We start from the raw sequence: 72089 nt of genomic DNA on the forward strand, positions 1-72089 counted from the left end.
CAGAGCCCAGACAAGGAAGTAAAACCTACAGACAAGACTGTTGTGAACAGAGTTGTGGAACCCAGCTACTTCTAGATTCCCTTCTATGATCTTTGTGGACATTGACCTTCTTACCAAGTGGGGCTGGGGTAGAGACTGGCAGGGCCCGTAGCCCCCTCATGGGTGTGCTCCCAACCTAACTTCCCAGCCTCATCTCTCACTATTCCACCTCATCCAACCATACACCCTATATTCTGGTTATGCCAAACTGCCCCAGGGTCCCAAATACGCCATATTTTTTTTTGTGTGTGTGTGAGGAAGATTGGCCCTGAGCTAAGATCTGTGCCAATCCTCCTCTACTTTATGTGGGATGCTGCCACAGCACAGCTTGATGAGTGGTGTGTAGGTCCGCACCCGGGATCTGAACCCATGAACCCCAGGCCACCGAAGTGGAGCATGCAAACTTAACTGCTATGCCACTGGGCTGCCCTCCCTTCTCTCAATTTTTAAAAAATTACTTACTTGAAATAATTGTACTGAACCAAATGAACTTTCGTAGCAGGTGAAATTACTTCGTTAACCGCTACAGCTCATTATCCATTATGTATATTATGTGCAGTGTCCTCTACTCCATAAAGAATTTGCTGAGCAGCACAAACTAGCACACACGGGCATGCTTAGAGCGCTGAGGTCCCAGCAGCAGCCGGCTAGCCCTCTTATGGGCACACAGCTCTGGAGTCTGCAGCCTCAGCCCCGACCCACGAGGACCTGGAGGGGCGCTCACTTGTCCTGAGCAGCAATGCACCAGCAGTAGCATCTGGGCTTAAACTGTCAACTTCCAATTTCACCCTTCCCTTCCTTCTGCAATACCTTCCAGTCCTTTCCTCAATTTTCACTCTTCACCTGCTTGTGTACATTACCCCATTTTCACCCACATCCCAATCTCCTCACCAGAAAACATAAATGAGTGAACAACTGGGTGACTGTTCTCCTCAATTGGAGCCAATACCCTAAACGTCTTCAAATTTTCCATGTAGGACCAAATTAGATACCAACCATGATGTTATCAATGCTCTTTTCTTTTAAATGAATAAAACCGGGTTAAATGACAGTAATGTGATGACACAGACACCCGGGTTTGCTTTAAAGTCTTTATTGTCCTGAATATAAAAGACAGAAGTCCTCTAGGATATAACAGAGTTCTTTATGTGGAAACCTTATTTTTTTACAAGTGAAAAAATAAATACCTCTTGGAATAAAGGCTTATATGCTAATATGTGCCATAAAAAAGTAGAGTTTTAATATTTGACAAAATGTCTGTGCAAAGAAACAAATGCATAAACACATTACTGCTACATTAAGGCAATATGAAAGTATCCTCAGAGATCTCTGTAAAGTGACAGTGTAGGTTTCTAGCTTTCACTCAGCTAGTATTGCACCCGATAAGGTCATCTAGGTTTCCCGACATCCTAGAAAACCCACAAGCTGACCAGAGTCCAAAATGCCCAAGTGGGAGTGGAAAACATGATTAAGAACATAGAACAAAAAAACCCCGAAACCCCTCTTCAAACACATACAAGGGAACAAGCAAAAGTTACAAGCAAAAATACTTAAGCATTTACTAAAAAAAAAAAAAAAAAAAGTATACAACATTTAGCATACCTATGATAAGGCTGCAAAAGGCTTGAGAGCTCTAGCAAAAGAGATGCCACTGGGGGAAGCTGGAGCAGAGTGCTGGGGGAACTGAAGAACCGCCTAGTCTGTACACCAGGAAGCTGCATCTCAGCGAGCGATGCTCTCCACACCCAAAGAACAGGCTCTCCCTTTTCAGTCTTAAAATAAAATATTCTACCAACTCAAAACGCCCAAGGAGTGCTTGACTACTCCACAGAAATCTTATAAACCAAACTGGTAGCATTTTCTAATTGAACGGCTTGGGCAGGGGTTGGGGAGGGTGGGGGGAGCAAGGAGAGGAGGAAGGAAAAAGAATAGGAAGCCACCCACATTGAGTTAGCTGTTTTTCGCTAGCCAGACTGGTTTAAATCTGACAACTTTGTTGTCAACTTGTTGAGAAGTCACAGAATTGATTTTTAAATCTGTTTGCATTCCAATCCTTCTTGAACAGGTTACAAAAACAGAAATGACATTAAAAGGATGACTATTTCTTTAAGAAAAAATTTTCTATTAAAAATGTCCGGAGCTCCATGACCGTACAAAAAGAACCAAGTACATTCTTAAAACGAATTCTTACAAAATTTGCTGCAGGTAGGAAACTTCCCTTGGGATACATTAAGGAGACTTAGCAACATCATTTCCTAAAAGGTACCCACTTTTTTGGCTATGCTGCCACTTAACTGACATCCAAGATTTTACTTATTCCTTTACTTGATCACAAAAAAGAATGAAAGTCCAAGGAATGTTTCTGCGTCCCAGAGCTCTTCCCGGTTCCCGCGTGGGAGGGGCTGATTCTGCGCGTGCTGTGTTTTGGTGGGGAGCAGTCACCTTCTTTTGATTCTTCCTTTTTTTAAAACGTTGCATGGCAGATGGTGTTGGAGTATTTATTTTCTCCACAATCTATCCTTTTTACAGTTCGTGACAGTGCAGTTCATGGAAACATGGCATGTCCAGTAAGCGCACAGCAGATCAGATGACAGTGAGGTTGAGAAGACTGGTGTGCGTTGGAAGATAGACGTGCTGAACATGGTCCACCCGCGACCTGCAGACCGGACACGACTGGAAAAGAGAAGCCGAGAGGACCTGTCAGGGCAGCTTCGAGGATCTGTGTCTTCAGTGTCCACTGGGGTACCCATTACTTTCTGTTTTCTAAGTAAGTTGTAGTCACAATTATTTCTAGCTTTCATCTGGTAGAGATCTCTGCTTTCTAACGGCTTTAAGTTTATACTTCACAAGGAATTAAAAATGAATGTTATGAAAAAGTATAAACTGAAGGAAATTAACTAGGTTGTGAGTCAAACTCTAAACAAGGCACAGTGAGTTAAGCGATCCCTAAAGTCGTCTTGCTGGGCAGTGAGGCTGTGGGCCCTGCATGGGCAGATTATGACCCCTCCAACAGGGATGCAGGAGACCCTTCCTGAGACTGTCTGTCCTTGACTCAGCTGGCTGACTCAGGCCAGCATCCCTGGGTTGACGCCATGTGGCCAATGAGCATGGCTCTGCTCCAGGTCACAGACCACAGCTCCACATTCCTGGCTGCATGTCCCTTCCTCAGCCATAATGGGAGCCTTAGGCACAAGGGTCAGACTACGTGGGGAGAAAAAGGCAAAACCCATGACTGCTCCTGGGGAAATAACTTGTTGGAGGAGCATGACCTCCTCTTAGGAAGGACACAGGCATCCTGATGGCTCATATGTAGCCCTAAGAATAATTCTGAAATTAGCAAGATTGGATGTTATTTAGGGCTAACTTTACATATAACTACAGGGACGTTTAGCAAACAGTTCTGAGAAATGAAAACGAATTGAAAAATTATTGTAAGAGGAAATGCAAGGTGCAAGAAGGGAAAAAATACTATATATGAGTTGCTTTTATTTTTTGTATTATATTCAAATTAGTTTGACTTGCTAAGTGAGAACCGACCCAAGGGACCCCTAGAGGCACATGCAGTAAAAAAAGGAAATTAATCACAAACAATGACCGAGTAAACCACCACCCACAGATAACTGAGAATTAACTATAACCTAAAACTCTTAAGTATTCTTTCCCAGATATTTTAAGTAAATAATAAAGGCCATCCTCCTAAGAGTCAAAAAGCGGGTGGCAATATGAAATGGAAGAAACGGAAGAAGTCCTGAACCAGCCCTCAGGAGGCCTGGATTCTAGTTCCCGGCTCAGCCACTAGCTAGATGCGTTACCTTGTGCATCTGAGCCTCGTTTCCAGAACCTGAAAAAAGTCCATGATTTAGAGTAATTACATTGTTGAAAATGTATGCTAATGCAAAATGTTTCCAGAGGGCGATACGTTTAAGTCACCACACAAAGACCCTTTCCAGGTGGAGATGCACACTCTGATTTGTGCATCAGGGAGCCAGCCCCTGGCACAGAGCAGGCACACACTCACTGCGAACCAGAGGGAGAGGCGAGCCCGCCGGGGGAAGCAGGCCAGTGGACGCCCCTCACCTGGAGCTGGGCGGCGCAGCTCTCGCAGCACACGGTGTGGCCGCAGGGACAGAAGGTGGAGTTGATCTCCTGGGCGCAGCACACCATGCACAGCATGGCTTCCTTCAGCTTGCGCAGCTTCTCCTGCAGCACCCTGCTCTGCTGGCAGCTGAGGCCCTCGCAGCTCCTGCAGTTCGTGCTGCTCTCCGAAGACTTCAGAGGGGAGTTCGGAGGGCTGTGCTCACTTCTGGAAACGAGGTCCACCACACCGGCGTTGTACAGGGCCCTCCTGGCATGGTCGTAGACCTCCTTTGACGTTCTTTTAATATCGAAGACGTACTTCTTGCCGAGGTTAATGTTTTCATTCAGAAACAGAGATGCCAAGTGGCCCTTCAAGTCTCGGCTGTACTGCATCATGACGGCACTGGTCACCGTGTCACACCTGCCGGGAGAGATTGCACATCCACCTCAATACAGAGAAGCCCGGGCATTCCCATGACTCAGACCTCCCCACACTGCGTGAATAAGAATATTCGTGTCAGCAGACCTATAATACTCTTCTTTGCACACTCGAAGGTAAATTCTTCCAGTCTTATATGTGTTAAATATTTCAGAGATTCTACCTCTGTATTTCTCAAGTGTCCCCAAGGGCCCTCCAATCAAGCAGCTGTAAATGTAGGGGACAGTGAATGTGCTCCTTCACCTCTGGGGACATGAGCTACAGTCCAAACAGCTTGTGGCAAGAAAAAGGACGTTTTTTTTTTGAAGTATTAGCTTTATGTTAAAAACTTCTACAAATTTTCCATTCTGCTCCACAATTTGTGTCTATTTACAATTTTTGTGTGTGTGTAGGGGGAAGATTCACCTTAAGCTAACATCTGTTGCCAATCTTCCTCCTTTTTTCTTCCCTTTTCCCCCGCTAAAGCCCCAGTACGTAGCTGTCTATTCTAGTGGTAAGTTCTTCTCTGTGAGCTACTGCCACAGCATGGCTACTGATACAAGCAGTATGGTTCCATGCCTGGGAACTGAACCCGGGCCACCGAAGTGGAGCGTGCCAAACTTTAACCACTAGGCCATCAGGTCTGGCTCTGTGTGTTTATTTTAACATAAAAAATGTTAAGGTTGCCTGCCAATTAAATTTATTAGCTTTAATTTTCCAAATATTTGAGTCCAATCACAACTCTCCTTTAAGACATCCTCTGAAATGAGGGTATCGATATTGTTACTGGGAGATTCTCCCTATGTGGTGAGGATTCAGGATAGCAGCTCTCCCAGAAAGAGGACTTATCTCACCCGGCTGGGAAAGGGCAAACGCAGTGGGTGAACAGGCGCAACCACTCGGAGTTATCTCGGGGGGAGTTATCTCAGTGCGATGAGGAAACAAGGTAAGAGGGAAGCAGTGGGACATGTCTGTGCAGCTCACACACACACACTTTCTGTGGGAAAAGCAGGACCGTGCCGATAAGCATTCCATTGCTACGGCAGAAACAAAACATTCGAAAGCAGCTGATTTCTTAAAATTCTGTACAAGGTTCATTGACACAACGATACCAGAAACTGTAGGAGCCTTGCTGTCACCTGGAACCTCAGAGCTATGGACGATGCTGAGGTTATGGGGTAAACAGCAGTACGTGCCTGTAGAAAGCATGTGTCTCTGTTATCGCTCGGTAGAGCCCACTGGCTGCCCTCGTGCTGATCATCTTAAACAAGAGCACAATGCTGTTCCCAGACTCCTTGGTGACAGTCAAGTACACGTTCTTTCCTGACTGGGTGGCCATCTGCACCACGGGGTAAGCGATCCTGAAAGACGGGAAGAGAAAGGTGAGCAAGCCCAGAAGAAAAGCTGTGTCACTTCTCATGTGCTCACAACCCAGATGCTTGGTTTGGGACTATCACATAAGCACTCTGCTCCCTAGTTATGAAGGCACATTGAAAAGCAATGTGGGTAAGCCGAGAGAAGTGGTGGGGCAAGTTCTGGGTGTGAGCATGTGCCTATAGGGGAAAAGAAGATTGCTTTTTCCTCCTCTGCAAAGCCCCAGTACAGAGTTGTATGTTCTACTTGTAACTCCTTCTAGTTCTTCTACGAGAGCCACTGCCACAGCACGGCTACTGACAGATGAATGGTGTGGCTCCGTGCCCGGGAACTGAACCCAGGCCACTAAAGCAGAGCATGCCGAACTTTAACCACTAGGCCATCAGGGCTGGCTCAAAAATGAGATTTTTATAGCAGTGAATGACTTATTTGAAAAATATTAACTTTGCCATATCAGTACATTTGAGTTAGTATTTAAAAAAATAATTCAATGGTTATCAAAGCCTGAATAAAATTAATGTATGTATCAAAATGAGACATTGTATTCCTAAAAGATGACAGTTTAGTAAAACCCTCTCCATTTTCTATTTTCATGATCACAGCCACAGAAGTATATACATACTTCAGTCTAAAAAAATTTAAGACTTGGGTTACCTGTTAATTGGGCTAAAGTCATCTTTACAAATTGAGATTCCTTCGGGTCCAACCCCAATGAGGAGCTTCTGCCCTTCGCTGTCCCTCACGGAGTGCCATTCTATGCCATAGTTTTCCATTGCCGACACAATCTGCAAAACTTGGTACTCAGCTGAAGCCTGGCTGGTCCCCTCCAAATCCTTGTGCTTTGCAACAATGCTGTAAGGACATCAAAAGGGCAGAGAAGTATGTACAGAGATTAACTTAAGCAGCCTTTATAGAGAAATCATTTTGACTAGTGAATTATATTGACACTGTCATTCGCGAATCACAAAAACTTAAAAAGCCATATATTATTGATGTTTCATTTATTCAGCAAACTTACTGTAAGACACTTCTAACACACTATTCGAGATCTCGACTATTAAATAGTAGAAAAAACTTTGGATGAGGATCAATTGGAAGAATTATGGAAAAATCTCTAAAAATATGCATAAGAAATTTATGCATAGGAACTTCTCATACATTTGTCTATACTTTATGAAGTTTCATTATAATATAGCATCATAAGAGATTGATTAGATCACTTGCAACTGAAAAAATACAGGATTTATTTTATCTATTGTGGTAGACAGCCTCTAATATAGTCCTTAAAGATCCCCACCTCCTGGTGCTCATGCCCTTGTGTCATTTCCTCCCCTCAAGTGTGGGCTCGATTGATGAATTGCTTCTAGTGAACAGAATATGGCAGAAGTGATAAGATGTCACTCACTTCTGAGATTAAGTTATAACAAGACTGATGTCCACCTTGGGTGTTCTCTCTTGCTCTGCCTTGGATTGCCTGCCCTGGGTGGAGCCAGCCGCCATGTTAGAAAACAGCCCCAGGGAGAGGACCACGTGGTGAGGCACTGAGGCCTGCTGGCAAGTCATCTGAATCAACCTGGAGGTAGATGTTGCCCTCAGCTGAGCCTTCAGATGAGACTAAACTCCACTAACTGAGAGACCTTGAGCCAGAGAACCCAGCCAAGCCACGGCCACATTTCTGACCCACAGAACTGTGAGATAATGTTTGCTGTTTTAAGCCACTAAGTTTCAGGGTAACTTTGTTACGCAGGAATAGATAACTAAAATGCCTATGTTAGGCCTCTTGGTTAAGAAAATACCAATATACACGACAGACTTTATTTGAGAAGATTTGCATTCTTAAAAGGTCAGAGATTTAAAAAATTCCTGTTACATAGCATTTCACATAAGGGCATTTATTTGTGTGGATTATGTTTTGTGTTTACCAGTTTCTCAGACACAAGGCTGAGCATCTTTCGAAAACAACTGGTTAAATTGGGCAATGGCCTAGTCTTAAAATCACAGATTATCTGCATATACCATAAGTTCATTTTCTTCCGGAAATTCTTATAAATTTGGTAGATCTATGAATATAAACAGCAGCCTTAACCGCAGCCTCACCTGTTCAAGGCGGCACTGGAGAGTTCCTTTGCACACAGCTCCTCGTAATTGTACTTGGCAGTGTTCTGATTGTAGTCTCCAAACTTGGTCTGGGCCAGGAGGGCGCTGAGCTCCACTGCCTGCTCCGGGGAGCACTGGAGGTGGCCTGCCAGGAGAGCCTCCTTGATGTGCAAGAAAAAGATATGCCTGCAAAACAATGTGAGAGTGGGACTAACTCCACAACAAACGCAACCCGCTCAGCAATTTCACAACCCCTTTTAAGTAAGGAAAACAAAGCAATTTAAAAAGCTACCATGAAAAGGCTTACCACTCGAGAACCTTTTTTATCATGGGTATTAAGGCAAAATAAGTCTAAGCACTAAGTTTCTCTGGAATAAAAAGGGGAACCCAAACAAAACAAGTCTAATTAAGACAAGTTCAGCAACGTTCAAGTTACAAAATGTAAAATAATTACACACAAGTGTCTGCATTATAATTTTTTAAAAGCAACTGTCTTCATCAGAAAAACTTTATCTTAATGTGGAACTGCTATCTTAAAATCCTCACTTTTATTCAAATGACCCCCAAGTTGCTAGTCCCAGCCCCAACTTCTAACAATCATATTGAAATGTCCAAATGCTTGTAGACTTCTCCACTTGGATGTACTTCCGCGTCCCAATTTCAGCTCGTTCAAAACCAAAGTCACTGTCTTCCTTCCCAAACCCACTTTTGTTCCCACTGGAGTCTCACTTTGGACTCTCAATCTTGTTTTCACCTACTTTCTGTCTCTGAAAACTCTTTAAACCCAGACCCATTCTTCCCACTTTTACCTCCTCTGTCCTACTTGCCGCTCTCAGCTGTCAGAGAATTTACAATATCCTCTAAGCTGATCTCTCTTCTAGACTCTGTGCTAATCCGCCTTCCAAGCTGCTTGCTTCTGGTCTGAACTTGCCATTTCTCTGCTCAAAATCCTTCAAGGGACTCCCCACCGCTTGCCAGGGAAGCACGCTGTCAGCATGAACCCGGGGTTCTCCACTCTCTGGCCTTGGCTTTCAAGCCACATCTCCTGTCATTCCCTGTGGCCACTATGCCCCAGGAAAGAGACAATTTCTCTTTCTGGAAAAACCAACACGTCATGCCCCTGTGTCTCTGGTCTTGTTGCTTCCTCTGTCCTGTAGGCCCTTCTTTCTGTCTCCTCATTAGATACTCTTTTGTCTCTATCAAATGTAAACTGTTTATTCCTCTATTATACTATTTGACACATTCTAACTTCTAGTACAGCTAGCTGCATGTAAGCTGACTTAAGTGCCTCCAACATCAGAGAGTTCTATACATGTACGTAAAACTGTGTATTGTCTCCATTTAGTTTATATTCCCACCTTCGTTTCATTCCGCTCGAGCATGTCCTAATTGTATACCATCCTAGATTCCACAGTCACCGAAAGGCACGTCACACTTAGAAACTCTTGGCAAACTTCAGATACTGTTGCCTGCCAATCCGTATTGCCCAAGGTTTCGACCGAGCATCTAAACTGCCATAGGCAGATTGGCCTAGGTTATAAAATTTGTCTCTAGCAAATGGAGAGGGATATCCTTCCTCTGAGGGCTAGTTATAGCCTCTCAAACACACCTAAATGCCTCAGCATTCCTTCCATTAACACATGAGTTATGACCATGGGCAAAGCTCGAAAAGAGCTCATAAGTCCCAGTTCAGCCAGATACCTTATTCCAGGCCTCACCCCTGCTTTCATTTACACCCTAGTCAGAGGGGATAACATGCAATCTAAGACGAGGAAGCGGGAGAAAATGAGGCTAGAGATGCCAGGAGGGGCTCTCCTGAGTCTCAAAATGTCAGGCTGACAAGAGCCATTAATCTTCCTTTAAGAATGGTTTAAATGCAATGTTCCGTGCCTTCTAAAATGATAAGGAAATATTTAAAATAATCAAACTGCCAAATACCGCAGTTTTTTCTCTATCCAAAGCCCCTGTGAAGAAAGCATAGTGAGAAAGCATAACAGCACTGAAAGAAGATAAGCATGGTTTTTATTAACGCAAACATCTGCTAGTCTTTAAAGTATTTCTGCCACACCGCTAAACTGAGAAGGGGTCCCTACTGGGGCAAAGAAATAATCGCAAAAATAACTTGTGTTAAAATAGCTGAGAACTGAGGTCTAGCATTCCCACAGAACCCTGGTGTCATAACACTGCTTCAGCCCCCAAAAGGGTTTTAGATGACCATTTGTTAACCTTCCTCTGGGTTACTGTACCTCTGTCTCTGTATTCATCAGGGGCCATGTTAGCAGGAAACGAAAATCTGAATATATGCTTACATTAAAGAAGAAATTACATGATGAAAGATTTTAAGTCACAAACTACGTCTTCTCAATTGAAGTACTGCTTATGTGAAAGTGTCTCGACTTATTTCCCAAGCATCAAGTTAGAGACTAGTTTCTGCTTTCTTAAAGAATAAGTACAGCCTGCAAAAGAAAAGTATTAAAATCTATCCAATTTCTTTTTCCAAACTATCCGCGCCTACTTCTGGAGAGAAAGCTGTCAAAATCAAAAGCAAAGAAGCAGTAACAGAACATGAACAGGTGGCCAGCCGCCCGAGATGTACAGCTGATCCTTTCTCACACGTGGGTCAGAATTAACACAAGGGAGCAGGGGGCCGCTGGCCTCTTCTACATACCCCACATTCTAGGCTGGACTGCAATCAATACCCCGTAAGCTGCAAAGTCCTCTGCCTTATGGTTTACATAAACTCTCTGACAGGGCCCTTCCTGCAATTTGCTGTTTTTGGGCTATAAAGCAGTCCTTTCATTTCAAGTCAACAAGCATTTGTTGGGCACGGCCTCTGGGCCAAGCCCTGCGCTGGGGTTACAGGGTGCACATGGCTGATGGTTTCTTTTATAGATGGAACTTATTAGCCTTTTAGCGTCAAGGAACACAGCCTATGAAAATAACTGGCCACAAACTGGCTTTTGGGTGACAAGTTTATGCTCTCCAGGAGAGGAGCACAACAGAGCAGTGACAGTAAAGGTCGCCAGCTGTGACGAGCCTTCAGCAGACTCCAACGTGCTCTTTCTAAGAGGGAGGATGGCGAGCATGGAGACACATGTCCAACAGGGAATCCAGCGATGGCTCAATACTTCGGGGTGGTTTTGAATCACGTATTTTTCTCCTGTAATTTCTCTCAAACTATCCGGCCTATGAACCATCTGGCTCATGGAGTTTAACTCCTTCCCTTTTTTGTAAAGTGGGTGAAAGGTTACCAATAACATCAAAACAAGCAGATGTGGTCAAAGAAGTCACGTCTGCAGCGAATTGGGTTCTTTTTTCCTACTAAAGATCAAAAGTGGCTGACATATCTAATTCAATTTAGGATACATGCTAGAATCATAAACAGAAAGTAAGTCTTTGAAAAAAATGATTTCCTTTGTCTTAAGCAAATGTCTGTGACTATGTACTATAGACATAAGCTCAAACTGCATTTTCTAAACATCGCTCTGGTTACACCCTGAAATTCATGATTCTTCAAGTTTTACCAGGTTCTTAGAAAATGTATATTCTCACTATGTGGATCACATCTTGGGGCACAAACTGAAACATTCTGGCTAACTCATGTCTTTGAATCACAGGTACCAATGAATTCAAAACTGACTGTAGCATTATGGAAGATTTTTTAAAAAATGGAGTGAATATAAAGATGTGAGCAATTTTAATTTTAAAAAGACAGTCACATACTTTTAACATGTTCTTGTTTCAAAGTACTTCAAATTTCCTCCATTTTTAAAATTAATTCCTTTCCACAGCTTTAAGGAATGAAGTCAAGTCATTTATCTTCTAAGAGTTGCAATCAGAGAATTCTCCTTTAAACTCTGGCTTGTCTCATACAGAAATCATTTACTGATCAAAGCGGAACTTTCAGCAGGCCAGCTGGGAGTAGGGGATCTGCTCCACGGACGGCTGCTCTCAATGACTGCCCTCCAGTTCTCTTCCAGTTACATCATTTTGAAGAGCTTTTTGTGACACAAATGTAAAATAACTACCTCCACATCCACTATCAAACTCAAAACTGAAGCAACTTAAACCATCTTTAAAATGGTTAAGTAGCTATTTTTAAAATCTCTCAGGTCCCTTAGGGCCAGCCTGGTGGCGTAGTGGTTAAGTTCGTGTGCTCCACTTTGGGGGCCCAGGGTTCCCCGGTATGGATCCTGGGTGTGGACCTAGCACTGCTCGTCAAGCCATGCTGTGGTGGTGTCCTACATATAAAATAGAGGAGGACTGGCACAGATGTTAGCTCAGGGACGATCTTCCTCACAAAGAAAAACCCCTCTCAGGTCCCTATAATTGAACTGTATTTCTCCCCCAAAGACCTGATTGAACCAGGCCACTGTTAGTAATGGCTGGTTTGTCCCTCAGCCAGTTAGACCCCCACTGAGATCACTCGTATGCCACCTCACTCCAATGAGTCATTTAACCACATCGGTTTATTTTAAACCAAACTCAGACTGCCAAGTTCTATTTAAAAACTATCAAATCAAAACAGAATTGCTATAACAAGTTCTTTTTGTTTTGTATGTTAAATTCCAGAAACAAAAATCAGTTCAAAATAGAGCATAGGCCTAAATGCAACAGCTAAAACCAGAAAGCTTTTAAAATGAAACATAGGAGAGTCTCTTTATGACCTGGTGGTGGGCAAAGATTTCTCAAGACAAAGTCAGCAAAAACTGTAAAAGGAAAAAAAAAGGATAAATTAGACTTTACCAAAATTAAAAACCTCTCCTCATCAAAAGACATCAAGAAAACAGGCAAGCCACAGGAGAAGATGTACTTACAAGACATATATCAGACAGAGGACTGGCATCCAGGATATAGAAAGAATTTGTACAACTCAAAGATTAAGGCAACAACTCAATAAAAATGGGTAAATGACTTCATAGATACTTCACAAAAGATGATGTACAAAAGGCCAATAAGCACATGAAAAAGTGCTTAACATTATTAATCAATAGAGACATGCAAATTAAAACCACGACATACCCACCAGAAGGCTGGCTGGGATGTGGTGGAACCGGACTCTAACATTCTTGATGGGAGTACAGAAAGGTACAATTGCTTTGGGAAAAGGTCTGGTGGTTACTCATAAAACTAAATGATTACCTCCTCTATGACACAGCTATTCCATTCTGAGGTATTTACTCAAGAGAAATGAGAACATACGTCTACAAAAAAGACAGGTACTAGAATTTTCATAGCAGCTTTACTCCTAATAGCAGGAAAACAGGTGTTCATCAATAGTAGTATGGATAAACAGTAGTACATTCACAAAATGGAATACTATCCAGCAAGAAAAAGGAATAAGCCACTGATATATACAACAATATGGGGGATCTCAAAAAAATCTATGATGAACAAAAGAAGCTAGACACAAGAGTATCCACTGCATGATCCCATCTATATGAAGCAGAGTAGGTGTAACTAATCGATGGTGGGAAAACAAGCGACCCTGGTTGCCGAGCGGGGTGGAGAAGGAGGGCAGGAACTGACTGCAGAAGGGCATGAGGAACTTTCTGGAGCAATGGTAACATTCTATATCTTGATAAGGGTTCCGTTTAAACAGGCACATCCATTTGTCAAAACTCATTAAATGGTATAATTAGGATTTATGCATTTCATCACGCGTAAATTTTAAATCAAAAGAATAAAAGGAATTGTAGGCAAATATCGAGCTCTAGTTAATGGTATGTGTACTGAAGTATTTAGGGGGAAGTGGACTTACACACAGCTTATTTTCAAAAGCATCCAAAAGAGAGATTGATAGATGGCTAGAGGAATAAACAAATGGATAAATATGTGACAAGGCAAGTCTAGTAAACTTGTTAGGAGAATCTAGGTGGAGGTACCGGGTGTTCACTGTAAAGATCTTCAGCTTTTCTGTATGTTTGAAAATGTTCATAGTAAGAGGTTGGGAAAATAATATCAGCGAAAATCCCTTAGGGTCAAGGTTCAGAATTCAAATGAAGAGCTATACTTAAAACAAACCATCAAATCTACTACGTTTCATGGAGGGCTTGCAGTTGAGAAACCTGTCACAGCCAAATAATTACCAAGTCAGGTCTCTATTCAGGCTAAGGAGATCCTTCTCAAAGCCCGAAACACAAAATGGGAATCACCGAAAATTTTGTTCCTCCTTAGGCTCCAAAGCAGTTAAAAGATTTGCAGGGTGGGGGTAAGGGGAATTCCCTTTCAAAAGTGGTTACAGCCCATACCAGAAGAATACTACCACTTAGAAGCATAAAATCTGCACTTCTAAAAAATATGATTATCCACTGTCCCAGGCAAACAACAGTCCGGACAATCCTGTGGTTTAAAAGCATTAACTGGGGCCAGCCTGGTGGCGCAGTGGTTAAGGTCACACATTCCACTTCGGTGGCCCGGGGTTTGCCCGTTCAGATCCTGGGTGCAAACCCATACACTGCTCATCAAGCCATGCTGTGGCGGCATCCCACATAGAAGAGCTAGAAGGACTTGCAACTAGGATACACAACAATGCACTGGAGCTCTGGGGAGGGCAAAAAACAAAAAGAAAAAAGGAGGAAGAATGGCAACAGAGGTGAGCTCAGGGCCAGTCTTCCTCACTAAAAAGCATACCTCAAAAAAAGAAAAAAAAGCGTTAACTACAATCTCTTCCTCAACAGTCTGGATGGGCGGGCAGTGCTTTTACGCCCGGGACCAGGCTGCAGTGGGACATGACTCGGAAATTAAATGTACCTGGTGCTCCCGGAGCTGTACCATTGGTCACCTTGAGTCTGACCCCAAGTGCCATCTAACTATTCAAATTTTATTTAAAATGACATATTCAAAATTAAGAGTTCATTTTGGTCACATAACAATTCCTCAATGTTCTTCAGATGATACATAAAAATATATAAGTATCAGAAAATTCAAGAAGAGACTGAAGGGGCGCAGATGGGAGATCCATGGCTAAGATAAACATACAATAACACAAATATCCTGTATTCTGAGCAAAAAGAACAACTTGACAAATTAGAATTCCAAAATTTAATTAATACTTTCTTCAGAAAGAACATACAAGTCTGTTTTTACCTTTTTTACTTTCCTGGGGCCTATTTTGTGTTTGGGCATATGAAAAAAAATGAGTCATCCCACTCTTAGGCATGTAGTTGACATGAAGAACATAAATGACACCTTTATAACCAATCAATGCTGTTGCAATAGCATCCCATGGAACCTACCCATACTGAATCCCATAAAGGTAAATTATGAAAGCCACTTCACCAACGCTGGGAACGTCTGAAAGACTGAACGTGATTATAGGCCCCACCTAGGACCAGTGCGATTCAGCTCTGAACTGCTTTGAGATCATCACTTCTTATCTACCAATAGTCTGCATGTGACAACTGCCTTGTGAGTTTCAATGATGCCATCTTCCCTAGGTTTTCACATGTCTAAGTGATTTTTGTTGGGGCACAGAGAAAAACCAGGTTTAGTAAGTACTTAGGACCTACAAATTGGTTGAAATGAGATAAAGTGAGCCTGTAGCTTGAAAACTTGAAAACTATCTGAACTTCATAAAAAGTCCAGGTGAGAGGTAGTTCATTTTAGGTAAGAGCTAATTGCCGCAGCAAACAAATGGCCTGGGGTGGGGTGGAGGGGGTGAAGGAAGTGGAAGAATGCCAAGCATTGAGCAAATTCTAACTGGAGAATCATCGCTACAAAACATTCAATGGTGAGATTTCTTTTAGATAGTCTCAAACTTTTCAGTTTATAGAGGCAAACTGGCAAACATTTCAAGATCTATAAGAAAATTTATATTATCAGTATTAGTTAACCCCATTTCTTATTTCTTTTCAAGTTCTTAATTCACTGATTCGATAAATATTTATGTACCAGTCACTTGGGGATACAATGTTGATCAGCTCCCTGCTACTGGAATTTAGATAATGAGAGTGGCTGACAATAAACGAATTGGCACATAAGGAAATGTAGTGTTAGATGCTCATTAAATGCTATAAAGAAAAGCTACAGAGCGTCTTGGGAGAGTTGGGTCTCCTGAGCGGGCCTAGAGAGGGCTTTCCTGAGGAGCGACGACCCACCCGAGGTCTGAAAGATGGCGAGACTTAATGAGGGACGTCATTGACATCTGGATGAGACTCAATGTTCAGGATTACAGCACTTCTGTGAATGTTTAGTTCAGGACTCCCGGAGCCCTTGTACTTGGCTTGTTTTCTGGGAAAGAGACTTCAGGTGTTGGTGAGTCTTAACTAAGCAGGACTGCCCCCAGCAAAGACCAAAGCGCTCTGCTAAAGTGTGGCAAAGTCAGGAGAAACAGCCAGATTTTATTGGCAGTGGATGGTGTAATTACCAGTTCTGAAGATGAAGTATATAATTCCCTAATCTCTGCTTTTGGAAATGTTGACAAAATCTGGTCTGAATTGCTGTGAATAACCGAGGAGCCTTTGAAAGGCGAGAATTTCAAAGATCATTATTATTTCAGATCTACTTCCAGAACACATTAGTTTCACTTTGTTTTAATCCACAGCATGGCAAACACCTGCTGAAAATACCTGCCGCCTCCGCCTCTGAAATGTGCCAGCTGAGTCTTGACAAGATTCTCTGGGTACTTTTGAGACTCTCATTGAAGAGCAAAGCTAATAATCTGGGTAGAGAACCAAACCTAAAATTAGGCCCAATCAGAGACCAGATTGACTCTATCGACCCGTCTAAGCAGACATGTGATATGCTTTTTCTGTCTTCAGAGAAATACATTTAGGAAAACATTAAGGAAAATAACATAGGGAGGAAACAGAAACAAAGAAAAAAATTTATTGCTAGCAAGGATTTTAGAGACAATCTCTTCCTGGGCTTTCCAGCTGAGATGAAGAACTGGGCTCCAGCTTGGAAGTCTGTGTACGCTGGTGGTTGTGGCAGAGCTGGACCGAGAATGGGAGTTCTGCCTTGTCCCCAGTGCTCTCCAAACCAGCCTTCCTGCCCATCATTTTCACAGCGGCCTCCCTAATCCAATTCAAACTGATATATTAACTGCCCCCTAGTAAGGCCAGCTCTGCTGTGAGCAGACTGTAGCCGCAATTTTACAATTACTTTAATTGTCCACAGAGGACAACTCGGCCAGGACATTTGAGCACCATTTAATAAACTGTCCAGTCACTTTCAGGATACTAAATGCACCCTCATGACTGAGAGACGGTAAAAAAATCACTTCTCATTACTGAACTGAGTTTCCTCACGACATAAACAGATCTATTTTATTTTCACAGCATTTTATAGAAACCTTTTATAATGAATAAGAAAACAGCAAAAAGTTTATCAACCAGCTTTATCTTGCTAACATAACCTTAGGGAAAATAAGTATTTTTGTTCTATAGTATCATACACATAAAAACAATGCTAATTGTAACTAAATTCGACCCAGTCAAACTTCTGATCCTCATTAAAAAGTACAAATGCTAATTACAAATAACTTTATCTAGTTATTAAAACAGAATGCTATATAAGCTTTAGGCGGCATTTTCTTAAAATTCTGTATTTCAGACAACCCCACAAAAACAAGTAAAATTCACGAATATTTTAAAAGCAAGTCAAAAGTTTAGATCCCACTAATTTTTCAATAAGATTTCAAAAGGAATTAAAATCAATTAAAATTACCTAGTTTAACTAGATATGTGCATTCTTGGAAGCACTATTTGGCAAAATTTTCTCAAGAGTCAAAGTCAACTGAGTCAGTAAAGTGAAAAACTTGATCCCAATTCTAATTCCTAAAATATCTCTATTTCTTACATGAATAAAATGGATTTGATAGGAGTTATTAACTCAATTATAGGAAAACACAGGTAAGGACCATCTAGCAATAAATTTGAAAAGTCTGTAAGCATTCATAATAGAAATGTATTATCCTATTATGACTGCAGCCATTGTAAATGATGTCTTTGGTCCTCCAAGCTTCTGCAGACTTAAAAAAATAAATTTGTGTCCTCAAAAGAGATTTGTATCTGGAGTCCCTGAAATGACTGCAAATTATGATAAAACTACAGAATGCAAATTCCAGTATATTGTGTAATACACACTTTCTATCTTTACTCAACTGCAAGTTATCACTCTGAAAGGCAAAATGAAAGCTTTCACAAATCATCATTTAAGTAAAAAAAAAAAAACACACACACACAACCCAGCCTGTTCTGATTAATATAGACAACTAAAACATCCTTAAACATGCAGTCACTTGAATATTTTGCAAGATATCTTCAGGAGCACTAAGAATTCAATATACCAACTTCCTTCAGAAACAAAATTGAGCATTTCCCTCAGCCCTTAAAGCTCCATAACCAGGCAAAGTACAGATTTCAAATTCAAACGCAGAGTATTTCAAAATATGATTCCAACAGTCCTTTGGCAAACAAACAAAAGATGACATGTTAAAGACTCTTCATGGAGATTGCTCACTCATCATTACTCAAAATTTTCACACTCACATTTTTCACATGCATGGCAAATTTCCAAGCCAAAGAATTATGAAAAACATTAGAACTTAGATCCAAAGTTTGCTGTGTTTAAAAGCAGTTGTTTGTTTGCTTTTTGAGATGCTACTATAAGATTCAGGTCTCTTGCATTTCAGCAAGAAATGTTAAACATCAGTTTCCTAATTTGGCTCATCCTCGAGAAAAGTATTACAGCCAATCCAGGGGAGAAAAGATTTTCTGGTGAAAAAGGAAACCGCATACTCCAGTTTGTCTGCCACTACGGGTGGTTTTCTAGGAGTAAAGACAAATTCAGTCATCTAATCTCAACAATCATGTGTAGCGTTCTCTGTGGGTTCGAGTTCGGTTACACTGGCCTTAGAAAGAATTCTCTTAGTGAGTTTTCAAGAAACTTAAAAACTTTCAAAATCGTGTATTAAGTCAGACAGAGCTCTTTGCTACACATTGTAATCTGACACTAGGCTGAAGAAGTTGACCAAGTTTGAGTAACCCAAGAGGAACAGCTTCCTGCTGTCTGTTAGAGCAGCGGACAATGACCTAGAGTAACACTGCTCAGGCAGAGGTTACTATCGGGCATTACACACTGCAATCAGGAAGTCAGTTGGGTTTGTCTTTCTCTTTTTTTTTTTTTTTTTTTTGCCTTGTGGCACTAATCTCAAGCGTTTGTAAGGATTCAACCCTGCTCTCCCATTGTTTATGAAGGCAAGAAAAAAACCACAGGAAGAGTTAGAAAACGTACCCCAGGCCAACTATGCAGCGCCCTCTTCCCCTTAACAAAGGACTGTGCCATGGAAAACTTCTAAGTTATGAACCAACTCACTCTCTATCAAAAAAAAATTTGCCGGTGAACATCTCCGGGAAGGTCGATGGCCCTTTTGAATTGGAATCCGAGGTCTATTTGACATTGGTTTATTTTCACACCACTTTACCTCGTCTGCTCCTGTAAGATGAGATGAGGCTCCACGAAGAACTTGACCCTCAGTTTAAGCCGGTAAGGGGCTAGCCCATCCATCTGCTGCGAGATCCGGTTTCTCAGATTTAGCCATAAACTTTCACCTTTGCTACCCGTAAACTGCAGTCCAAAATAATCCACTTCTATGATTCCCAAACGCCTGCACACCTAAAACAAAAATGAATGCGGCATGGATGAGCAAACGGTCCTCGTTGTCAAAGAAAACCCGAGGACTCCATCGGAGGCTGACTCCTGCCTACTTTTTACAAAGTTCAGCCGTGTTACAGTGCCTGTTGTCAGCTGGAAGAACAAAGTTCTAAGGCTCCAGTGATGCTAAACCACGAGATGCAGTATTGAGGCTCGTGCTTCCTTTAATACCCAGGACATTCCAACTGCAGCAGAGAAAAAGGAGTCCTCAAAAGAAGTCGTCCAGAAAGGCTGAGAAGGGGAACCACCGGAATTCCCTCCACCAGCACAATCTGCACAGCTGATTTGGCAGCTTATTATCTGGACAATTTTAACCATCTGGACTCCAAAAAAAACAAACACATGGAGGAAACACGCCACAAGTGTCAGCTAAGCTTTACAAGAGGTTTTCCAAACATCTCAGGTCTAGGGGGTTGGAGGGCACAGCGTTTCACTCGACATCCAATCTGCTGTCTGCCACACCAACAGGCACTGTCTGGAACTGGTCTTTACTCTTAAGGAAACGCGTGCTTAAAGACAACTGAGGAGTCGATGATCCAAACCTACGATCCTCTCGTCCCCCGCAAATAGGGAGATGCAGGTGAATGGCCCATTTGAGAAGCAGCAAGAGACAGGGGCCCGGGTGTCTGCCAAGCAATCCCAGGGACTTGCGACCGCCTCCAGCCACCGCATCCCGGGATGCAGGTGGCGCTGCCAGGCCCCGCGGAGACCCGGCAGGCGGCATCATGCACACACCTGCGGCAGGTGCGCTGGGTCGCCTTCTTCTGGGAAAGTGCCAGGCTGGGGTGCAGGGTGGCAGGCCTGCCGGGCGCGTCCTCCCCAGTCCCCCCACGGGCTCCCGGCGCGCCGGGATGGGGGCTGCGCGCCCCACGCCCGCGGGGAGGAGGGGGCTCACTCTCCCCCAGCCGCCGCTGCAGCGCCGCGCGGCCCCTAGCAAGCGGCGCGCCCTGGTGCCCGGCACCGCCGCGAGGGCCCTCGGCCTCGGGGAACTGATGGGGGTCCCCATGCCCGGCCCCGCGTCCTCACCTGGTTGAGGCAGTCCTCGCCGTTGGCTTTCGCCTCCACCTCCACCTCCATCAGCACCGCGTCCGGCCTCGTCACATAGCACAGCATGGCTGGGGCCGCCACTCCGCCACCGCCGCCTCCTCTTTGGTGTGCGCGGGGCTGCCGCCTCGCCACCGCTCAGATCCAGCCCCGGGCTCAGCGAGGCTGGCCCTCAGGAAACTGCAGCCCTGCAGACCCCAGCCCTGTGACCCGTGGCCCCGCGCCCTCCCCGCCACCCCCTCGCCAGTCCGCCCGCCAGCCGGCTCTCCAGGTCCCCGCGGCGGCGCCGCACTCCAACAGCCCGACTGCCTACGCCGCGCCTGGGACTCCTCGGATATAGGCGCCCCGCCCCCTTCGGCCGGGGCTCCCGCCAATCACGGCGGCCCAGTCCCGCCTCCGCCTCCCCGGCAGCCAATAGCAGCGCCCGCTCGACCGCGGCCAGACCTCCCAGCGCAGACCGAGTTCCCCGGGCTGCCTGGGGAGGTGGCAGCTTGCGGGCGCCGAGTGCCGCGGAAGGAGGAGGCCGTGGGACGCACCCGCTGCCTCTGCCCGCTGGGCGACGCTGCTCGGAGCCAGCCACCGCCCGGGGTTCCGAGGCGGGGACGCCTTTCTGTCGGGCTGCAATTTACAACGATTCAACGCCTCCAGGCTGCCGCTTGTCTTCAGAAGCTGCAAAAACGCCTTTCGGGAGGTGAAAGCAAAAAGGAAAGGGAGCAAAGTCTAAGGAAAACTATATTCCCCTGGGGTTTGCCACTCTGGGTTGTTGGGAGGCGGAGTGGTTCTTCCTGATTTTAGACCTCGTCATTGAAAAAACAAAATCTGAGTATATAAGTTTTTGCAGTTGACCAGTAAGCCAGGGAGCTTGATCTAGTGCTGCTATACGAATCCTCTCCAGAGGCTTCTGTTTACACGTTGTGCTGAATGAATCACAACACCTTACAGGGCACGAAGGCCCTCTTTCAGGTCGCCATGCTATCTCATGTCTTATCTTCTTCATTCATTAAACATTAATTGAGCACCTGCTGTGCGGCCGGTCCCTTCTCTCAGGCACCCAGCTGGTATCCCCATCTTAAAGGTGAGGGACTCATCTCAGAAACTAACAGGCGGTGTAACCTCAGTAGTAGCTGTTAATAATTACAGGTCTACAACTCTTCGCTCTTTACTACTTGCTCCTCTTTGCCAATACATTACTCAGCCTGCCTCTTTGTTTTTTTATAGGAGAAGAGAGATTTGGTTTTCAGCCTTGGATCCTTGGGAAACTTTTCATCTCTCTGAAGTTCAGTGTTCTCAACAGTAAAATGGAGACCACAATAGCCACACACCCCCCCCCAGCTTTGCTACGAGGATCAGCAAAGTTCTTAAAAGCATTTGAATGACCGTGTATATGTAAGGAGATCTATAATGTCAGCTCTGTCACTGCCTGCCGATGACTTCTGTCCTTAGCCCCTTTCCTGAGTCCCAATTATCTCTCCCAGTCGCCTTTATTTCCAAAGGAGTAGGAAGGATCCTACCAGAGTCTTTCACTAAAGCCAACTAGGGGTAAAACTGGAAATAGTCAAAGTCCTGACCCCCATGTTGCAGACGGACATACGCGCTCCCACATCTTCCTTTGTGTCTTATGAATACACCTACCATACTGTGCTGTGTCTCGGATCCAGTCCCGTTCTTCATTCCCTTAATTCCTGTTTGCTGATCTGGGAAACTTCTCTGAGAGATAATATTTGGATCATTGTTATCCAATCCGTGCTTAATCACTAGAAATTTTAGAATTTGAGAACAGGGAGAAGAGGTGAGGGCCAAGATGGAGGCCAGGTGTCTTAGTTAATATATTTGTTTATGAGCACCTAAGCTGACCAACTCAAAGCCAGCTAACCAAAAGTTGGCTAACTTAAGCAAAAGGGAATTGAGTGCACAGATTTTGGGAGCTTACATACTCAGTGGGAACTAGGTGTGGGAATGAACAGAAAGGGAGAAATATTGGTTGGCCAAGAACAAAAATAAAAAACAAAACCAAAACAAGCAAAACCAAAATACTCGTTTTGTGAAGAAACTACTTTAAAAATAATTTATATTTTTGGTTTTGGCAGGGATATTTCTGACCCGAATACACAGGTTTTGATCCTGTGTTTGTAAGATCTATAACGTCAGCTCTGTCACTGCCTGCTGATGACTTCCGTCCTTACCCCTTTTCCTGAGTCCCAATTATATCTGCCACAGTGGATAACCCACTCTGTAGATAACCCAGATTATGCTCCAGCTAGGGGATGGTTGGTAAAGATTCCAATCGTTTTTGAAATTAAGAATCGCCTGATAAGAGTAAAGAGGAGAAGGATTTCTTAAAACAAAACAAAACGTAGCTGAAAACTGGAAAGCGGTTTGGGGAGTGGGGAGAAATCCTAAAAACTGAAAAGAAAGAGAATAGTGGCTTCTACTAGCTTATACAGGAAATCAGAGCCCATAATCTCTCTCTCTCCCTCTCTCTCTTTCTCTCTTTCTGTCTCTCTCTCTCTCTCGTTCTTAATTTCCCCCTTGAGTAGAGATAGGGAGAGATTGGTTAGTTAAGGAATGAGAAGGCTGAGTTTGCGGGTGACTGGATGAGAAAGCACCTTATACTCAAAGACCTAGTTAGGGAAGAGAAAGCCCACCGTAGAATTACTTTCTAGAGGATCCCACCATCTGGTAATGCTACTAAGAGTCTGGAGCCAGTTTCAAGCTGCAGCTGGGTCTAACTCCAAAATAAGAGACTCTGAACACCCTGGCCTGGGGGTGGTAACTGTATTGGATCAAGCTGTGACTGAAGCAGTTCTGAATTAGCCAGAGAGGTGCTGCGCTCTGTGTCTGTTTTTGTGTGTGTGTGTGTTTTTTTTTTTTTTTGGTGAGGAAGACTTGCCCTGAGCTAACATCTGTTGCCAATCTTCCTCTTTTTTTTGCTTGAGGAAGATTGTCTCTGAGCTAACATCTGTACCCATGCTCCTCCTCTATTTTTTGTATGTAGGATGCCTCCATAGCGTGGCTGATGAGTGGAGTAGGCCTGTACCCAAGGTCTGAACCATGAACCTGGGCCACCGAAGCAGAGTGCATGGAACTTTACCCACTTGGGCCCAGGCTGGCCTCTGTCTGTTTTCTTTTGCTCTCAATTAGCTATCACCTTTGGAAGCTAGCATTAAAATTAACCAGCAAAGTAAAAGGATCAGCTGTGTGAAGGTAGATTTTTAAAATAGAAACCATAACTAAGAGGTAGAGCCAGCTAAGGCAGTGGAGTCCTGGCTGTTCAAACACACCCAAGCACCAGTTTTTCTCTCTGTCTCATAAACTAGGTCTCAAGCCTGAGCACCAGATAATATTCATAGGATGCAATAGGATGGTTGTCCGGCTGCAAAATTTTTCTTCTGGTTCAGCACTAGGTCTGATCTGGCTGGCCAGGTATCTATCCTTGCTTGTTCCTCTCTCCACGCTGCACACATGGCTGCAGAAACCCTGTGCTGGGTTTAAAGGAAAGGCCAGTCTCCTCTTTACCTCTCAACCTTCATTTGTAGGCGTGTAGAGGGAAGAACACTTAGTGACTGCGTAGAAAACTGTCCGTTTGCTTTCACACGTTATTCAAGCTAATTATTCACATAAGCAATGCTTCATCAACCCAAGTGTGTTAAAATCTGTTGAGTGAGCTGAAATCTCTCGTTTGAAATATTAGACTTGTGAAATTCCGGAGAAGTTTAATTTGATCCTGGCCTACCATCAAAGCAGAGCATCTCATTTCCAAAACTGGCTGTTTGAAGAGTAAAAGAAGGAATGGAGAAAGAATAGCTAAGACTCGTCTTACAAATTCTGGGACATAGAAAATGGCATCATCTTAATTAGCAGGCAGTTTCAATGATTTTTTTCTAGTTGTGAGAGTAGTTCATGTTCGTGGCTGACTACTTGGAAAAGACTGAAAAGTGCGAGGGAAAAACAAAGTACCTGTAATCTTGTCATTTCCGGTTAGTATTGACGTTTTACTTTTGTACTTTGCGTGCCATGTGCTCTAAATTTTTATTGTGATATCATCAAATACTGCACATGAATTTCTGGAGAGCAAGAGCTTCTTGGGGCAAGGAGTTCCAAATCTAAACCTAGTGTTAGAAATATTAGGGAAATTATAAACAGAAAGAACAACCTCCATGAAAAAAATTCCAACTATTACTGTTTCTCGGCTGTCTGTTTTCTTTTCCGAAATACTGCCCTTTCCTCTCTTTGTTTTCCTTCTCACTACTCGTGTGCCCTGAAGTGTGACATTTTTTGATACACTTACTTCTTTGGTAGGTGTCATTTAGCTGAGAGATGCTCAGGGTTGGGAAATCGTTTCCAACTTGGCACATTTTGTTTAACAACAAAAATATTTTGTTTCATATTTTGATACCTATCTTTTATTTATGGAGATGATTAATAGTTAGATGATCAATAATTAGGTATGTGTTGTTGCAGCTGCTTCTCAAGTCTAGTGATAGACAGGTGTTAATCCACCCCCAACAGGGTTCACCGTCATTCTGATTTGGAATGAGGTTGGGTGGATGCTGGGGATGTGGTTGGGAGCCATGAAACAGAGAATAGGCCCCATCTGCCCAGAGGCTCAAGCACAGAGACCTGTTCCAACTGGTAGAGTTCTAACCAGCTGATCTGTGGTGATACCTCTCCCCTCCCGCTCTGAGCATACCTTTCTATAAAGGAGAGAGGGGCCAACATGTACTCTGTGGGTGGCTGTGACACAGAACTTGGTGATGGTGGCCATTCCCCAAGTCAGTGGCACATTAGGGAGTACCAACTTTCTAGAGAAAAAGTGACAAGAGTTAGAAATGCTCTCAAAATACCAAAAGTACATGAAATCAGCTACTTATGTTGGAAAAACCACACACTTTTAATAAACAAGAGAGAAAACAATCCGCGAAAATACGAGTGCTTTGGACTGAGGCAACTTCTCACTAAGCTTCAATTACACCATCTCTGCCCAGCTCATTTATTGTTGCCGACATTTGCATAGTTTATATTACTTGATATGCAAATCTTACCCCTCCTTCAGTGATTCAGTATTTTGTTCTTGCTGTGTTCTTGGAGATTGTGATTAAAACTGACTTGAAAACAAAAATCTACTTCTCCCTGGCAATCTCTCAGTGGCCATAAGTCCCTGGCACCCTCAATCAATTGCTTTCTCCTCCCTCTTCTCTCTCCTGGTTCAGAATTCCTGGGAGAGGCCAGACAGGAAGCCATCTGCATCCCAGGGTGAGGGGAAGCAGCCTTGTCTCTCTCCATTGGCCATGATGGATCTGGACCTCGGACCCTAGCCACAATTTCCCTCCACAACAGATATTTCAGTTACCAGAGGCCAGGAACACAGCAGTGATTAGAGGGGGGTTGTGGGCATTTCCCAGATTGGCACAGGCAGGAAAGCCTGCCCTTCTTTGGGGCCAGACTTCCAGGAGAAGAGGGGTCCGAGGACATGCTCCTTGGTGGTTGGTGGAAAGCTGGCGTCTACCAAGAGTTAGGCCCAAATGGGCACTGTGAAGCCCAGAGAGCAAACCAGGTCTTGCACTGACCTACCTAGTTTTTGTGTAGTCGCCCCTGGTTATCCCTTAATCCTTTGTAAAAACTTGCCCAAACAGCCCAGCTCTGTCCTAGCTGTGTACAGATTATGGTGGGAATGGCCTCAGGACCTCACTTGGGTCTGAGTTTTAAAGTAAATAGAGCCCCTGGGGGCCAGCGTGGAGATAAGAACAGTAACTGCAGGGAGTAATTCTAGAGAAAGGTGAGAAGCCCAGCTGCCTAAACTGTATGGAATGTTGGCCTCTTGTTTCCCTTCTTGGAGGATCTGGTTTTTAATTTTGTTCAGTGTCACAGTCTGCTCAGGCTGCCATAACAAAATAAAATAGACTGGGTGGTTTAAGCAACAGAAATTTATTCTCTCACGGTTCTGGAGGCTGGCAAGCCCAAGATCAAGTTGCCAGCATGGTCAGGTTGTGGTGAGGGCTCTCTTCCTGGCTTGCAGATGGCCGCCTTCGCCTGTGTCCTCACATGGTGGGGAGAGAGAGAAGAAACAAGCTCCCTGGTGTCTCTTCCCATAAGGGTGCTAATTCCAGCATAAGGATGGCATCTAAACGTAATTGCCTTCAAAGGCCCACCTACAAATACCATCATATTGAGGATTAGGGCTTCAAGATATGAATTTTGGGGGAGGCAATTCAGTCCATAGCATTCAGGAAGGCAGCAAGTCCATATACTCCCACATACCTTTCACATCCTAACTCATTTTCTATATAAAGAGTAAGTTCATGTATATATCTATTAATATTGACCTGCGGAAGGGACTATTAGTAACTCGTCAATTGAGGTTTGGTTCACATACATTTTCACTGAGCAACAAAGTAACTTGTCAGCCAAAGTAAAACTCTAGCATGTGTTTATAGAACAGGCAAGCATTGACTGAGCTGAGGGTCTGCTGTGGAATTTCACTATTGTGAAGTTTGAACATAGTCTTTTATTTGTCTGCACTAAAAACTGTAAAAAAGTAAAGATAAACAAACCAGCAAACAAAATACCTATAACTGATAGCTTCGGCAATGCACAGTTCATAGATCTGCTCATTGCTGTTATTGTTATTATTATTATTACCTCATTGCTATTAACCTTCCTTTAACATTCATTCATTTATTCAACAAATGAGTAACATGCCTCATGAAACTTACATTCTAGGAAAGGAAATAGACCATACACAAGATAAGCAAGTACACTGTAAATGCTAAGCAAAAAAAATGAAGCAGGACAGGAGGACAGGAAGTATGAGGAGTAGGGGTGGGCTATGATGTGCAATTTTGGATAAATTGGCTATGGAAGGCTCATGAAGAAAGTTACAGAGGCAAGACCCAAAGGATGCAAGGGACGGACAGATGGAGTCCTGTAAATGACTATCTGCGGGGAAAGCCTTCCTGACAGAGGAAATTGCCGGCTTGACAGCCTTTGAAGGGTCTGTGAGGCTGCAGCAGGGGGCAGAGGAAATGAACTTGAAAGTAAGGGGGGAGTTAGGCGCTGGAATCTGGATTACATCCATTGTTAAAAATGACTGAGTTTATTTTGAAGATAAAGTCCAGTAGAATTAAACATGTAATTAATTGACAAATTATTTCTATTAGAAATTCTTACCTTTGAACCTACCTTCCCTTCAAAATACTAAAAGTCACAATTCACTGTTATCTTTTTCTTTTCCATTAACCTAAAAAGTTTTTTTTTTTCATCCTTTTCTCAGAATCTGGCCACCAATGGTAAAGGCAAGGAAGACAATGTTCAAACACCCAATCTCCTTATTTTAGAGTCTAATTTAGATGGAAAGACTTGTGATACAAAGTTCTAATTAGCTTCATTGTAATAGAGTAGGACAAATATATACTCACGAAAACAAGATTCCACTTGGGTTGATATCACTGTTCTTGTCATAACTAAAAAATATTTCGATTTATCGTACACAGATTGCCCAAGGCAGGTGTTAGATTTCAGGATTGTGATAGATTAAGAATAAGCAACACTTACATTTCTAGATACTTTGAGAATAACACAATCCTCCTCCCCCTTCTAGCTCCAGTCAATAAGAGGTCTTTCTCAGATTATAGGTGTTTTAACCAGCTTGAAATATATATCTCATCTAGTTGTGAAAATGTTTACTTGAAAAGCTACAAGTCTAAAATAGTATATGAATGCAAGGTACAGATTGAGATAATACAGGTAAAAATGCTTAGAGAAGAAACAGTGATATTCAAATGTACAGTGGTAAAATGATATTATTCCTTTAAATCGCTTACCTATATTATGTGTCTTTATCATGCACTTGATGTCCTGCTGTATAAATCAGTTCTCCTGGGAGACAATTCCTGCTGGTGGATGACTGGTGGGATTTGCTGCTCCTGGTGATATTCATTTAGTAGACAGATTGTTCCTTATTATAAATGTAAAATTGTGTTTTGACATTAGAATTGTAGTTTATGTTATGAAAAGGAAAACATATCGTTAATAACGAAAACCATCCTAAGTATTTACAGTAGTACCTTGTGGATATTTATGTAATGCTAATAAGGCCATCTTAAAATTTTTAAGGTTTAAAAGCTATTTTTCATTATTTAAAAATTTTAGACTTACCAAAAAGAACAGTACAAAGAATTTCCCAACAGAATGTTCAAACATTAACTTTTGATCACGTTAACTTTACCCTTCTCTCTCTTTATATTTATAATCTTTTCCTGAACTGTGTGAGAGAAAATGCAGACGTGATGTTCTCCCTAACCCTTCAAGGATAAGAATGAATCCAAATACTTAATATCCAAAATATCCAAAAATAAGGATCTTCTCTAACATAATCATATACAATTATCATAATCAGGCAATTAACATTGATGCAATACTGTTGTCTAACATCCAGACCTTATTCATATTTCACCAGTTGTTCCATTAATGTCTTTTATAGCGTTGCATTCAGGGGCACGCCTCTTTACCCTCCTTTGATCTGGAACAGTTTGTTGATCTCTCGTGACATTGGTGTTTTAAAGAGTACAGATCTTGCAGAGTGTCCCTCAGTTTGAGAATGAGCGTATTTATTATAAGGTAATAAGCAAAAACATACCTTCAAAGAAGTGTAAAAGGTTTCTTAGAGGCCAGACCTTCTCCATGACGTCCCTCATGCCCGTTTGCTGTTTCCTAAATCATTTGTCTTATAAGAGGCTTTCAGACCTGGAATCTTATTTGCAGTCATAAGGAGAAAGGGCTAAGGCATGTGCCTTTAATTGCTGTGATAATTTGATTGCTGGGATCAAATTTCAGTTAGATGGGTTGAAAGTCAGCTTTGTTAGGGGTTGGCCACTCCCCACTGGCCTAACCTTCATGTAGCGATTTTTCAAAGCTCTGCAAACCTTCACCGGATGCTGTCATCAAAAGAAATCCAACTACGAGAGCCAGCACCGTGGCCTAGTGGTTAAGTTTGGCATGCTCTGCTTTGGCGGCCCAGGTTCAGTTCCCTGGTGTGGACCTATACCACTCCTTGGCAGCCGTACTGTGGCAGCAACCCACATACAAAATAGAGGAAGACTGGCACAGATATTAACTCAGGGCGAATCTTCCTCAAGCAAAAAGAGGAAGATTGGCAACAGATGATAGCTCAGGGTGCAACTTCCTCAGCAAAAAAATATATATAAATTAAAAAGAAAAAAACTATGAAAAGAGTTCACTGCCCACCATTCCTTCTCTCATCGCTGGGACTATTCACTTCCTCCGGCCTGCTCGCTGGTGTCGATTGCCTTTCTACCTTCCCTAAAATTAAGACTCTGGTCAGTTGATGATATTGTTTCATTGACTCAGTGTTCCTGCTTGGATTCCTCTTTTCAACTCTCCTTCTTCCCATTGTGGCGATGGAAAATAAAGTGGCATGTTGACCTAAGTAGCAAGAAAAATATACAAACAAGTGGCACGTAGCAGGCAAGTCCTGTATAGATGGTTTCAAATACCTCAGCCCAGTGTAACCCTTGGGTGCTCACCTTCAAGGTCCTTTCAGCTTCAGTCTGCATATTTCATGCAAGAGGAAGATTCTCCCACAGGCCTCTGAGAGTGAGCAGCACCTGGGGCTCAGCATCCCCCATACTCAGCAAAAATAATATAAGAAGAGAACAGAGAGCAGACAGAATCTGCCTGAGTTGCTGGGGGAGCCAGCAGCGCCTTGAGGATCCCAGCATACCTCCTCCTCTCCCTCCTTGTTTCACTGCCAATTTAAATTTAAGAACCGGTGGAGTAACATTACTAGGATGTAAAACACACACGAAATCTATGTGTGAAAATAACCTGGAAGGAAATACACCAAAACGTTGGCTGATAGTTTTGGTTGGCAGGAATTTACAAAAAGAAATAATAATAATAAAAAGAACCACCTAATATTCTGTGTTTTAGAGCTTTGTTTTAATGAGTGACCATTACTTTTATTATCTAAAAATAATATCTAAAAATATTCAACTGTTGTAGTTCCTTAGAATTACTTAAAATATTAATGAGGTATTTTAAACTGAGAAAAGAAATAAGACTTTGATATGGACCTCTGCTATGAATAGACTGAAACTCCATTAGTTACACTTCAAAGGATAAATATTAATATTATTCTACCCACTCTGTCAATTCAAGGTATTAATTAACTATTCAGGTTATTTCCCCAAATAATGTTTAGCAGGTACTTATCCTTGGACAAGTAGGTTACTGCAAAAGTAGTAGAGAGTTCTGGTAGCCTTTAAATTCTACTAAACCCATGTTGCTTATTTTTTAAAACACCATATGTTCTAATTATCTGAAAATCCTTTGAACTTTCTTAATTATAATAATATCATCCCACTGCCCCAGGACACATATTAAGGCAGAAGCTTTTCAAGGTTCTTCCTGTAACACCAACGTGTAGTTTCAGCTACAAAGGAAGGAACAAATTTAACTTGAGGAACAAGCTGTATCATGCCAGAGAGAGTTTCACACAGAAGGATGTCTTTATATATCCACACACCAAGTCTATATTTTAATATGACAAGGTCTGAGATATTTCCAGAGAGAAATATAATGATGCTTTCTTGAAAAGCCTATGAGCTAAGTTAAACAGTGGGTCATTTCTTAGCAGCCTCCAATATTTCCCTTTCCTCGACAGTGAGATTGTTCTGCTATATGTTGTCATTCAAAGTTCTTTATGCAACATGCACAAAGGCAAAATGGAAATGGAGTCAGTGAAGACTGACAACCTTCAGCCTGATAGGCTAGAAAGTGCACTCATGCGGATGTTACTGCTGACTTTGCACGTCCTATCAAGGTCACAACCCAAGGCTCAATTATCGGAGCAGTAATACGGAGGAATACCTGTCCTCTGGACACATTGCGTTGTTAGGGGATTTAAATGAGATAAGTTACATGAAGGCACTATCAAAATATAAAGCAGATATATCTTCCTTAATGTACAATGGGAGATATACTTAATTTTCTGTTTTTTAACGTTCAAAGCATTAAAGTATAGAACATAAATGAAAATAAAATAATATAAAATTGTAAAAACAATGTGCTATGCAATGATATAATCCATGTGTGTTTTCTTTTGAGCATAGAATATGGAGTCCTTTCTGCCAACTCTCTTGTGACTACTATAGAAGCATCGATGGCCTTTAGAGGAAGCTCAGCTGCCTCCCTCACTAGCCTGCACAAATGAAAACTGAAAACTTTTCCTTTCAGAGGAAAGAATTACATGGCATTGTACAAGACATGAGTAAGATTTGTTTTTTGGTTTTTTTTTTTTTGAGGAAGATTAGCCCCGAGCTAACATCCACCACCACTCCTCTTTTTGCTGAGGAAGATTGGCCCTGAGCTAACATCTGTGCCCATCTTCCTCTCTTTTATGTGTGGGATGCCTGCCACAGCATGGCTTGATGAGTGGTGTGTAGGTCCATGCCCAGGATCCGAACCAGTGAACCCCAGGCCACCGAAGTGGAGCATGCAAACTTAATGCCACTGGGCTGGCCCAAGATTTGTTTTGATGCTTGAAATAAATTACCAAAAAAAAAAAAGTCAAGCAAACATGAACATACCTAATTTCCTTTTCCGTATTGCTGGTTTTGATTTTATAATATTATGTAAAAGATTTTTGCCTCCATGCTCATGTGGGATATTGGGGTGTTCTGGTATCAGGATAATGCTGGCCTCATAGAATGAGTTGGGAAGGGTTTCCTTCTCTTGTGTTTTCTGGAAAACTTTGTGTAGAATTGGAGTTAGTTCTTCTCTAAGCGTTTGGTAGAATTCCCCAGTGAAGCCCTAATTTCTCTCCTAACCAAGGCCAAAATCCTAGTCTTCCACTGTTTCATCGCAACCAGCCTCTGGCCTGCTCCCAGGGAGGGGCAGCCACACAGCACGGACTTCTTTTTGAGAATGGGGCTGCTCCAGAGCACAGCAAATCGCTCTAGACACCAGAGATGTTAGTGCCCCTCTTCCGGATGGTGAGTAGTTAAACCACAATCTTTCCATTTCCTTCTCCATTCCCTTCCCTTGAACTCTAAATTGGAATTTAGGGAAAACTGAACTTTAATAAAATTTTAGGTTATTAAAATGATTCTAGTTGAACTGAAAAAAAGTGCAGCTTTTTAATAAAATCATGTCTGAAGTACAGTTTTCCAGAAAATCAGCCATGCTCCTTATTTTTATAATTAAAGACTCCAGTCCCTGCTCTGCCCCTTTCTGTGCGATCCTGTGTAAATTACTCGCCTTGCTCAGCCTCAGGGTCCTAATCTTTGAGGAATTTGCCTACTTGTTTGATTTTGGTGTGGACTAAATGAAATTATACAAGATCCTTGGCACCCAGTAAGCCATCAATAATTATTGGCTATTATTGCAACTCCTTAGGCCTCAATTTCTTCAATGGGCAAAAGGAGGGAAGTAGATTAGATTATGTACAAAATCATTTTCAAAATTTCCTCCTGCTGCCTAAAAAGAACCTGCCTCTAATATGTTCCTCTTTAGTGGGACTTACTTGGTAAATGATTAAAATCACTTTTGTCAAGTGTATATATGCTGCAACTTCATTATCAAATTCTAACTACTAATCATATTTCATTTTGAGTTTGATTCTACTGGTTTCAAATTTATGGTCTTTTTCCTTCTATTTTTTATTGAATATGTGAAAAAATATTTGACCTGGGCTACATTTTGTTGTTGTTGTTGAACTTGGTTTATTGTTTTATTGAACTAGGTGCATTTGTCCTAAATAACCTTCTGCCTTGGGCTCTTGGAAAGTAGGTCTGTCAATGCCGTCCGCCATGGTGACCACAATTTATTCAGCAGAGTCATGGCTGTTGATATAATCCAAGTAGGTGATATGGTAGCTACCAGCTGAAAAGCACTTCTTGATCATGAAAAAACACTGTAACTCAGTCTAGTTACCTGTAGATGATCAAGTGTAGACTACAGTTCTAAATCAGGGTTATTTCTACGTAGCATTTTGTGTTACTATATAACTACTAAAAAGTCACTAAAATCTTATGCTGGCAGTTTCAGTATTGTTGGGCTTAGCTAAACTTTTCCCTTAAAAACAAAAAAAGCGGGCTGGCCCGGTAGCGCAGCGATTAAGTTCGCACGTTCCTCTTCGGCAGCCCGGGGTTCGCCGGTTCCGATGCCGGGTGTGGACATGGCACCGCTTGGCACGCCATGCTGTGGTAGGCGTCCCACGTATAAAGTAGAGGAAGATGGGCATGGATGTTAGCTCAGGGCCAGTCTTCCTCAGCGAAAAGAGGAAGATTGGTAGCAGTTAGCTCAGGGCTAATCTTCCTCAAAAAAAAAAAGGACTCAGGTAGTATCAAAGCAGGTTTTGCCACGTGATTTCTTTGAACTAGCAAAACTGATTTTAAGATTAAATGCAGAGTTTTAAAATGGTATAACTTTTTAAATTATGCAGGTTCCAGAATTTTCTTTTCCTGTTTTGTGCTTTTATTTCAGTAAAAGCATGTCATTCCTTTTTTCGTCTCCACCTTCCTGATTATGACTTCAATTGTATATTGTGCAGGTTTTCTAAAGGGTGAGCTGACATACAATCTGCAGTTATACAGAAGCAAGGAGGTAAAGCATTTCGTCTCTGTGATCTTCACATGTGGTTAAAAAAAACTACTCTCCCCTATTTTCATGAGAAAGAATCTAACAGCACGGCCTGTTCTCCTCAATCAGAGGTTATTTTCCAGGTCATCAATCCAACTTCTTAATAGTTAATATTCTTCAAAACTCTTAGCTTGAATAGGATCATCACTGATTGTTATTGTATGTCTGTAGTTTCATTATCTGGTTTTCTCCTCTCCCAACCAAAGCTTTCAAAAAATTTTCTCCTCTGGTCTTGAAAGTAGAAAAGGGGATGTCATCTGGGCTAATATCATCTGAATTCTCATTGTTTAATAATGTATTCAGCAGGATAAATGAGTCCTTTCTGGACCATTTGACAAATAGTAGGGATACATTAAATACATTTTGAGTGAATAAGTATTCATCTTTCAAAGCAAGTTCTATGTCAGCAACCTCTTGAATAGACTTGTATTAATGGAATCACTTTTAAAATAAACTTTTTGTTTTAGAATAATTTGCAGAGATAATACAGAGAGTTTCCATAAACTTTTCACTCAGTTTCCCCTAATGTTAGTATCTCGCATAACGGTGATACATCTGTCAAAACTAAGAAACTGACGTTGGTACATTACTATTAATGAAACTATAGACAGTTTTTGAGATTTCACCAATTTCTTCGCTAATGTTCTTTTTCTCTTGCAGGATCCCCTCCAGGATATCACATTACATTGAGTTGTCATGTCTACTTAGTCTCCCTGATCTGTGACAGTTTCTCGGACTCCCCTCATTTTTCATGACCTTGACAGGTCATGAGTCCTTGGGAGGACTGGCTGAGCATTTTGTAGAATGTCCCTCAGTTGGAGTTTGCCTGATGCACAGAGGTGAAGTCCCATTCTTATTGCCTCCTATCCAGGGATTCAGGATATCAACACGACCTATTGCTAACCTCAGTCCCTTGGTTAAGATAATGTATACCAGGTTAATGTAGTTGTTTCTAATTTAAAAAATAAACCTATCAGTGCAGTCTACAGACGTGGCAAAGTTACACATTTGCAAACAAGAGCTTGACATATACATAGAAAATACTAAATTTTAATTACAACAATTGCATAAAACATTCAAACAATGACTATATATTTATCCCAGTGTATTTCCTTTTCTCCTTTAAATAAATTACTAAACTTATTACTTATTTAAAAATATCTGTGTAGTGACTGCATGGGAATGTATATTAAGATTATTTCGGCATTTTCTTTGCCACGTTAAGTACAAAAGTTCTAAAAAGTAAAAACATTCTAAAAGTTCTAAAGTAAAAAAGTTCATGCAAATAAAAATATTAACTCATCTTTATAATAATGTTGAAGAAACATATCAACAATCCCAAAACTATAGCAAGGAACTTCAGTTGTAATCATTTGGCACAAATATTTTTGATTTTGCACCACAGACTGTATGACATACAATGTGAAATGACGTCCACGTATAGCAATGGAATACTGAAAATTTGGCCCAGTGTACTAATTTAATTTTCTGATTCAGTTTGTTTAAATTTGTCATCTTAGTGAAATACATCCTTAAACGTTTAAACATTTTGTCTTAAGCCTCCATTTTCCCCAGTAGCCAATATCCTCAATTTTGTAGGCAGTCAAGTAGGATATTTAAAAGTGACCCTTGCAGTTTTTTTGAAATAATTTCAGAAATGCAGAAAGTTGCAAGAATAGTACCAAGAGCTCCTTATACAGGAATTGTTTTGTATCTCCTTCATCCAAATTCCCCAATTGTTAACGTTTCACCACCACTTGCTTTATTCTTCTGTGTGTGTGTAATATTTTTCCATACTATTTGAGAGTAGATTGCAGACATGATTCTGCCTTATTCTTAAACACTTCAGTGTGTATTTCCTAAGAACAAGGACATTCTCTTAAATAAGCACAGTGCAACTTATTAAAATCAGGAAATGAACACTGATAAATACTATTATCTAATCAACAGACTTTATTCAAACTTTGCCAGTTGTCCCAATAACGCCATTTATAGCAAAAATAAGATAAAATAGAGGAAGAAAAGAATTCGCTCCAGGGTCCGCTCTGGGATCACGCATGGCCAAATCTCTTTAGTCTCCTTTAATCTGGAATAGTTCCTCAGTGTCTCTTTGTTTTTTATGACCTTGAGATATACATATACATATATTTTTAAAGACTGGCACCTGAGCTAACTGTTGCCAATCTTTTTTTTCTTTTCCTAAGCCCCGCAGTACATAGTTGTATGTTCTAGTTGCAGGTTGTGCTATGTGGGATGCCACCTCAGCCTGGCCTGACGAGTGCTGCCATGTCCGCGCTGAGGATCCAAACGGGTGAAACCCTGGGCCCCTGAAGCAGAGTGTGTGAACTTAACCACTCGGCCATGGGGCCGGCCCCAATGACCTTGATATTTTTTTTTTTTTTTTAAAGATTTTATTATTTCCTTTTTCTCCCCAACACCCCCCGGTACATAGTTGTATATTCTTCGTTGTGGATTCTTCTAGTTGTGGCACGTGGGACGCTGCCTCAGCGTGGTTTAGATGAGCAGTGCCCTGTCCGCGCCCAGGATTCGAACCAACGAAACACTGGGCCGCCTGCAGCGGAGCGCGCGAACTTAACCACTCGGCCACGGAGCCAGCCCCATGACCTTGATATTTTTGACAAGTACAGGCTAGTTATTTTGTAGAATGTCTCTCAATTGAGTGCATCTGATGTTTCCTCAGATTAGATTGAGGTTATGCTTTTTTTTGGCAGGAATACCACTCTAATGCCCTCAATGTATTACATCAGGAGGCAAGATGTCGGTTTGTTTCGTTATGGGTGAAGTTAACATGGCTCACTTGGTTAAGGTGGTGTCTACCCAGTTTCCCTCTGTAAAGCTACTATTTCCCCCTTTGTGATCAAAAAGCACCATGTGGGAAGATATTATGAGATACTATAGATATCTCATTCCTCACCAAACTCTCACCCAATGTGTTTAGCATCCGTTAATGATTCTTGCCCAAGTCAATCATCACTATGATGTTTGTCAAATGGTGATTTTTCTCATTCCATCGTTCTTTCCTCATTTATTTGTTGGTATTCTACTATAGGGAAGAGCTTTTCTTTCTCATTCATTCACTTGGTTATTTGTTCATTTACTTACTTACAACAGTATAGACTTGTGGATTCCTATTTTATTCAATGGCTCATAATTCGTTACTATTGTTACCTATTTTGACGTTAGAATTGAACCAGATTTGGCCAGTGAGAACCCTTCAAGCTGTTTCCTGTGTCCCTTTAGACATGGCCTCATCCTTTTTTGAGCAAACACTTCTTTCTGATGCAAGATGTTTCAGGCTCGTCTTTTGTTTTCTCTTTTCCCACCCTGGAATCAGCTACTTCTCCAGAGAGGCCTTGTTCCTTTTAGTGGAGAATAATGTCTAGAAATTAATATTTGGGCACTAAGTATGTTCGTTGCCACTGGGGTGTCATTGCTTCTAGACCCTTTCCGCAGACAAAGCTAGGATATTTGTGTATGTGTGTGTGTGTGTGTGTGTGTGTGTGTGTTGCAGGTTGAGTTCTCTGAGAATCAAACCCTGAGACAGACATTAGTGAGCAGAAAGTTTGCTAGGGAACCGCTCCAAGGATGAACTCCTGTGGAACGCAAGGAAAGGAAGCAGGATTGGGCAGAGGGAGAAGATGGGCTCTGACGTGGTGTTTACAAAGACCTCAGCTGACCCCACGGGACCTCTGATGTTGGATGGTCCTTCAGAGTTGTTCTGAGTTGGTCTGAGAGTTTTAGACCTTTATACCCCTGTATTGATCATTTGTTGATCACGGTCTGCCTAGAGAAGGGGTCCTGAAGTTGGGCAAAGTGTCTCTGTTCAGCCGAGGCAATTCCACAGTGGGCTAACAGCTGAGAGCTGTCAGTCAGCAATGTTCCCAGCATTTTGGGCAATAAATCCTCCAGTCCTGAAAAGAGTCTGGGCAACATGGAGTATTCATGACAAATCCTCACACATGCTTATCTCTGTCTGTACATCTATCTGTCATCCACCCACCCATCCATCCACCCATCCACCCATCCAATCCATCCACGCGTCTATCTACCTACCTAACTTAAAAACTAGGAGTTTATGGTGATAATTCCAATTCCACTTCAACACCACGAGATTCATTCTGTAATTTCTCCTTTCCATGTTCGCAACTCCCGTTTCTGATAGTGAGAAACCTGGCACCCACTGTCAGTCTAGGCTCAATCCTAGAATTCATTGAAAGTAGTTCCAGAATTACTCAGCAATTCCACTGCAGAAACAAACCTACTAATTAGAGTTCAATACTTGTGAAGAGTTTGTGAGATAATAGAAATCATATATTAGTCTCACCCCCTAGTTCCTGGCACAGAGCTCCTAAAACCCTTATAATTCCTCTTATAATTGATAAGAGCACTGGGAGCATCTTTTGTTCTATTGAGGCAACTCTGGGTGGACTCTTGGATAGCTCCTGGATGGGTGCTGGCCACCAGAAAAACCAAGGCACGATTAGAAGCTTGGAATTTTCAGCCCCCATCCCCCCATCTTTCCTTCTCCAGAGAGAGGAGAGGGACTGAAAACGGAGTTAATAATTGAGCATGCCTATGTGAGGAAGCCTCCACAAAATCCCAATAGTATAGGGTTCAGAGAGCTTCCAGGTGGTGAACGTCTCCACCCTGGGGGGTGATGCACCCAAGCTCCAGAGGGACAGCAGCTCCTGCACTCAGGACCCTCCCAGACCTCACCCATAGATCTCTTCATCCGGCTGTTCATCTGTGTCCTTTAATAAACTGGTAAACATGAGGAAATGTTTCCCTGAGTTCCGTGAACGGCTCTAGTAAATTAATCCGAACTAAGGAGGGGGTCGTGGGAACCTCTGATTTGTAGCCAAAAGGGACAGAAATTGTGGGTAACCTGGGGACCTACTACTTGCCATTGGCATCTGAAGTGGGGTGGGAGCAGTCTTGTGGGACTGAGCCCTTGACCTGTGGGATCTGATGCTGTCTCCAGGCAGATAGTGTCAGAATTGAGTTAAATTGTAGGACACGCAGCTGGTGTCACAGAGAATTGCTTGCTGTGGGAGAAAAACCTCCCCATGTTTGGTGACCAGAAGTGTCAGAAGTGAAGTGTTCTGTGTGAGGAATAAAGGAGACTCACGGGGAAGAAACAGTAGGAAGGAGCTGGGCTTTTCCCTACATAGGAAGGAGAAGTCTGAGTTCTTCCCTTTTCATTTCTTTTTGTCTTTGGTCTGAGAGTGTATAATTAAAATACTGTGTTCAAAATTTGCTTGGGTTGGCTCTCCCCTTCTTCCAGCAAATGGTTGGTTATTCATCTGAAATGTAGTCAGGTTCACTTGTTTCTGGTGCTTTCCTTGTTAGGGCTTTCCTCCATTTGTATTGATGTTATTGTTATTATTATTTGGGGATATGTAAAACATTTACATGAGTCAAATATCAAAACTGTATAAAAAGATATACTCAAAAAAGTGGTACTGCCCCCTCATCCCTTCCATCCTATTCTTGTAGGTAACCAGTATTATTCATTCTTGGTCTAGGTTTCTTGTCTTTATTTTTGCAAAAATAAGCAGATTCTTATATATATTTCTATTTTTCTTCTTTCTTACATAAAAAGTAGCTTTCTATAGCACATCATTTTACACTTTGCTTTTTTCACTAAATGTATCCTGGAAATCGCTCTTTATCAGCTCATAAAGATCTTCATCCTTTATTACAGCTGCATAGTTCTCCATTGTGTGCATAAACCATGGTTCATTTCACCACTCTCCTGTTTGGGCATTAGGATGTCTCCAGTGTTTTGCAATTACAAACAACACTGCAGTGAATAACTTGTGCATATGTGCTCTCATAGTATGGGAGCCTCCCGAGGTTTTAAAATAATATCTTTTCTGTTTCCTCTGTTTTCTTTATTCTCTTATTAGGTTATTATCCATTAATGCTACGCTGGATGACAGTATCAAATGGCAATGCATTGTCCTGGAACTTCTGTTTCCAGTAGACAATTCTCTGGGGAAAATTGGACTTTAGTAGATTACTTAGCCACCAATCATACACTGATAAAACTGTAGCATATTAATGACAATATTTGTTTTTATTATATTGTATTTATTATATTGCTATTGTTTAAAAAATGTTTATATACTTATTATTAAAAATGTGCTTATTGTTGCACCATGGAGAGTCATTTTAGTTTTGACGATTGCAAGTGTGACCTGGAGCAAATCACTTAACTTCTCTGTGCCTCAGTTTCGTCACCTACACAATGGACATAATTGTGCATCTTTACTAGACTATTAGGCATCTCAAACTTAACACATCCAAAACCAAATTCCTGATGCCCACCTAGCCTGACACCTTGCTAAAGCTGCTCCTTCCTCAGTTTCCCCTCCTCAGTGAATGGCAACTTCGTCAATTGCTCAGGCTAACAGCCTGGAATCATCATTGATCCCTCTCTTTTCACACCTCCCACATCTAGTCCATCCACAAATCCTGGGCTGTTGCAATCATCTCCTAACTGCCCTTCCTGCTTCTGTTTTTGCCACTCTACAGTGTATCCTCCACAAACAGCCACAATCATGCTTTTAAAAACTAATCTTTTAATGTCATCCTCTAATGGCTTCCTGTCTCAGAGTAAAAGCCAATCTGGCAATGGCCTACCTGAGCTGGTCCCTGCATTCTCTGATCCTTGTCCTACCCCTCTTCCTCATTGCTCATTGCCCTCCAGCCACACTGGCCTCCTTGTTGTTCATGAACTCAACTTGCTTGTGCCTCAGGGCCTTTCCACCTGCTGCTCCGTCTACTTAGAAAGCTCTGTCCCCAGGTATTCCCATGGCTCACTTCCTCATCTCCTTCAGCTCTGAAATCAAATCCCTCCTTGACGCCCCTGTTTAAAACAGCAAGCCCCAAGCCCAGCATTCCATACCCCGTTTCCTATTCATTATTCCCCATAGCATTTCTTACCATCAGGCACATTATATAATTCGCTTGTTTATGTTTTGTTGCCTGTCTCCTTTCTCCTCTCCCTGTCCTCCCCAGGGCCCCTCCAGGTAGAACATAAGCTCCATGGGGCAAGTACTTTTGTTTTGCTCACAGCTGTATCCTCAGCTGCTGGAAAAGTGCTTGGCACATGGGAGATGCTCAGTAACTGTGTGTGTATGGAGGCCTCCAAGATCACCCCAGGGGTTGGTGATTCGCTAAGAGGACTGGCAGAACGCAGCACAGGGTTGAGCTCACAGCAAAGGAGAAAGGCACAAGGGGCAAAGTCCAGGGAAACCAGGAACAAGCTCAATGTCACTACCAGGAAATTTCATTAGTGACTGGGTGCTCAGGGTTTTTATTGCAGGTTGATCACATAGGCACCGTCCGCCTGGCAGGTACCGAAGTTCCAGACTCCCCGAAGCAAAGCCAGTGTTCTGCATGTACCATGTTGTTTACAGAAACCGTTCAGACACAGCGAATCATTCTTATCAGTTCTGGAAATGGTGGGAACCTTCCCCAAATCCACATTCCCAGATGCCAGCCAAGGGCCAACCTTTCTAAAGATGGCGGTCTCAGGCTCTGCACTGAGTCTTTTCTGCACGGCCTGTTAAAATAGTTTGTCACTTTTTAATTGACAAAAATGAAGCACTTCAGAGCTCAAGAGCAAGATAGGGTCAATCAAAGAAAACAAAGTTTCCTTTTTTTTTGCACGTTGGAATCTGCTGTGTAAATTTTGGCCTTATTTACACACATCAACACAGTCTGCATATTTTTAACATAGCCTGGCATGGGAAGAAGATGTGGTTCAAAGCTCACACTTTGCTTGGATTCTATGCATTTTTGGGATCTGTTTCTAAAGGGAATGTGGAGAAAGAAAACCTAGATGAAGCGAGTGTCTTTGAGAGGGTGTCTGTGACAGCCTTTAGTATAATATCTTTATGTTTTCTTTGGTTTTTCCTTTTAAGTATTCAGTGTTCAGCAAATTACCTGGCATATACAAAGAGCTACATAAATATTTGTACAGTGCATAAGTGATGCTGCTATAAATGTTAAAAGTGGTTCTATTTTATAGGCTTGTGAGTAAAATTTAACTAATATTAAAAATTAATATGACTTGGGGGCTGGCCCGGTGGCACAGCGGTTAAGGTCGCACATTCTGCTTCTTGGCAGTCGGGGGTTCGCCGGTTCTGATCCCGGGTGTGGACATGGCACCGCTTGGCAAAAGCCATGTTGTGGTAGGCATCCCATGTATAAAGTAGAGGAAGATGGGCTTGGATGTTAGCTCAGGGCCAGTCTTCCTCAGCAAAAAGAGGAAGATTGGCAGTAGTTAGCTCAGGGCTAATCTTCCTCAAAGAAAAAAAAAATTAATATGACTTGTGGCAGATGCTGAATACAAGTTGAAGACTGGTATGATAGCTACTGTGATAAAACAGGTTAAACTGTTTTTATTGACTCTTATTTAGGTATGCTGAAATTGTAAATAAATAGTTGGCATGTACTGCTTTTATTTGCTTAAGCTAAAAGGAGGGGGCAATATATGTGCACACATGGACACACACGCACACACACACTCACCTAAAAACCATCTGGAATTGTGTAGTGTTGGGGGAGGAGAATCCCTAGTTGTTGGAATCTAGACCTACTTAGGGTAGCCTTCATGAATGTGAGAATTTCATAATATTGAGACCACTGGGAAACTTCTCAGCAGAGAATCTTCTAGAAAACTTATGCCAAATCCTTTTCCAAGTTGTAAGACCAGTAGAAGTGAGGCTGGTCTACTGGGGTGTGAAATGAGACAGGTAGAGATTTAAGAAAAGGTTTAAAATCTTGATTTGAATATGATATCTTTGGTTTTAGAACTTTTGCCCACTAAAGCTTCTTTCTTATAAATATCATATGTTTTGCATGATAGCTATTTCTATAGCATTATTTAAGTGGAGTACGGTAATTTGCTTTTAACTTCTGATGAAAATTAGCCTGGCTTATATATATATACACACATATGTGTGTGTGTGTGTCTTTTAACCTCCCATCACTGGTTAAGTGTTTACTTACTATTACCTTGTTGTAACAGTTCTGCGTTTCTGCGTAGAGCGACTATTCCTCTAATATATTATTGTGGAAGTTCTTCTAGGCAAATATTGATTCGACAAGTAAAGGAAACTTGGAAAGTATATTTCTAGACATAGGATTTGAAAAGAAAACGTTAAACCATTTTTCTAGGCTATGGCACAATTAGACACTCCTAGGGTTTTAGCGCTGAGTCAGCTAAGAGACCCAGCCATAATTTCTCATTGTACAGACTGGGAAAGGAGGCCCAGAGATTTCAAGATGCTTGCCTGAGATCACACAACAAATTTGGGGCGAGCAGCAGAACCCATGGCTCCCACTCCTAGAATTCTCTCCAGGACATCCTCCTGTTTGCTTCCGTCTCCACGAGAAGGAATGCATGCGTTGATTACCTGCTATGTTTTCAGTAGAAGAGGAGGTTCTGAAGTAATGCAGCTTTAATCCGAAAGTGATATTATGCCTCTTAAACTGAAGTGGGTCAAAATTTCCTTCTGATGACATTGTCAGGTTGTACTCAAGAGGAAGGAGCTGGGAAATCATACCCTCACTGGACTTGTCATGGAAACTGTACTCTGCAAATGTCCACCAAAACTCTGAAAACGTTGATGCTAACTCTGCGTTTTAGCAGAAGAATCCTGGTGCTTTCGAGGTGTGTCTTTTTCTCAAACAAATACCACTTTGTAACAGACTTCCTTCCTTTGGTCAGCAGACTATCTGGAGTTAACTAAAGCTGGTGAGCCTAATGTATACAGCTGGTCCATGCTGCTCGAATTTAGGGCAGCAAGATGAATTTAGCTGCAAATGCTATATTAAAACCTAAAGAGTATTTTTGCTGCGTAGCAATATATTCTCAAAAAACTGGTGGGTTGCTTGTGCCTGGGGATTCTCAGTGACAGATGACTCCCTAAATAGGGAGAACCTGGTGGCCCTCTCTCTCTGGGTCAGACTGAGGCGATAGAGCAGTCACCCAGGCTGAGCTGCTCCGAGGCACCTGCCAAGACCTGTTGCAGGAGTGCTGCATGATCCCTGAGATGTGCCTGCAGGCTCTGAGGACATGTCCCTTTCCCCACCCTCTGCATGCTCAGTGAGCCCTGCAGAGTGGTGAGAAACAGAATCCTTCTTCCACTCTTGTTTGCAATCCAATGGGAGGTGGCATTCAAGTTTGCTTGTGTTTCACTTGTAACTGGTGAGCACAAGCCGCCTTGCTGAGTATAACCTTAGCAGCTTAGCAGAAAATGAACCTACTCCTGGCTCCATCTCCAAAATGAGAAAATTTGTCTTTAGTGACACAGGCACAGTCTAAGTGGTTCATAAATAAACCCCTGGTTTCGTGTTAGGATCACTCCCATCCATCCTCCTACCCTCGTCAAATCAGGCTAGTACTTTCCAAGCAATAATTGTCATAACACAAGACTTCATTAACTTCATGTTCATTTAGGAGCAGTAGTAAGACAGAAATCAGCATGGAGAGTTTTGCTTCTTCAGGTAGACTGAGACCTAATCAACTTGCAGGCCACAAGAAGAGTGTGCTCTTATTGGATTTCTTTACCAGGACCCAAAGGAGTCAACAAAATTCTTTCTATCATTGTTGCTGCCACCCATAACCAGCGATTCCCAATTTACTTAGGGAAATTAATGTTTATGGATCCTGAAATGAGCAGTGGCTGAAATAAGGGGGAAAGCTTCTTGTCAGCTATTATCATATCAATCACTATTTTGCATTTGCCAGCAATAAAATTCAGTCCTGGTTGGAGACTGTGACATGCGCCATCTGGTATGGCAATTCACAAGACCTCTAGCTGGGACACTCCCAGCCTCCACTGGTTGAAATATGATCACCATGTGATCAGATCCTTTGTCCCATGCTCCAGAGACCCAGGGCCTGAATGTCTGAAAGATGCCATCCCCTAGGTAACACATTCACTATGTGCTTTCTCAGACATCTGGCAGAACATCTGTGAGGGTGGAGGCCAGAGAGATGACCATCTACTCTGTTATTTTCCATTTACAATACCGAAAATAAAAATAGAAATGACCACACAGTATGTTTCTGTGATCTGAATACTTGTACCACAACAAGTTTTGACTGACGATACTATCTGGCATTTTATGCCTGCCAAAGAAAGATATTCTTCCACTCTTCCCACCACTGTAATGGAAAATATTCTCATGGTGAATAAAATAAATGGAAAAAATTCATCCTTATGTATCACATGTTAGCTTGAAGTCAATTTAAGATATCATCTAAAACTCACCTTGGAATGCTTCTCCCTTATTAGCTATCATTGAACTAGCTAACTATAACAAAATATCTGCTTCAGAAATTTCTCAGTGATGAGATTTTAAATGCTTATTGAAAAATCTTTATACTTTCTCTACACGCTAAATTTTAGTCAAGTCTACTTTAGGATAAAGCCATAAATTTCAGCAATATGTTGGACTAAAAGAGGAAGCAATTCAGTTTTAAGACAACAGTTCTAGTCTCCTAATTTAGAACAATATTTTTAAAAGGAAAGATATTCTGTGCTTTTAGATGTTTTATTATTTGTTCTTACAAAAGTCATGGTTTCATCTTTTTGGTAAGTTTCATTATACAAATACAACAAGAATAATAATCCGGCTTCCTGTGTAACTAATATAACATGGATTTGATATTTTTCCTTTGGACATTTCATTTTGGCATAAATACATAACAATATATCTAGTGATCTAAGAAAAGCTAAAATGTTATATTTTCAATTGACATAAAAATTTCCTTGCTTGATCTAATCCACGTTGGTACCTACTTTTATGTGTCAGCCATATTGATATTATCTTAAAGATCTCTGACCATTAGAGAAAACTAAGTTAAGAAACTTCTTGGAATATGCTTGGGACATGTTATGGACTGAATATGTCCCCCCCAAATTCATATCTTAAAGATCTTAACCCCCAATGTGATGGGGCCTTTGGGAAGTATTTAGGTCATGAGGGTGGAGCCCGCATGGATGAAATTAATGCCCTTATAAAAGACATCCCGGAGACTTCCCTTGTTTCTTCTGCCGTGTGAGGATGCAGGAAAAGATGTCTATGAACAAGGATGTGAGCCCTCATCAGACACTGAATCTGCCAGCATCTTGATCTTGGACTTCTCAGCCTCCAGAACTGTGAGAAATAAATTTCTGTTGTTTATAATCCACTTAGTCTGTGGTATTTTTGTTATAGCAGCCTGAACGAACTAGGACAGTGGAGCAACATCAAAACTCAACTCTTACCTCTAGTCATACTTAACAAGTCTCAACCAAAGCTATGGCTCTGACCGTTTTTTATACTGTAGCTACTTCAAGACCTTTAACCTACTAGACTTCAAAGGCTCTTGGTCTTTTGGACTTTCAGTCTTACCTTTGAAGCAGGATTGACCTGCAGCTGTACTGCCTACCAGCTTTAATCTTTTGCAGGCTGACTTCACAGTTGTGCCTTAGATCGGATATTGTTGTTGAACTGGGCTTAAAAATTAGTATTGATTGTGCCTTCATTTGGTCCAAGTATTTTGATTTGAAAGTAACCCCTCTTGAATGTTCTGAGCAATTTAAAAGAATCCAATCAAATATTTATGGGAAATAGGAGCGCATTACTGCTTCCAAAGAATTGTGTGTTGTATGCCTTTTATTCTTTTCTTATAATTATAAAGAAAGGCTGAATAATTATATTCAACAAGCCAGTAATGCAGACACCATGGTCTACTTTCTTTTGATTATCTGTAAGATAAAAGTCATTTTAACAACAGTTAAAATGGTGCTCAAGATGAATTTGGGGAGGTGAGTCCCCTTATTTTCATGTATTTTTAAGAGAACTTGTCAGTGAGGGTTACTACCATGAGCATTTGGGTCATTGCTGATCTTGATAAAATTTGAACAGCTGCTACAGGCCCCTGGTCTTCATCCCAAGATCTTGTAATGTGTTCACAATTCAGAATTGAAAACTTTTCTCAAAGCAATTCTATTTTCAATGATTTTTAAAAAGATTTTAATTATGCATGCAAATAATTTGATATTTTTAATGCCTTGTACGTCTTTCTTTCCAAATGTTATTGCTCATGACAGACACAGAAGAGTTTAACAGATCAAAAAGAAAGTAAAAGAATTGAGGTGTGGCAAGGTATACCAACCTTTGGGTGTTGACAAGCATAACCAAGAAGTCTTATCCATTCTGATCTAAAGCTAGAGTGTTAACTCAGAGAGTCGAGCAAGTTTTAATAAAGATACCATTTGATGAAGCCCTTGAATCTCTCCCTACCTGAATGGGGCAGATATTTTCATGGGGACAGTTTCCATGTGCCCATGCCACTATCCCTCAGGGATAGTTAGGGATTTCAACATCCTCTTTGGTTTTCATGCTGTCAGTCAAGACAGAGGATCATAAAAAGATATACAGATGACTGGTGGACAACACTAGCTCCCCCTCTTTGGAACTTGTCAAGGAAAAAGAGGGAGACAAGCTCTCATCCAAGAACCTGCCAGGCATTGCTCTGCTTTCAGAGGAACTGGCCCAAGTGCTGTTTAGTGTAGGTGAACGGACCTCAGGTTTTGTATGGGAAATGCTCTCTCTTCCCTGCTATGCCTTTGCCAAGGCAAACGGTGGAAGGTATTCCAGGGCACTGGAGGAAATCGAACACTAAACAGAAACAATGACTATTGCTTTGCCATCCTATGGTTTGAATGATGCCCCCCCCCAGAATACATTGAAGTCCCAACCCCCAAAACCTGTGGATGCAACCTTATTTGGAAAAGGGGTCTTTGCAGATGTAATCAGGTTGAGCTGATACTGCATTGGGTGGGCCCTAATCCGATTGACCAGTGTCCTTAAGAGAAGAGAAAACAGAGACAGAGACACACAGGGGAGAACGTTGTGTGACGACGGAGACAGAGATTGGAGTGATGCACCTATAAACCAAGACATGCCAAGGATTGCCAGCAACCACCAGAAGGAGGGAGAGAAGCATGAAACAGATCCTCTCTCAGAGCCTCTGGTAGGTACCAGCTCTACCAACACCTTGATTTCAGACTTCTAGCTTCCAGAATTGTAAGAGAAGACATTTCCGTTGTTATAAGCCACCTAGTCTCTGGTGTTTTGTTACAGCAGGTGCAGGAAATGAATACACCCTGCCATACAGCAAGGGAGTAACCATGTTCGGCTTTCTGGCTTCTCTCTCACAGAACAGCAGCTGGAACACAGGGAGTGGCAGTGTCCCTTTGCTGCTTAAAGATTGCGGAGTGGGGCTTGGCCTCCAAAGTCCGTGTGGGTGTGACTCGCCACCACCGTAGGAGTGCTGCCTTTCGTTGCGTGCTCGCTACATGCCGGGCTCTGTCTGAAGGGCTTTATGTGTTACTGAAAATAACAACCCCGAGAGGCTGCCCAGATCTCACAGAAGAGGGAACCGGGGCTGAGATGCAGTGACTGGCCTGGGTCACAGAGCTCGCAGATGGAGAAGCTGGCATAGGGACTCCAACCCCGCACCTCCAAAGAAGACGGCCATCTTCTTAGCAATCACACAGGAGTATCTGATGGCTTGTCACATACGGGCACAAGGAGGTGGTTTCTGAGGGGAGCAGGTGGCATTTTCTTTGTGTGTCTGGAATTTAACCCGGTGACCCAGAAGATATGTTTGCGTTGATTCCATTTTTTAGGCAATTGCAGAGAAAATGGGAAAGGAACAAAGGAAACTAGTTGTTGAATTGGGAAAAAGAATAAAGAGGACTCAAAGAGCAGTGGTGATATTTTTACATTTCTTTCTTTTGGTGACATTTTAAATGACATATTAAATTTTCTGTGAAACATGAATGATTTAGCTGTAGCACTTAAAACTAATGAGCCAAGAGGCTATCTAGTCAGTGAATGCGTGTAGGACAAATAAGTCTAAAATCACATGGGACATTTTAAGAGGCTCTGCTTTTGCTGCAGTGAGATGGTCTTGCTCCTCTCCTGAAGCCCCTAGTCTGTCCCGAAAGAGCAATCAACTTGACCCGTGCTAAAAGGTATGCTTTTGACTTGTAGGATGGCCAAATGAAGGCAAGAAGTAAAAGCCATATATATATAGATATAAAAGATTGTGCATCTATGCGCTTGTATAAAAAGCATTCAGCCTTACACAGTGAGAACCGGTAGATTTTACCTGTGAGCTGCCATGCATATGCAGGTGGTGCCCCCTGCACATCTAATTAATCATGCACTTGTGCCTTGTGCACAAGTATAGATGTGCCTTTGCTTGTATCTGAACTGTCCATAATTCAAACGAAGCTGTAAGATACACTGAAGCTCAGAATGTGAGGAAGCCTTGAGCTCCCCTGAGTAGCACAACTTTGGCCTCACCGCAGTCCCAGGCTGAACACATTCTGTGGAAGGAGTTAAGTGGTTTGTTAGCGGTCATTTTGAGTATCATCTGGAGTAGTCACGTGGCAGAGTCTTCGGGCTCTTCCCCCCAAATCTACTTCCTCTTCTTCCTGGGTATACTGCTGGACTACATTTCCCAGCCTTCCTTGCAGTTAGCTGGGGCTATGGAACTGAGTTCTAGCCATGGAGTGTGAGTGGAAGCGATATGTGCCATTCTGGGCCACAGTTTTTAAGAATTAGGTGTTCCCATCCATCTTCTTTCCTTTTTTCTAGATAGGTCTAGTCTAAGAAGAGGCCCTAGAGGATGGTGGACCAAAATACGGTGGGAGTCTGTGTCCCTGAGTCACCAGGTAGAGAACCACCCACCAACCAGGAGCATCCACCTCAGGCAGTTAAGTGGGCAGTGAGTGGGGAGCATACTTCCCTTGTGTTAAGCTGCTGAGATTTGGGAACTATTTAAAATTTGTTTTGATTATAATCTAGCTACTCAAAGTGTAGTCCATGAACTGATTCATAAATAATTTTTTACTGGTCGACAAGAAGAGAAGTAGAGAAATTTGAGAGTAAGCATTAAGAAGCTTGTACAACAATTTGGCACTGCTATTACATCTAAGAGTGTGATTAGTGGATTCCTCTCATTGAACAGAGTGTAACCAGTCTGAGTACTGACGAAATCCCATGGTGAGTTGCATATGGCACAACCACGTATTAGTCATGGGTGATGAGTGGGATCACAAATTGTTTCTCACATGTTGGAAATAGAAAAGGAAAAACTCTTCGCCACAACTGTGTGAGAAGCACTAGTCTAGCACACCACCATGAGGACAAGCTACCAACTGAAACTCTGGCAGGCCACCCTGACTTTCTGCCTGGCTGACTGCATTAGCTATCTGTTGTTAGAAAGCCTGCGGATGCTACCTCTCAAATATTTATTGAATGTATATTCTCCCCATGCCCACTGCCCTAGGCTTAGCTTAGGCCTCAGCCTCTTTCACACGGACTATTGCTGGTTGCCCCTCTGCTCCTTCCCCTTCTAATCCAGCCTCCCCGACGGTCACCAGACCGATCTGTCTGAATGAAAATCTGACCAGAGCACGCCCTACCTGAAAACCTTCCACAGCTTCCATTGCTTCTAGAATAACTTTGATCTAAGATCAGATATTAACTAAAATTTCAGCCTTTTCTCCTGCTGCTTTCTCCTTTGCCAACTCTACTCCAGCGATAGTTGAGATTTCACAGGGCCATGCTGAATCACGTCTCTGTGCTCTCGAGCACATGCTTGTCTCTGCCTAGAATCTCTTCCTTCCTTCCCTCTAAAACCCAACGGAAAAAAATTCTCATTCTTTAAAACCAGCTGAAGTACCCAGAGATCTTCTCTGAGTAATTTCTCCCAAGTAGAATTAAGCAATCTTTTCTCTGTATGCTCTCATATCTCATATATCTTTCCATTATTTCCCTTGTCATTTAGTACTTATTTTAACTTCTCTTTATCTCACTCTACTAAGCTTTATAACTATGGTGCTGGGCACGGGGTCTCGCCCACATAAGACAATCTGTAAATCTTGAATGAATGAGTGAATGAATGTTATAATAAGTAACTTGACTCCTTGACTTTGCCCTTTGTCCTCACTCTTGCTACTTAAAAACCTTTGCAGCCTGTCTGAGATAAACTTTCTTTCAATTTGTAATGTAAATGCAACAACAAAGATGGTTTTTTTTTTAAGTACGCTTTTCTTGATGAAGAAGATTGGCCCTGAGCTAACATCTGTTGCCAATCTTCCTCCTTTTTTTTCCTCCCCAAAGCCCCAGTATATAGTTGTATATCCCAGTTGTAGGTCATTCTAGTTCTTCTATGTGGGATGCTGCCACAGCATGGCTTGATGAGCAGTGCTGGGTCCATGCCCAGGATCCAAACCAGTGAACCCCAGGCTGCCGAAGTGGAGCTCGAGAACTCAACCACTCCACCACAGGGCCGGCCCCAGAGTATGTTGACATAAGAGATGAAAAGATAAGAGTAGCTGGAATCAGTTCTCCATGCCACTTTTGTTCACATCTTCATGCTTTGGATTTATGAACACATTAAGTAAGGTTTTAAGGTCTTTTAAAGATCTCTGTTAGCAAACACTCCTATTACTACTAGAGAATTTTTAAAAAAATATGGCCTTTCCCTGAAAAATGTCTGCATGTAGGAAGAAATGAAGGGGGCATCCACCAGCTAGGAGCCAGGTCACAACTTCATCTGAATTTTTTTTTAACTTCTTTTAAATTTTTATTTATTTTTATAATTTATTTATTTATTTATTTATTTTTAAAGGAAGATTAGCCCTGAGCTAACATCTGCTACCAATCCTCCTCTTTTTGCTGAGGAAGATTGGCCCTGAGCTAACGTCTGTGCCCATCTTCCTCTACTTTATACGCGGGACGCCTACCACAGCATAGCTTGCCAAGCAGTGCCATGTCTGCACCCGGGATCCAAACTGGCAAACCCTGGGCTGCTGAAGAAAAACGTGTGAACTTAACTGCTGCGCCACTAGGCCGGTCCCCTTCATCTGAATTTTTAACACATTGTTTTTACAGCTCTTCTGTTTTGAGTACAACTTAAGACCCCTGTCGCCCCCCACCACATTTCTGGAAACTGTTGCAGAGCTAACATGTGTGCCAATCTTCCTCTGTTTTGTATGTGGGATGCCACCACAGGATGGCTTGATGAGCAGGGCTAGGTCTGCGCCTGGGATGTGAACCTGCGAACCCCGGGCCGTTGAAGCAGAGCATGTGAACTTAACCACTACACCACTGGGCCAGCCCCAGGAATATTTTTGTTAATTGTGTTTTAAATGTTTAAAATAGATGGTATGTGTTATCAAGTTATTTTGATTATGGTGGGGCTGGTTTCCCTCACCACCCTGTCCCAGGGTATATGAATCTACACATTTATATCTGTGTGGTCATGAAGCTATGATCATACCTTTCCAAGGATTATAATTATTCACTATCATTTTAAGAGACGCTTGAGGGAAGTGGTCAAGGGGAGAAGAAGGGAAGGAGGACCTTCCTCTTAGGGAGCAGCAAACTACAGCTGTCACCAAGGCTTACATCCTCTATAATCGGTATTAGCCTGGTGATTTTCCAGTTCATGCTAATAGCCCTGAGCTTGTGCGTTCTGACTCCCCGCACAGTCCGTCAACACCTGGTTGTGGTCTTGGTTCAGTCATGTGGGCACATCACTTTACCTCTTAGTCTGAAGCTGCCACAAGGTTGTGGAAGGTCCTCTAGGTTTTCTGAGGTCATCATGGTATCCAAAATTTGCAGAAGTCAGCCTCATCTTTTTTTTTCTAAAGGAACAATGAAAAAACTTTAATAAAGTTATTTTTCATCTATTTTCAATGTCAATATCTGAAATGTAGGACATCATAAATCAAGTTGATATTGACCTCACAGATTACAAAAAAATGTTCAAAGTACATAGTACATTTTTAGTACAGTTTGTCAACCTCTTAATGGTGGCATTTATGTCAGTTTACCTCCCCAACTGGAGAATAATAAAGTCTATTTATAGCAAGGGCCAGATTGTTTGGTTTTTGAATATTTTGGAATACTCATATCGTCTAGTTTTCATGGCAATTTGGATGTGGTTGTGGCTTGTTATCCAAGGGTCTCTGGAAGGAGTGTAGGGCTGACTTGCAACAAGATGCGTGTATCCTGGAGGATGGTCAAGAGAATTTCATAGGACACAGACTACTGGGGCCGAGGTGGTCTTCCTCCAGAATCTTTGTAGCCACAGTCTCCTGTCCAGTATGGCTAGTTGGTGAGAGTGCAATGTTGGCCTGGCAGCCCACCCTTTTGCACAGAAAGGACTTGGAATAGAAGTGATCATCGGTGACGACAGCAAGTACCCTCCAGGTGTTGGAAGCAACAGCTGAAAGAGAACTGAAACCTCCTGGGCTTAGCTCTAGAGTCCTTTGAAATGTGCCCACATGTTCATCATCATACCTGGAAGGGTCTCAGGCCACTTGCAGCCTGTTTTGTTGCAATTGATAACATCTACTAAGAGAGATTTACATGGGAAGCTGCCTGGATTCTCATTTGTGTCTCCAAGGTGGGGCGCTTAGTCTATTTACAGTTGTTTTGTCAATGGTCCCTTAAGTTCAAGAGGGGAGTGATCACCTCCTCAACTGGACTCAAATTAAACACATGACCTGTTCCTTTTATCTACCAGTAGGAGCCTGCAGCTTCCGCTCAGGTGAGTAAGTCCCTAAGACCATAAACATATTCTCCTTCTCACTCTCTACACCTTTGAAGTTGATGGGATCCTAAGAAATGTCATTTTTTTTTTTAAAGATTGGCACCTGGGCTAACAACTGTTGCCAATCTTCCTTTTTTCTTTTCTTTTTAAGGATTGGCCCCTGGGCTAACAACCATTGCCAATCTTTTTTTTTTTTCTGCTTTATCTCCCCAAACCCCCCCGTACACAGTTGTATATCTTAGTTGCAGGTCCTTCCAGTTGTGGGATGTGGGATGCCGCCTCAACGTGGCCTGATGAGTGGTGCCATGTCCGTGCCCAGGATCCGAACCCTGGGCTGCCGCAGCGGAGCACGCAAACTTAACCACTCAGCCACGGAGCCGGCCCCAGAAATGTCATTTTAAAGATCTTGGAACTTGATGAATTCTTGCATTCTTTTATATTTTTAGGACCATGCAATGCTTAAAGGTACTTAAAATTATATTCAGTTGAATTTTAGGCTCTTTACAGGGCTTTGTCTGACTTGAGATAACAACTGATGGGATCATTCTCTTGAGTCAGAAATATCATTAACTGATGTATTTACATTTACTCGTTTCTATTTCTTTCATTGATACAATATATAAATCAATAATACCAATATGATTAAACAACAACACTCAACAGGAACGTTAGTTTAAGTGATATGAAGTTTTTAAGGTCACAGTTAAGTGACAATTTCACATGGTTCAACCAGACGCATTTATTCTACGAGGTGAAATACTTTGAATGGTGTGGTTAAGGTCTTTTTTTTTAGCCTTAGAATTCAAAGGAAAGAGCCCACTTTTGCTCCAAAGTAGAGGAAATTCAGGCTTCTTCAGGGCCATCCCCACCCAGACCCTTTATACCCATGGTCGAGTTGTGAAATGGACAAGAATGACTCTTCCTGTTGGCCAGGCTTCCCCTCAAGTCCTGCACTACCATGAGCTTGTGTGGGGCACCTCCCCTCACCTCATCTGGACACACAGACCTTTGGCTTACCTTGGATTGCCTCATTGGTCTTATCAACATCCATCAGACAGCACCGAGAGTAGTTTTCCATTCATGTCAGACTACACTTCCGTATCTGTCCTGTTGAGTGACTTTGCTCGTTTTAATGAAATCGACTGAGACACAAATTTAGAAAATCCTGGAAAGAATAACTTATTTCTATTGAACAAAGTTCTGGTCCCAGGTTTTATCCAGCCATATAAAGGGAATAATTATAATACTAACCTGTACAGTTGCTTCTGTTTGCCCAAAATATCTAGCCAGAGTTTGTCTGGTTCCTGTAAGTTGCCTAGCAGTGAAAGTCTCTGCCCAAGCAAGGAGGCATGGAAGCCAGTTGAAATGGCCACAGCAATCATGCTGCCTGCTCATGACGTTGCCTCCAGGGTGGCAGACAACCTTGGATCCCAGTGACTGACCCAGCGGGCTCAGAATTGGTCTTTGCCAATTCCCAATATGCCAGGATCTGATATGGTTAGAAAGTTATGACACATTTTTGACATTATTGTCACTCAGATTATATTGACTATTGGCTTGCTCATCAGTTTGTTTTGCAAATACAGCAAGAACCTCAGGGTACATATTAATGTGTGTGATAGAAATGCAATATAGTGAGTAGTTCAGAAACCATAACCCCACAAGATAACAGTAACAACCCCCTCCTTCTCTGATTGTATAGTGATTGAAAATTTCCTGAAATCAATGGACCCAATTTCTTCCATGAGGATCACACACACACAGTTGGTTTTGTTTGTTTAGTTTTGGGAAGAATTTTAAGTAAAGGAAAACTTTATTCTAACAGTCTATACTTGTCCCTGGAACTTTCCATTTCTTATTTTAGAAAATTTGCCATTTCAAAAAATAAGTACAAAGGAGACTGACATTAATTTCCAAATTGCATTCCATATAAGGTAATTTTGAGCTCTTTACCAGCAACAAGTTATTATGTGTAATAAGAAGACACACTGTTTATAATGTATCTTCTACCAAAGAGCTCAAAGCAGTTTACCGACAGGATCTCATTTGGTTTTATAACAGTCTACAAGATAAGATTGAAGCAGACTCTATTTCTTTTTGAGATATTTAGGTAACAGACATTGAAGTAATCAGATTGACACTCCCACACCAAATCACTATATCGCTTACACATTGGAAACGAGAATCTCCGTTTTGACTCCAAACTTCTTAGTTGATATTGGCTAACTGAGACTGCAAGTGGCTGAGCATCAAACTATGACAGCAGCCAACTTAAACTACAATAATCCAGTGTAAATAAAGGGGTCCTGGGTAATATGCTTTGTGCAGCAAAGACTTGAACTCACTTTGAAAATGTCACCATATTACGTTGCATACAATGATATAAAGAAAAACAACATTGACATTATAAAATAATTCCTCATCTCATAAGACGGAGGTCTACTGGTTACAGCTATGAGGGTGTTGCTGTCTCCCTTTTGTATTTAATAACGTCTTTGCGTTTTGCAAGTACTCACTGAGCATCTATACAGACATACATATACACAGCCGTATCTCGGGCTATGCTTGAATACAGTGCTGATGCTAGGCACCATGGCAGTACAGCAGAAATGTGGACTCCCTCCAGGTTTATAGATGAGCTAGATGATGCTCACAGAGTCCTGGTACTGTCTAAGGGACTTCTCCACTGGCATATGCAGGCCCTGTCTGCATATAGATTAAGCTCTGAATGTTGCCAATCCACTGTGTTCATTGTACTCTATGACAGTAGAGCATGCTGGTTACAGGCACTGATTCTGATAGACTGCCTGGATTCAAATTCCAGCTCCACTGCTTATAAGATGTGGGGCTTTGAGCAAGTTACTTAACCTCAATTTTCTCATCTGCAAAATGGGAATAATAGTACCCACCTCCGGGGGTGAACGTGAGTTATGAAGTGCAAAGTGATTCAAATAACAACTTAGTGCATAGTAAGTGCTGTGTAAGTGTGAGCCATATTATTGTTGCTGTTATTATTACTACCACTATTTATCATTTGGGACAAAGGGCAGTTTCGCCAGCAAGTAAGTTACTCTCTCAGAGGACCCAATGCAAAGACAGTCTGGCGTAAACAGACCATTGAGGGATTCGAAGCAAGATTTCAGAGAAGACAGTAAAGACATGTGGTAAACAGAGTAACACAAACAACAGAGGAATTTCCTGAGTTCCTCAAGGCAACGAAAGTTAGGAATGAGTTTTTCAAAACAATGAAAATCCCACCTGAAGCTGACTGGGGCTTTTCCTCATTCCCCAAGTGGGAGAGAGAGTCCTGGTAAGAAAATGCACATATATAGATAGATGGTGTTTTGCAGGGAAAAGGCATTTAAGGAGCGGAATTATCTTAGATAGTCATTCAACACGCTATGTTTCTTTTTCCTCATGGGCTCAACAGGAGGTTTCTATATATTTGAAGTGTGTTGTAGTCAGTAAGAGGGGCTTGGGGGCCTTTCACATAAAAAGTACTCAATATGGCTTGATGCATGCGTGAATGCATAAATTCATCTCTACTCATATTCGGAAGAGAAACAACCTTCTGGTGGGTTCTATATCCTCTTTTTTCCATTTCATTTTAACATACACTTATGAAACAACTATAAATTGTAAGACGGTGGCCAGACAGCAATGAGCATGACAAAATCCATTCCCTTAAGGAATTCACAGTCAAGAGGAAAAGGTCAAAACCTGCACTACATTAACCCACATGCATTAACAAGAGACAAACTGTAGAACTGATAGAAAAAGGGTTTCTGCCCAACACAAGGCCCACTTCTATTTAATTCTTCTTACAGCTGTGAGGGCTGTGGAGGGCTGGTTGGGACTGAAGGAACAGGCTACAGAGAAGTCCTGTGAAGTGAGCGCTTACTGTGCATGTTAGGAAATGATCTCCTTGGACCGGCTACACCAACTCAGTGGTCACTGTGCTGATCTCTACCCACATTTTACAGTGGAGAAATCGGCAGTTCAGAAAGGGTAAATCTAGTTTCCCTGGTCATGTCATTAGCAGTGGGTAGAACCAGTGTCTGCTCGTTTCTGCTTAACCACAGAGCCCTTGGCATCCTCCCCACTGTCCCTCACGGTCACATCAAAGCAGCGTATAATCCTTCCCAGCTGTGCCAGGTCATCTGGACAGCCTAGATCCAACACGTTTGAGCTAAATAATAAAACTATCATCAGACCAATAATTCAGAGAAAGAAATTTTGGGGGGAAGGAAAAGAAGACGGTCAAAGGCTGGTAACTGACAATTGTGTCCCAATGAATACTTATTTGTATCCAATGGTTTTCTTTTTTGAATTTTTTTTAATTTTTATTAATTACAGTAACATTGGATTATAACATTATATAGCTTTCAGATGTACATCGTAATATATTTTGAATTCTGTGTACATTACATCATGTTCACCACCCAAAAACTAATTATAGTCCTTCCCCTCACATGTGAGCCTAATCACCCCTTTTGCTCTCCTCCCCAACTTCCACTCTGGTAAACACCAATCCAATCTCCATTGCCTTTGTTTGTTGTTGTTTTTATCTTCTACTTGTGAGTGAATATGGTATTTGACTTTCTCCCTCTGACTAATTTCACTCAGCATAATACCCTCAAGGACCCAAGGGTTTTCTTAAACACATGTGAACAAATAGGTAAAAACCATTCACTCAATTTTGATAATGTTAAATTCTTGATAAAAAGTAGAGCATTTGAATTTGCAAACGTCAAGGTGATGCCTTAGTATTTTTGTCTTGATACTTAAAAATTATACTTGAGTTAAATACAATATTCACATCTTTTTTTAACAGGAAGAGAAGAAATCAATGAATGAGTAGGCAGTTTTGCCTGACAAAACATAGTTAGTCACTCTAAGCAGAAGGAGCGAACTCCTGTTTTCTGGGTCAGACACACTGTCAATACCAGGATGATGCAATGTCATCCCTAGCCCTCCTCTCAATTGCTAGCTCTTATTTTTTTTTTGAGTTACATTCACTTGCTTCTTGTTTTTAGTGCATACCAAAGCAATTAAGAAAGTCAACCATCCTAATATAGACAAACGTCAATAGAGTTTTAATAAAGAAATGTTTCTCAACAGAATAGATATTTATTTATAATAAAAATTATAAGCATACGAAGTGGGGTCATGATGGAGGTACAGAAGAAAGGGAGCCTACATCTGTACAGAATTTGAGTTCGCATCTACATAGCACTAAATCACATAGGTTTAGTTAAACTGATAATTTGATAATTCAACTATGCACTTGATTGACGTATTAGACTGTTAAGGTGGATTATTTAGGTAAAAAAATCATTTCCAGAATTAGGATAATTTTGATTGGCTTTTTCATTGATTTAATCAATTGGTTAATTGATCAGATCTTTATTTCACGTGGGGCTGTTGAAACACACATTTTAACCTTCCAAAGGCATGCCTCCCAGTCTCCACCCTGGTTGGTTGAGTACGGCAGCCGTACAGCTATTTTCTGATGCAGCCAGGCTGGGAGGAAGTGGAGAGGCACTTGTATACGCAGCACGCTGCTGCTAGTGCTGCCTGGGACTCGAAGGAGCAAGTAAAGGCTAATATTGACTCAGATTTCTCTAACACCCATCTTCTTAGGAGTGCAAACCAACTTGCTTTAATTAAATTAGATTCTCCTAATCTTTAAGCTATGCTTTATGAGTACTACAAGGCACATTCAGGCTTTGAAGGTACCCAGCAACCAGAATAGTGGCAGACACATGGCTGGCACTGAGTAAATAGTTGCTGAATAAACAGATAAATGAATGAATTAATTTACAAATATTTAAACCCAGTTTTAAATATTTCATTAGAAACACAAAAGCACTTAGCATATTTGATTTTCTAGACCTTTTGTACAAAAAGAATCTGAATCCATTACACCCATTATCTTTAAAGAATGCTAATGCAATGTAAAGAAAATAAATATGATCATTCCTTTCATTTTTCAAACTTCCCACAGTGAAGCTAAGTGACTGGCCAGAGTAAATAGTCAGAAACAGAACCTGCCTCTTAGGTCAATATTTCATAATCTCCTTCTCTAAAGCTCATTAATTTGCAATTTGCTAAACTAGCAGTATAAAAACCCAAAGAAAATGCACAAAGAAAGTAGAAAATTTCTTTGGTCTACCTCTGGGTTTTCTATTGTACATATATCATTGATTTTTGATTATCTGAACTCAATTGGGCAGGGAATAAACAAAGCCCAGGTAATATTCTGTTCATTTTAGTCAATTAACGAAACTCTTCATCAATCCTTCACCAGAGTTGTTAATTGTTAAATTGAATCCTTTGAGTTTCGTCTCCCAATTCCTAGGGCCTAATGTGACCAAAAAAGAAGGCCAGAGAAAAATGGAGAAGAAAAGCAAAAGCTCAAATAGTCTACACGCTGGATAATCTCATTAATAATTACCATGGGGGCACTCCAGGGTTGGTCATAAGAACATCTCCACGGTAGGCTGAAAAGTGGCCTCTACAAGATATCCATGTTCCAATCCATGGAACCTGTGAATGTTACCTTATGTGGAAAAAAAAGGGGCTTTGCAGATGTGATTAAGTTAAGGGTCTTGAGATGGAGAGATTATCTTGGATTATCCCATAGGCCCTAAATGCAGTCACGTGTATCCTTATAAGAGTGAGGCAGAAGGAGATTTGACACCCACAGAGGACAAAGCGAAGACAGAGCAGAGAGAGGTTTGAAGATGTTGACAGTGAGGATCAGAGGGATGCAGCCACAAGCCAAGGAATGCTGGAGCCACCACAAGTTAAAAGAGGCCGGGGATGGAGCCTAGAGCTTAGAGCCTCTGGAAGGAGTGGGCCCTGCTGACACCTTGATTTTAGCCCAGTGACACTAATTTCAGACTTATGGCCTCCAAAAGCATGAGAGAATATAGTTCTGTTGTCTTAAGCCACCAGCTTTGTGGTAATATGTTACAGCAGCCATAGGAATTTCACACAGCCTCAATTTAGGATTCTAGTCAGCCTATATATGCATCTATGTATCCGTGTGTGCCTATGTGGAAGAGAAGGGGATCTGATAGCTTTGCCTGGTGATAGTGGTGATAAAGACATTCAGTTTATTCTTCCTCCTGGCTCTCAACGGCAGCAACCTTTGGAAATGTGGCCTCAAGGGAGCATGGTCTTTCTGCAATTTCTGATAAGTTTTTTATTGGGCAGGTTTCCTGTGTGAAATTCATACAGCAAATTAGAACCTTTGCGGTGGTAATAAGTACCAATTTCTCCATCACCTAATACTGAAAAGGAAATAGCATACAAAATAAGAAACTCTCCTGTGACTTTGAAGTCCTTATTTATTTATGTGTCCTTAGAGGGGTGTGTGTGTGTGTGTGTGTGTGTGTGTGTGTGTGTGGCAATGGTTGGAATGTTATACTCATGAGAACCACAGACTCCTCACCACATAGGGTTGCCCCTGGGTAATACACTAGGCAGTCTTGGAGAACATTCATTTCTTGTCATTCAGCAAACACTCACAAATGCTTTCTCTGATCATACACCTCTGCTAAGTGCCACAGAGGAATAAAACATGTAAAACCTACTTATTGGACTTAAGGTACACACAACATGGTTGAGTTGAAAAATTGATCCAAATAAAGAGCTAAATAACAGCAAAATACAGCCATATGAGAAAAGCTGTAAAATACATGGGTGATTTATTTCCTGAGCTATTACCTCAAATTTTGTTCCTTGTATTTCTACCTTTCCATCCTTTTTTCAAGCAAGGAGCTGGGCCCATACCATTTCTGTCAGTGAAGAGACAACAACACTCCTGTCATTTGCAAAAACCTGAGTTTTGTTGCATATATTATTGTCATGACTGATGGTATCCCCCTAAAATTCATATGTTGAAGTGCCAACCCCTGAGGTGATGGTATTTGGAGATGGGGCCTTGGAGAGGTGATTAGATTTAGATTTGGTCATGCTGTTGGGACCCTTATGATGGGATTAATGTCCCTAAGAACGGGAGGAGACGGGAGAGCTCCTTCTTTCTGAGCACTCTGAGGAATGACATGTGAAGACATAGTAAGAAGGTAGCCGTCTACAAGCCAGGAAGAGGGCCCCGACCAGGAAGCAAATCTGCCTGCACCTTGATCTTGGCCTTCCCAGCCTCCAGAATGTGAGAAAACAAATGTCTGTTGTTTAAGCCCCCCAGTCTATGGCGTTTTGTTTTAGCAGCTCAAACTCACTAATACAATTATTCTAGGAGTCCCTGAGGCAGGACAGGAGCGAAAGGGTTGCCTTTGAAGGTAACAAGAGGGGAAAGGGAGTTGCTTCCCCAAAGTAGAGAAGTAATAGAAGCCCTGGGATTGGCTACTTCTCAGGTAAGATCCCAGGCAGATGAGGGGCCTCAGAAATACGTGCCTGCGTGGTGGGCCCAGAGAGGCTGGACTGTCAGGTGCCCAGCCAAGGCAACGATGCCTCATTTTGAAGTGAAAGTAGCAAGCATTCACATAACCACTCAGGCTTTGACACAGAAGACCCCAGTGTGACTTTGGTTGAGTAGGGCATAAGGGTCCCTGCTCCATTTTCTGTGGGCCCCACACTCCTGTGTAATCTTAGACACTGGGAAGGCAGCCAGTCGTGGCTGAGATGGGATTTCTCACCTGCTTGGTGGCAGAGGGGCTCAGAGTCTGGGTTAAGTTGATTACAGCCAAGAAAACAAGTGTGATATTTTGCACCCTTCAGTTTTGGGGTGCAGATTTCCACCTGCTTCAACAGTCCATCCCACTGCACAGCCCATGCCCCAGCTTCCTTGGTCTACAGCATGCTCTCCCAACCCCCCAGCTGGCTCACCACACTGGATCTCACCACAGATTTAACCTCCTCCCCAGAGCTATACATTTTTCAAGACTCTGCTAGAATCCCATCTCCTCTAAGAAGCCTTCCTAGACACTCCCAGTCAGAATGACTCTCTCCTTTTCCGTACACTCGACATTTTGCATCTCTATTTTGCATTTACCACTACTTACCTCGCAGGGTGTGACTGTCCAGTGTGTGTCCTTCCACAGACTGTCACTCCTCAAGCACTGGGCAGGCGCACTGTTGGTTCCCACCACCTCCTCTCTCCCTGCCTTAGCACCCAGCAAAATGGGCTTTTCCCTAGAGGATTTTCAGTAATTATTTAATTTAATCCAATCACAGCCTCCAGTAAACCAGAAGAGCAGAGAAATGACTGAGATGGAGCGATCACAGAAGGCTTTTTGAAGGAGACAGACCTTAGTTTGGTTCCTCAAGGAGAGGTTGTCTTTCCAACTCCCCTGGATAATACTTTGTAAAGAAGGTAGCACTTTTGAGGCCTAAAAAAGGGCAGAGAAGTTGCCGATAAGCTTCCTTAGTCATAACGAGTGATTCACCCTGGGAAAAATCTGACTCAACAAGTTCTTTTCATACATGAGAAAAAAAATCTCATTAACTTGGGCTTCGGCAGTCCCGATTTTGAAAGAGTAATAATACCGAATCATTGAACAAGGCTTTTCTGTTTAAAGAGCAATTTCACATACTTAAAACGCTTTTTATCCTTACACAATCTTTTGGGTCATGCATCAATCCCAAACCGACGAAACAGGAAAATCAGAGAGGGTAAATAATTTGTCTCGGACCCAGGTCTTTCCATTTATTCCTCCACTAAGCTACACTTGGGTATCGTCAAATCAGAGGCAAGATCATTTAGCTGCAGACCAATCCTATGCTCAGGTTCCTTCTAGACCTCGACTATGAAGTGGTGAGGTCGAAATCATGCTTTATTAAACACATTAACAGCGTGAAAAAGATTAAATGGAGAATTTTTAAATGATTTAAGCAAATAAACTTGAGAAATTTGCTCTTATAGAAGCAAGATTGTTGTGAAATTAAAATAAACCAGGGGTGCCGGTAAGATGATCATAAAGCAGTGGTATGGAAGAATATTAATTGGTCAGTGAAGTGTGATAATTACACTTCATCCTTGTTTATTTGAAAGCAAGTCCGTGAAGGACCTTCATCAGAAACCACTTGATTAGCCTAACTTGGGTTTATATGTGCTTGAAAGCAATAAAATTGTATTTCTTTCAAGCAGAGTCTATCACTCAAACTTTTTATTGATTTAGTCTGTTCTCTCACCAGTTAATTTAAAAGAATGTGACACTTGATTGTATTTCTTTGTTAGACTTTGCTCTGAGACAGCAGCATATAGGTACCTGACTTTATTAGGAAAAGTCTAAATCCTCAGCTTTCACTGAAAAATAAAAACTCTCTGCATCATGCAATAGAACTGTGCAATCGCTTTATTTTTCTAAAGAAAATTCAAGGGCCAAAACCATCACATGCCGTGAATTATAAAAGAACCAAATCTTGGTTTTATAAGATTTCAAGGCAAAGCACAGAAGGGCAAAGAGTATTGTAAAAGCTCAAATAAGAGCCTGCTTATGTGAAAGAGGTTTTTATGGGGGAGGGGATTTTGTTTTTTAGAAATCTGTCTTTTCCGGAGAGTTTTTGTGGAGCATAAAAGTGAAACATAATTCGTCGTGTGAACTCACAGAAGGTAGTTGAGCAGAAATGATGACTCTCTGTTGCTTTCGGTTCCTTGGTATACGGTGAGTCCCTCCCTGACCACAGATTGCTCTGGCAGCGTTACAGAGCAATGATTAAAATCCAATTTTCTTGGAAGACTTCCTTGCTATGGTTAGTATTAAGCCTTGCACGCTTTGCATGCCTTGCACGCTGAGATAACTTTTGTTTTCTTGAAAAGAGATGTAAGTGTGCTCAACTCGCTTTGAGAAATGGTGAAGCCAGGTCTTCATTGTTACCACTTCTGTAGAAGGAAATACTCCTGCCTCTCCTTTTATATAAGGGATGAAAGAGAAAATGTAAAAATCCCCTTAGTTGTTGCCTAGAATTTAACCTGAACTTCGCAAGGGGTTTTTCGATCATGGCAACAGACTTTGCCTGAGCAAAGGTGCAGACCAGCATTGTCCTGACTAATTGACCTGCCAACTCTGCACCAACAAAAATATGTCAAGAGTCATCTCCCGTGGCATGCTTTATTAGTCTAGACAGTGGAGAAGTTTCCTGGACACAGCGGCAGATGCTGATATATGAGACCTCAGTCTGGGCTGTGAGACTGTCTAGTTCCCATCACTGACTGCCCAGAAAGCATCCTATTATCCCCTAATCTCGAGGTTTATCCACATATTATCCTTGCAGTACACCCTGCCCCTCCGTCTCCTGCATCCTGATCTCCAGTAGTCCGAATGCCCCAGGCAGGTGCCATTCCTTCTAGGCACGTACTTCCCATGCTTGAATGTGCTTTCAAATCTCCTGGGGAACTTGTTCAAATGCAGATTCTGATCAAATAAGTGGGGTCGGGTCTGAAATTCATTTCTAATGAGGTCTTGGGTGACGCTGATGCTGTTGGCCCAGGGAACATGATTTGAGTAGCAATCTTCTAGACAAGCTGAACTTTGTTGCCCACTTTCTCCCTTTGCCAATACTAAATGTTTACCTAAATTTAGATAATATGTTTTTCTTCTTCAGAGCCCAGTGACACAAGAACCACGTGCTGCCGGGTCAATAGATCAGGGTTCACCCATATCTCGGTCTCGTCATCTGTAAAATGAGGTGATAGTCACTGCACACAGAATAAGGAGGAGGAAAAATGAGAAAGTGTTTGTGAGTATAAACTGTCAAGTGCCTTGTAAGTATTCATTAACCTGTAATATCTCCCAGACGTAGTGAGAGGGAGAGCTTCTAATTCCAGGACCTCAGTGCCCACCCCATAATGGAGGAGAAACTGTTAGTCTTGGTTGTGTTTGGTTCATTCATTGAACTATGTTTAACAGTGAGTGGGGTTATTGTGTCCCAAGGGCAGGTGTCCAAACTCCTTCTTACTCTCATGTTTCGTGTCTCAGACCTGGCAGGGCCTGGATCCTGGGGGCAGTCCAGCCCTGTTCATTCCCTTTATTTCTATCCCCTCTTTGCTTGGAGCTGCGAGTCACTTTATTGGCAGACCTGGCTTGCTGTCTTGCCCTTGCTCCCTGACCTCTTTATCCCAGTATGCTTTGCCTGAGATTTAAAATCTAGAGGGAGTTGGGTGAGCAGAAGCAGGGGATCTCCATTTCCCAGGAGACTTGTCTTGGGTTTGAGCTCTGCTGTACCTATTAATCCAGTAGAACTTAATTTCTGGGTGTCCAGCCATAATAACAATAGCAACAAAACTTCAAACCCTGGACTTGTTCATTCGTTACATGGCATTGCAAAAATATAGCATAGACATCTGATGTAGATATTTTTTTTTATTTTTAAAAAGACCAGTACTGATTGGAAAAATGTGACTACAACTATCACTTTATTTAGCAATTAATGATGTGTCTAAATCTCTGCTGTCACCTGTACCCTGATAGTGGATGTTGTGGTTGATTTCTCAGCTCCATCCCAGCCCTCATCCCTTCTAGAAGAACTATGAGGATTGGAGAATTGATCTCTGTTTCAGCATAGAACCCGGTCAGGTTAAATCAGTCACGGTAATCCCACGCCCCTGGCTAGTTATTGATTCAGGAACCCCGGCCTTAGTTGTCAGACAACGGTTGAGGCATGGGCACATGGCTGGATTAGGCCCAATCAGGCTGAAGGGAAGGGCTCTTGGCACTTTCTCGCTCTCCAAACTCAAACAGAGAATCATGCAGCCTTATTTCCTTGAGGAAGCCACCCTGCAATCTTGAAGAGAACCAAGATGAAGTTGACACCGTGGAGGGCAGAGTGAGAGATGAAAAGGACTCGAGGCCTTCATGCTATCAAGGGACTGCTGAGTCGATCAACTCTGAAGATACTTTGAGTTGACCTTTCTGTTACCTGCAGTTGAAAGTATCCTAAGGGATAGATTTCCCACATTCCAGTGTTTCCATTATGAGAATCTACTCATTCATTCATTTAATAAAGATTCTCAGAGCATCTATTTTGTACCAGGCTCAGTTCTACGTATTAAGGATAAAACAGCAAATTAGGCACAATTCTTGAGCTCAAGGAATTCTTGAGTTCATATTCTAGTAGAATAGACTAAAATGTAAATAGATAATTATAACCCATTGCAATATATGTAAGTAGAGGATACAAAAGAACACGTTGGCTATGGTTGAACTATTGTAATTGAGCAGATAGGCCTTAAATTGAGGGATGTTGGGTATATTGGGCTTCAAACGCATCAGATGAGGAGTAATTGATTCTCCTCTCGTTGGTGCCTAGAGAAGGTTCACCCACCATAACACCAATCAACCCCTATTTCCCTCCAGTTATCGCAATGGAGGGAGAAGGCAGAGACCTGCGGAAAATCCACTCGCACTCCGGTATATGGAGCAGCTCCTCAGCCCCTGCTGGCCCTTCGCTCTCTCCTGAGTCACATTTTGATCCTAAATTCAGCAGTAGAATCCAAGTACCCATCAATTCTCATGGTCACACGAACACCTTGATTATCATTTCCCATTGAAGCTCTTTAATTCCTGATAAGAAAACATCTTAAGCAGGAAATATGCATATTTTTAAAGGGCCATGTGCAGATAGAAGAAACATGCCTTGAACTTCTAAAAAGCTTCATGAACATCAAGAATGCTTCTTTTCGCTAGCACTTGTTAATAAGTCTTGATCAGGCCACACGTGAGAGATATTAGAGATCATAATCGCTGGAAAGATGTAGACTGAGGCACATGGATACATGTACACTTATTCCAACGAGAACATTACATATTCGCATTGAGCACTTTAAAAACACTTTATGCACTGTGGTAAGAAGAGGCTTACGACCAAATTACTTCTCTGACATCATGAAAACATGGAAAATAATCTCCATCTCTGGTAACAATGAGGGAAACCCAGAGGACATCATTAACTTCGTTAGTTGCTGCCAATATGAGAGTCCCTGAGCCCACAAGAGGTTTGTTACCAGGTTACTTCTCACCCTACTCTCCATAACATTCCCAATTTTGGGCAAAAAGTGAGGATAACAAAGCTTTCTGCGACAAATATCTCTGGTTCTGGAAAAACTAGGGCCAGAACGGCTGTTTTTTCCTGACTTGAATTTTGACTCCCAAGAGATTTCATAAAGATTTGAATTTCATCTGTTTTGAATGTTTTCATATTGTGTCTTTCCTTATACTCAGGATTTGTGGAACATGAAAAGACAATAAGAAACACTCTTTCTCTGCCATATTGTTTGGTTCAGCCTAAAACATTTGCCTCATGTAGACACAGCTGGAATCACCCAACATCATTCTTTGCCTCAAGTACATTAGAATATATGTAAGAGCATGAATTATAAAAATCTCTTTGACACTGCTGAATTCCATCATTGTTGATTATAGCCTGACAATCTACGATGATTGTAAAAGGAATAAGAATCTGCAAAGCTAAGTAGTTACTTTCACTGTGAACACAAAGCTTTATCTCCCTTCTAATCGTTATTAATACATCCACATTTTTATGTCATTTTTTCATCTACAATGTAGCATCCGGAACACTTATAGAGCTGGGGTTTTGTCTTTAGGCCATGATTAACTTATTAGTCCTTTGAAGATAAGTTTAAAATTTGCTTTTAGTTCACTACTTATACATCTAGAAGATTCTGGGGAGTAACGCCTTTTGTCCTTCTCATACAGGCATGGGTTGTGTAAGGTGAAAAGAAAGGAAGAGAGAATTTCTTTTCTCTGACCATTGAATCCAATTCTCCAGCTTCAGCCTTTGGAGGCACTTTGAGCTACACCTGGAGAGTCTCTGTGTAGTTTAAAGGTACGTGATGCTAGCTTAGGAAACACAGAGCATGGTGACAGGGAGGCTGGTGTGACAGCAACACTGGATGTGGTGCTGAAAAGTGTGAGCTTCCTGGCTCCTGGCTCTTCACCGCTACCTCCGTGTTCTTGGCTAAGCTACACACATTCTCTGTGTCTTGGTACCAACTTTTTTGCTTTTAAGTTTAAAAGGCACCTTGATGTTGCCAGACAAAACAGATGTGAAAGGGGATATGAGCAGAGAGAAAAGATTTTCCTTGCTTTCACCCCCAGCTAGATGAAGGACCCTCTCTCCGATCTGAAAAGGAAGCAAGAGTTGAAGGAGAAATCAAGAAAGCTTGGAAATGGGTCTCTGTATCCTGCCAGGAGGAAGTCTGAGAGAGCGAGAAGAGGTTTCAGGAGATGTGCCCATGTGACACATTGGAGGATCTGAGAGTAGAGCAGTCCCCTCCCCCACAGGTTCGTAGAGAAGCCCAAGAGTCCTTTGGCTGAGGGATGGTCAAGAACGGGGTGAGTGATTACCAACCACCCCAAGATTCTGGCATCGTCCAAATGAGAGAGTAGGGGCTGCGGCACATTTCAAAGTTTCCAGGGTCCCCAAGTGGGAGAAAAATGTTACCTGAGTGTGAGAGTGAGAGAAAACAATAACGAAGGGCCACTGGACCTGCAAGGGGTCTTCGAGTGGAAACAAGGATGAGGTGGGGCAGGTGGCCGTCATCTGAGCAGATCGCCAGCACCAGACAGCAAAGGGGGAATAGAGTCAGCATCAGCAGATTGCCTGGGTATAGTAGGGTTCTCCAGAGAAGCAGAACCAATAGAAGTACATATTTATATCCAGAAAGAGATTTACCATGAAGTATTGGCTTGCATGATTATGGAGGCTGAGAAGTCCTACAATCTGCCATCTGCAAGCTGGAGACCCAAGAAGCCTGGTCATGTAGTGTGAAGGCCTGAGAACCAGGATACTGAGGGCAGCAGAAGACCGATGTCCCAACTCAGCAGCCAGGCAGAGAGGGCAAATCCTCCCTTGCTCGACCTTTTTGATCAATTCAGGCTCCCAATGGATTAGATGATGCCCACCCACAGCTGGGGGCTCGGGGTGTGGCAATGTACTTTACTCATTCCACCAATTCAAATGCTAATCTCTACTGGAAACTCCCCCATGGGCATATCCAGAAATAACGTTCAACCAGATATCTGAGCATCCTGTGATCTGGTCATACTGACACATATAATTAACTATCACACTAGGTCATTATTTAGAGCAGATCCTCTCAATCTTGAGGGCATCTACACTTCCCATTGCCTGGGCCACACCTCAGTCCAATTAATCAGAATCTCTGATGACAGTATCCAGGCATTACTATGTTTTAAAAGTACCCATGTCTTTTCAATGTAAAGTCAAGGTTTGGAACCACTGATTAAGTTTGTTTTTACTCAAAGTGTGGTCCACGGACCAGCAGCATCAACATCACCTGGGCACGTGTTAGAAATGCAGAATCTCAGGTCGCACCGGGACCTTCTCTATCAGAATCTGCAGTTTGAAAAGATCCCAGAGAGCTTGTATGTATATTAAAGTTTGAGAAGCTGCTGTTCACAGTCAGGGGTAAGAACCAGGAGAGAGAATGCTGACCTGCAGTAGAAGACCCACATGGGGCTTAGATCAGTGATTTTCGGCCTTGGGGAATGTTTGAAAATACAGATGACCGGGCTCCACCCCAGCCCTTTGCGATCAGAATGTCTAGATGGGAAGCCTGGACTTTGGTATATTTCAAAAGCGACTTGGTTGATCCTAATGGGCAGCCAGGTTGAGAACTGCTGCCTTTAGATCAGGAAGCTGACAGCGCCTTTCCTACAGACACCTCCAGGGAAGAAGGGCTGCAGAACAAGTGAGGGGGCATTTCAACGTGAAGGTGACCGAGTTACAAGTTGGACTTGACTGAGACGTCACTGAAACAGATTGAGTTCACTGGAAGCAGCTGGATTAAGTATCTGCACCAGACAGAATAGGGCTTGGAGATGGAACATTGAATCAAGTTTTACAAAGATAAGAATGCATTTTTGCAAGCCTGAGTCTGTGAAATTACTCCATAAATAGAAGCTGTTACAGTGCCTAGCACATAGTACTTGCTCAATGAATGGTTATTCTTATTATTTATTATTATTATTTTGAGAAAGATTAGCCCTGAGTTAACTACTGCCAATCCTCCTCTTTTTGCTGAGGAAGACTGGCCCTGAGCTAACATCCATGCCCATCTTCCTCTGCTTTATACGTGGGATGCCTACCATAGCATGCCTTTTGCCAAGTGGTGCCATGTCTGCACCCCGGATCTGAACTGGCGAACCCCAGGCCACCGAGAAGCGGAACATGTGAATTTAACTGCTGCGCCACCAGGCTGGCCCTGAATGGTTATTATTTTTAAGCAGCTAATATATGACCATTATACCTCCCTTGGTTTTTGAATCAGAAGATTGGTATCTTGCAACAATTTTGGAAACTCTCTTTGAATATGCCCTTTCCCTCATTCTATCAATAAGCTGCAATTTGATGTATATCTGATCTCCTCATTCTGTTCTCCATGACTCTCATTAATCTGTCATATTTTTATCTCTTTGTCTCTCAATGCTGCATTTTGAGTAAAATCTTCGAATCTGTTTTCTGATTCACTATTTCTTTCTTAAATTGAGCCTAGTCTGCTGTGAGTAAGTCCTTTAAGCTTTACCTTTTATTGTATTTGTATTAATAAAATAAATACTTCTTTCCTTCCCTACCTCCATTATTTTTATTGTCTCTTACTTACACTTTCAATCTCTTTTTAATCTTCAAACAAATAAGTCATACTTAATTTTTAGTCTTTGTCCAATACCTAAAATTACGCTGGGTTTGATTTTGCTGTGTGTTGTTTCTGTACAAATGCCACCCACTAACTGATTGCACCACTGCAGCTCCTACCGAGGGCTGTCTCTGCAGGCTCCTGCATGTGGTGGCTTCTTTCTTTGCAGTGTGTTTGTATGTATTTGTGCATGTGTGTCTGTGACTGCAAGTTCACACTTTATTTGTAGAAATTCTTTGAGGATAGATAAATAATTCCTTTTGGCTTATCTGGCACGTGTTTGTATTGAGTTCTTTGGGCTACCAGGGGCATTATCAACCCACGACGCTTTAAAATAACTTATTCACTTGAAGTTTGTAGGACAACACAAAGAGGGTGAATTTGGGAAGCAAATTTGCAAAAGAGTC

The 72089-nt window shown here is 42.1% G+C and overlaps 1 protein-coding gene and 1 long non-coding RNA gene across 2 annotated transcripts; both read right to left on the reverse strand.

The window, feature by feature from the left end:
• Positions 1 to 1116: 1116 nt before the first annotated feature.
• On the reverse strand, positions 1117 to 21025 carry MYLIP (myosin regulatory light chain interacting protein). The gene is made up of 7 exons (XM_014849530.3): positions 20690 to 21025; positions 19434 to 19624; positions 8006 to 8191; positions 6563 to 6760; positions 5731 to 5895; positions 4117 to 4537; positions 1117 to 2712 (listed from the first exon to the last, which is right to left on the reverse strand). Exons 1-7 carry the CDS (start codon positions 20774 to 20776, stop codon positions 2623 to 2625), a joined length of 1338 nt encoding a protein of 445 aa, XP_014705016.1. The 5' UTR covers positions 20777 to 21025; the 3' UTR covers positions 1117 to 2622.
• A 5595-nt stretch (positions 21026 to 26620) lies between these two features.
• Positions 26621 to 30451, reverse strand: LOC123286996 (uncharacterized). Its single transcript, XR_011505643.1, has 3 exons — positions 29343 to 30451; positions 28528 to 28661; positions 26621 to 26856 (listed from the first exon to the last, which is right to left on the reverse strand). It is a non-coding gene; the product is annotated as an uncharacterized lncRNA (long non-coding RNA).
• Positions 30452 to 72089: the final 41638 nt, after the last annotated feature.

This window comes from Equus asinus, chromosome 8, assembly GCF_041296235.1.
Source record: "Equus asinus isolate D_3611 breed Donkey chromosome 8, EquAss-T2T_v2, whole genome shotgun sequence".
Classification (NCBI taxonomy): domain Eukaryota; kingdom Metazoa; phylum Chordata; class Mammalia; order Perissodactyla; family Equidae; genus Equus; species Equus asinus.

What these genes read in the sequence shown, in the direction of transcription:
- MYLIP (XM_014849530.3), bottom strand. Translation starts at nt 20,776, where the DNA reads ATGCTGTGCTATGTGACGAGGCCGGACGCGGTGCTGATGGAGGTGGAG. An exon ending in ATCTTACAGGAGCAGACGAG is followed by an intron (nt 8,192 to 19,433) that starts GTAAAGTGGTGT and finishes ATTGTTTTGCAG; the next exon opens with GCATATCTTTTTCTTGCACA. An exon ending in TCCAGTGCCGCCTTGAACAG is followed by an intron (nt 6,761 to 8,005) that starts GTGAGGCTGCGG and finishes ATGTCCTTACAG; the next exon opens with CATTGTTGCAAAGCACAAGG.